General features: G+C 45.2%; 1 protein-coding gene and 1 pseudogene across 3 annotated transcripts; both read left to right on the top strand.

The window, feature by feature from the left end:
* Positions 1 to 13,157: 13,157 nt before the first annotated feature.
* On the top strand, positions 13,158 to 13,336 carry LOC142586430 (U2 spliceosomal RNA; annotated as a pseudogene).
* Positions 13,337 to 14,987: 1,651 nt separating this feature from the next.
* Positions 14,988 to 70,654, top strand: LOC142584938 (uncharacterized). Of its 3 annotated transcripts, none has more exons than XR_012828982.1 (5): positions 14,988 to 15,146; positions 38,670 to 38,815; positions 52,201 to 52,307; positions 64,731 to 64,817; positions 69,838 to 70,654. XR_012828982.1 is itself a non-coding variant. In XM_075695300.1 (5 exons), the coding sequence occupies exons 1-5, from the start codon at positions 15,066 to 15,068 to the stop codon at positions 65,927 to 65,929; spliced, it is 504 nt and encodes a 167-aa protein (XP_075551415.1). In that variant the 5' UTR covers positions 14,988 to 15,065; the 3' UTR covers positions 65,930 to 66,026. The 3 variants fall into 3 exon arrangements, 1 of the variants encoding a protein (XP_075551415.1); XM_075695300.1 differs by lacking the exon at positions 69,838 to 70,654 and adding an exon at positions 65,847 to 66,026; XR_012828983.1 differs by lacking the exon at positions 38,670 to 38,815 and having other exon boundaries at positions 14,996 to 15,146.
* The last annotated feature ends 1,435 nt before the right edge of the window (positions 70,655 to 72,089 follow it).

Genomic DNA, 72,089 nt, shown 5'->3' with positions numbered 1-72,089 from the left:
TACCCCATTTTTTCGTATTACCCCGAGTCTCCTCTACAAGTGACGAAAAATATTCTTTTTTCCTCCTCCTCATGAGAGACACAGACAGGTTGCGGTAGCGTTTAAACTGGCTTAGGTAATAGTCGTTCGTTCTTAGTTGCTTCCATTTATGGTACCATTTGTCCTTTTCCTTCAGTATGTTTAAGATCTCAGTTGTCATCCAAGGACATGTTGGCTGGCTGTATTTCTTAGTGGCCACTGTAGAGCTCCGGGTTATAGCGGTTTTCAGAAGAGCTAGGAATTGTGCGTATTCAACATTAACATCCTTGTCATAGGCAGGAGTGCAAGTGGTTTGCTTAAGCATTTTGCGTAGTAAAACGTATTTGATTTTATTACGCATTTTGCTGGGTGATGTCTGTTTTTGCTTACGTAGCACTGTTTCGAATAAGACAAAATCGACATGTGGTCAGCAGTCATACCAGCACAAGTACCAGCTTACAAACCTGTGTCATTGTTGCATAGGGCATGATCTATTAAAGTGCATGAGGTACTCGTTATATGGGTTGGTTCTGAGATAAGATTATGCAATGCGAATGATTTGAGGAGAAGAGTACAGTTATTCTGTGTGCCAGATGATAGATCAATATTAACATCTCCCACAATGATTACATTGCATTTCCCACCAAATATTTTTGCAAGGATAGTTTCAAATTTTTCAAGAAGGACCACTATTGATGAGTTAGGTTGCCGGTATAATACCCCAACTATAAGTCCACTAGAAAGCTTTATAAAAAGTGTTTCAATACAGCTATCACAAAGAGATGCCATGGTCAACACTTGGTAGACAAGGTTATCTTTCTCAAAGAGTACAAACTCGCCTCCTCTCGTATGTGATTCACGAGGTTGAGACAAGAATTTATAACCCGGAAGACAGACTGATTAATCATCTATGAGCCATGTTTCACTCAATGCAATGACACCAGAAGAGGATTCGTACCTTGACAAATGCGCAACCAAATCATTTAGGTTTTTCGAGCACTGCGTACGTTGTAATGAAAAACTCAGAATACCTTTTTATCGCGCATCAATTCTTCAACTTCAGAAAATGAAAAAGCCATGGTGAAGGACAAGCTAATTCCACATCACAAAAAAAAACACGGGAAAAGCAGACTCACACAACAATCAGATCATACTGCAAAAAAAAATCATGCGCGATAAAAAAAGAGAGACAGAGAGGCGTGCGATTAGTCAAAATCACCTAGGCGGAACAAGGTCTGTTTACACGGATCTATCAGGTCATGTTTTGCCCTAAATTTCCATTAACAAGGCTGGCATGATGAAAGCGGTGACACCAAAATCACTGTTGCCGGCTCAGGAGCCACGGCTTTATCTTCTATGTCAGTCGGGACAGGTAACATGACGTCCGGCTTCGCAGTAAAAAGGCCTTGTGTTACCTCGGTGGTGCCGGATCAGCTGCTCCAGTAGCGACTTGATTGTTCTACATCGCATCCCATAGCGCGCGCAGCAGTTTTCCTCTGGCTCCAAAGTAGACAGGCCACGCGTCACACGTACTCCTCAGGAGCACGCAGCTTTCAATGAGCATTGTCTCGAATACGCCGTGCCGATGCTGCAGCCAGGCCACAAAACAGGCTCGTGCAGCCGAGCGCGAACACCAACTGCGTACCGAGGGTCCGGCATCCTACCAGAGCGTCGGGATTATCCTAGTGATACACACCAGGGCCGTACGTTCTAGATTCGCTGCTTAACCATGTGTACGGAGTGCTTGGGCGGGGACTGTTTTTTTTTACTTCTTCATTATTCCGCAGATTGGAAGTTTCACCATCGGCTTTGCCACTGTCAAGAGTGGGAATTCCGGCATGTCACGCGGTGGGAATTCCTACCGCAGATTTTGCTGCTACAACTTAGCTTCTCAGTAGCCGGCGTAAGGCTGTATGCTTGTGACGTTTGCCAGTGCATCCTTCCAGTGCCGAGTCAGTAGCCTTAGATGCACTTTCACTGGCTGATGTTGCACATAACCTGCAGAGATAGCAGAAGCACGCGCGTGCCTCTGCAATGGTGCCCCATGTAGAGGCACATCATGGTATTGCTAGGCAAATTCTTCGTACGCGCGCCTGAGCGTTTTCAAGTGTGCAGACGGCAGGTGTACTAATCCGAAATAGCACAGGCGCACTGTAGTGGAGGTATCCAAGAAAAAGTGTCTGGTAGAGTTGCTGAAGAAGATGAGTTGGATGACCGCCATGATTTTCCAGACATATGGCTAATGGCTTGAGCGAAGCTGTACAGATTTTTTAATAATGCAGAAATCTGCATAGATCAAGGCTAATCACGGTCGATGGTGGCCCTAGAAACTTGAAGTTAGTTACCGAAAGTATAACCTTCCCATCAATCATAACGGAGTGGCAGGCCATTGACTTCCGTGTAAATTCCACGGCTATACTTTTTGTAGGTGAGAGCTGTATTCCACGACTATTTAGATATATCGACGTTATCGACACCGTATGCTGTAGCTTCGCTTGTACTTGCAAGCGTGTTAAGCTCGTAGTCCATATGCAGATGTCACCTGCGCAAGAAGAGACCGAGAGTGTGCCTACGGGTTCTTTGATGAGTACAAGTAGAACAACATTAAATAAGGTTGGGCTCAGTACACCTCCTTTAGGCACCCCAAGATAGACGGGATGGTACCTTGTATCACCGTCTAGAATTTTCATAAATGTCCTTTTCTCTTGGAGATAGCTGGCTACCCTCTGATACGAACAGCCACCAATGTCATATTCTTCAAGGGCTTTTAGCATTGCATAATGTAGGACGCTGTCAAATGCATTCTTGATATCAAAAAGGACAGCAGCCGTCAATCTACAGCGACGCTTCTGATGTTCAGCAGCCATTAAAAGCTAAATAACGCTGTCAATTGACGACCTACCCTTTCGGAAACCTTGGTAGGTTGAATTAGTTCTTGCTCATGGCATCTCCCGGAGCTCTCTAGTGCGCGTATTTAGCTTCGTATGTCTGCGTTTAGAGTACGAGATAGTATTTAACGTGTTATAATTTCATTTAGTACCTGTCTTATACCGGTGAATTAGCGTTTGCCCATATATATCAGGCATAGAAAGTAAATTAAGCTTTTTAAAAGTGAGTGCATATGGGTGTCGTGCGGTACATCCAGAATACTACGGACGGCTTTTTTTATGTATTCTATACAGTGTGGTGATATCAAAAGAGTCCTTTTACCCCAGAGAAGATAGCAATAGTTAATTTCACTGATAAGTAAGGACTTGTATAGCAGAAGCTTGTTGCTTTAAGGGCGCGAAAAATCTTGTACAAAATTCCACTCACGCGGGATATTTTAGCAGCAACTAAATCCACTCGGGTGTTCCACGACATATGTTGCTCGAATGCAAGCACAGTATGGACAATTGGCATAATCGAATTATTGAGTTGCAACGTTAAGTCTGGAACGCGGACATCGTGATTTTTCGGTTTCAACAGAACAGCTCTCTTTTTTTTAGTATTTATAGCAGCGGTAGACCACGAGGACAATTCTATTAGCGCCTGATTTGCGATACCAATAGACTCAGTAGAACTCGGTGCAGTGAGAAGAATAGTTGTGTTGTCAGTGTGCATGATAACGTTTACATTTGTATCAATAATAACTAAGTCATCAATATAAACCCCAAAAATACAGAGGCTCGAAAATATTTCCTTGTGGCAATCCTACGGCAATTGGATTTGAATTTGAGATGTGTCTGTTTATGTGCACTCGTTACGTACGGTGTAGATATGGTTGTAGTAGTTCAAGAAAGACGGCGCGAAAACCACAATGGTCTACTTTGTTCAGTAGTGTAGCATCGTTGATACAGTCAAACGCCTTTGAATAAACAACAAAGATATCCAGAGTACGTAATTTCTGTTCGAACCACTGCAAATAAATATATTTTTAAGTAAGTGACGCAGTTTCTGTTGTCTGTCCTTTCACAAAGCCATAATGCATGCTAGTCATCAGCTTGTACTTCATAAGAAGCGATGTCATGCGGCATACAGTAGCTTTTCTATATTCTGGAAAAAAAAAATGGGCAACGTATCTTGGTCCGTCATTTGCTAACTCGTTTTTATAGCTGCCACTGTGCAAAACTATTAGCCTTGCAAAGTGTAGGCACTTCAGAAACATGCCACTGGAGAATATTAAGTTAAAAATGTGTGCTAATGCAGGTAGAATCAAGTCAATGAGATGCGTAATTGGCATGATCTCAAATATGTTGATAAAACAATATCTGCGGTTCTTGATAGACCTAAAAGTAGTGAATACCTCACTTTTCCGCGGTCGGCGCTAAAACGCAGATGGATTAGCCCTGCCGCCAGGATATTTCAAAGAATTAGGATAATAATTATTGTTTACTAAGTTTGTGAAATCGTGAATAAAATAACTTCAAGTGCTCCATCAGATAGAACTTTATCACCTGATGTAATTTTTCTTCTAGCCGCGTTGCCATCTCCTCGCCCGAGAAAACCGTTATTGCGCTTGCAAACAAAAACATCGGATTTCTTTATTGTGTCGTTATCGCTTCCCCAGCTGTTCTGTTCGTTCGTCTGCTCCTTGCGCTTTCTACACACGTACACGCGTTCCCTAATGCACTGCACCATAACTTTTTCTTTTGTATCGACCAGTGTTCGAGTAACGCATCAAAAAGGTAGCAGGCGACCCTAATCTTTGACTTAGGTGTCTCTTAGTGGCACTCGCACCTCGGCGTTGTTCTTTAGGTTAAGCGAGCGAACATCCTTCCACTGGCAAGATACGCGGGTGAGGAGCAAGGGAGGGCGAAGGGGAAGCGCAGCACGCACCGCCTGGTGACACGCAGGGACTTCTATAGGAGAAGCCGTGGCAGCAGTGTCATTGGCGACAACACCCAAGGGAGCGTCAACCAAGCCTTATGCCCCAACCACTGGCACGCGCTGAAAGCTTCGGCGCGCGCTGGCAAGCGAACGCGTCGCTTCGCTTCGGCTGGAGGGAAAGGGCGCGCAACCACTGGAGACAAGCTCCGACGCGCGCCGAAGCTCGCTCCTCGGCTGCGGCGCACTGTTGCTGGACTATTCCGTCTTCATCCGTCAAAGTGCGGCCTAAATCATCCTGCTGTAAACTAAGCTTGAAACAATAAGTTAGTGATCCGTATGTGCTTTTAGATGTAAAAAACACGTTTGAATAATGAATATACACCTGCCGCAACAGTTTGTTTTTGTTTTTGAAGTAACAATAGTGTACAAAATATCGACATCAGCGCTCGCGCGTCGTCTGTCTGCGAGATCGCTTTGCAAACACCTGCACGACGATGCCATATATCAAAAACTGTTGTACCATTTCATTTTTTGGTAGCTTATTGCACAGCCAACTATGTAAGAATTAGGCGTGCAATGTATAACTGAAAAAAATATGTGTTGGAAATATTGCCACGTAGTAGTGACGGTAAATAAATAGTGCCGGCTCAATCGCAACGATAGCGGCGAGCAATGTCGGCAATCGTAGAAAATCTCATCTGCGGGTCAAGCGCGTCGGTTTGCATACGTTAGTCGTCGAAAGTTACAGCCTTATCGCTGGTGCCCGCGCGCCTTCCAGAAACTACAACACAATTCGTGTCTCGTATGCAATCAGATTAGCAAGGTTCGTCGACAACAGATAGAACCATCGATAACATTCGCGAAACTTCCGATACGTTCAGGCGCATCCTGCACCGAGCGATAACGTTTTAACGTTTTTTAGCCGGTGAAATACGGTAACCGGATACAGATAAAGCATCCGTGTCAATATTATGCTTGTTGGTGCATGAGATAAACGTGAAAAAGTGGGTTCTGAGAAAATCAGCAAAACAGAATTGAAACACCTGTAGCACTCACAAAAAAAAAACTAGAATAGCTAAAATGTGTGTAATTCATATCTTGTCTCCCCCCAATTCTTGATTCTGTTAAATCTAGCCCATGGAGCACCTCTATTATTCTAGGTTCTTTTGATGCGTCAACACCGCATCTGGAGGCCTTCACATTGAGTGTATTGCTACAAAACATTTTCACAGTGTAAGGGCCGTGTTCTATTGTAACTGGTTTCCACATATCAAGTTTGCCTTTCTTTACATTAATGAAATGACATACCGTCAGATAATACAAGCTTGAGAATTAGAGGGTTTTAATAGGAGTCTTTCGTTGCCCTTTGCCAAGTCGTACTATTGAAGCACTTATTCGAATGTATGGGAGCAGCTCATTTGCATAGTATAAGAAATATATAAACAGCTCATTTTCACAATTTATACACTTCGTCACCACAAAAAGAAAAATTGCAGTTTATTGTTTTCAGCCTGCTATGATGTCTTGACTGAGAAAGATATATTCAATTTGTTCTGCGAGGCATCCAATAATTGCTGTGGCATATTTTATTGCACAACACTGCATACAGTAGCCAGCCATTATTAAAACTCAGAAGAAATTAATAGCATAATGCATATGATCAGGCACATAGCATATTATTGCACTTTCCTAATTCATGCCAGAAAGACGACCACAGGCGTCCTTCTCCAACAAGGTCAGCATCCATCGTGCCTCCTTACCATCGGGCTTCACACCCTCAGCACGCTCAACCTCAGCTTTGTGGTGTTTAAAACAACCTCAAGTGCGTCTTACGGTTCCAGGGATAAGAAAGAAGACTGTCCTGCCTACCTTGGCCTTGAAGCAAGCAGCTCTGGATTGTTTGCACACTTTCTACTTTGATCGAGTCCACATATATACGGATGGTTCTTCCACTCAGACCAGCTCCACCAGCGCAGTGGTTATACCATCCCGCTCACTAAGCATCCAATACAAGATTTCTCGCTTGACAACATCGACCGGTTCGGAGCTTGTTGCCCTCCGAGGTGCCGTTGATTATATTAATAACCAACCGGCTAATCGGTGGGCAATATTCTGCGATTCAAAGGTGGCCTTACAATGTCTTCTGTCATCTCTTCGTCGCGGGTCATGTGAACAACTCGTGTCGGAGATACGAGAAATGCACCATCACATGATCATGAAAGGACATGACGTCGTGTTTCAGTGGCTGCCTGGTCATTGCGGTATCTCCGGCAACGACCTCGCTGAGGAAGCTGCTAGGAAAGCCCACGAAGGAGCAACCCTTGTTTCTATACCTTTATCGCGAACCGACGCAGCCCAACACTTAGGCAAGCTAGCGCACTCATTTGACATTGGAAAAGTGGCACACACCTGAATTCACTCAACATCGATTGCATTCCCTCGATCCCTCTACGCAACTGCGGCTGTTACCAGGTCTTCTGCAAAATGAGGAAATAGTGCTGTGCCGCTTACGTTTGGGCGTCGCATTCACCAGTGCATATGCATTTTTGATTGGAATGGCTGATAGCGCCGAGTGCAATGCCTGCGGTGTCGAGGAAACCATATAACACCTAATGTGCTACTGCCCATCTTTTGAAGATGAAAGGCAAGACCTCTGCAGAGCTCTCAATCAGCTAGATGAAAAGCCGTTCACCTTGAACGGCTTCGCAGCTAGAAAAGGCCACAAAAGCGCTGCTGCGATATTTGAAAGATACCGGATTGAGTCAGCGTCTGTGATCCGGACTGAGTGACCGACTGATATCCCCAGTGGACTTTCTCTTCTTTTAATCTTTCTGTCCCCCTTTTTGAGGGGGACAGAAAGAATATTTGAGAAGGCTCAACTGTGGTTGCCAGAATGGCAAAAGGGGTGCTTGAAGATAGACATAAATTTATTCTGGATGCGGAGCTCAGAATTAGATTTGCTCATTGCACCCCCCTCCTACAGAGGCATACTCTAGTAGTTGGAGGCACACGGCAGAATTTCAGAAACACAACAGGTGAGTGGAAATCATGCAATATACGGCATGCAATTCCAAGAGCGTGAAGGACATCTTGTGTAATTATCTATGTGAAGAGAAGCTTAGCATTTTGTCGAAGTACACACCAAGATCTTTCATTTCATCGACCCTAAGGAGTGGAGCATCACTTAGGGTGTATCAAAATTTCACATGGTGCGTTTTGTGCATATAACTTAATGCCATAGTGCTGGAAGCATTTAAGAGTACTTATTGTCTCTGGACCAGTTTGAGAGTGAAAAGATGTCTTTTTGGAAGTCGATGCAGTGGTGAACACTGTTGACAGTCTGAGATAGTTTTAAGTTGTCGGCACACAAAGTCATGCTGTTCATTTATTAAGATGCTCTTAGCACTAACAGAAAGCGAGGAATCCCATATCAATTCAAACACCTGACGAACTGAAGAGGACAGATATAGGTCGGCAGTTAGTAACTGCACATCCAGCACCTGATTTGTGCATGGGCAATGCTCATGCTACCTTCCGAGTGCTAGAAGAGGTACTAGACTTTAGGGAACTATTGAAAATGCTTGTGAGAGCGAGGAACAAGTATGCTTCCATACGTCTTAACCCTTTCAGACACCACTTTATCCCGTTGATTGAAAAGTTGCTTTCACCACATCTCTTGCATACTCAGAATCGTAGAAAGTGTACAGCTGCAGCAAATATTAAGAATTTTCAATTGTTTAGCGAGTTTTGTCAAGTTTACAAAATTTCGACTCCATGCGAAAGCTCACTACAGGAACACAAAATATGAGAACATGTACTATTTCGTGTTTTGAAAAGCTTGAAAGCACTTATCCAGCCACTTGACAATTATGCCTGGTGCCGGACATTGTAAAAAACAATGAAAGAAGTGAACCTGCTACATACAACGTACTGACACAGAGTAACAACACCCAGCCGTCTACCTTCCCACTCATTTTGTTAAAACATTCTGCACGTTATTCAAAATTGCAGCACAGTTCCAATAATAAGTGTTTCAAGATGTATGAAACACTTTTTAAATACCATTACTTTCATCAGTGCTTTTGCTATTGATCCACGCTCCTGCTGTGCCCAATCGTGTAGATAGCGTCTCAAAGGGTTAAGCTCTGTGGAGGAAATACCATCAACACCACAAGAAAGGGAAAGTTTAAGGCAAAGTTTAAGGCACTTCATATACTTGGAAACGAGGTTTTCATTGACTGTTAGCATAAACTGTGCCAGACTGAGAAGGAAGGTTACTTGAAGCATATTTCATACTATATAGCAAACAGAAATGTTCTGCAAAGGCATCAGCAGTGTTCGAGACAACACCACTATTTTCTTGAAGAAGACGTACATCTTTGGCACTCTTTTTAGAAGGGAGAGCCCACAAAGCTCCAGAAATATCTTGAATTATGTGTCACGCTGGCTTCAACACAATCAACGTGGTCAAAGTGATGATTCTAATAATAATAATAATAATAATAATGATAATAATAATAATAATAATAATAATAATAATAACAATAATAATCTTAGTGGTAACTTGGCACACTAGACTAAAAAGAAGGCTGATGCCTGTATGTTAGAGCATCTGATAACCAGCCATCTAGAGCACGAATTGGCAGGATGCAGAAGACACTTCCTTCCCCTTCACGTGCACACACACTTGCTCAATAACACAGCACGGCACACATTCAACAGGTGCACAACACACAGGAGTGCTAATTCAGTCTGGTTCCAAGGAAGGAGAATCCAAATCGCCAGGGGGGTGGAGAGAAAGCTTTGCATGCGAGATACAATCATGGAGTTGTGGTGTCGGGCCATAGAGGCGTGATGAGGGCTCAGGCTGTGCTGACCACTTGTTCAGACGAACTGAAGAAAGATTAGTGCTGTCCAGAGAGTCGTCAAACACCCTGCAGTATAGATTAGTGCAATGTTGCGTTGGTATTGCAGGGTGTGCTACTTGAGGGGTTTGAGGCAATTCTCGAAGGCTGGCATGAGCTTGTGACAACCGAAAAGATGAGAGTAAAGGGTGCGTATTGTCCGGCGCTGAACAAGCTTAAGTTTGTTAGCATCGCGAGTTTGGTACGGGAACTATACTGATGAGCAGTACTCAAGTCGTGACAGAATGATAGAAGTGTAGAGTGCTCGGAAAACCTTAGGTCATCAGGGAAGGGAGACACGGGACACAAACCTAAGAAAGGGCTGGTGCTTACATACAGTGCTGGTGACATATGCGGAAAAGTTGAGAGAACAGCTAAATGCTACACCCAGAATGGGAAGGGCCCGAACAGTCTTTATAGAAGTGCCTCCAAGGAAGAAGGTTGGACGTGCAGCAGTTTCGTTGTGGCTGATACGCATGGCAGCACTTTTCACGGTGCTACTACAAAGTTTGATCCCAGTAGTTCACCTTTACGGAATGTATTTATTGTAAGCACATATGCTGTGCATCGGCATATTGTTGTTGTGGAAGCGTTAACTTGTTAATCAAACACATTCTGCGCAGATGCATTAGTAACTTGGTTTTGAGTAGATCTTTGTCCTGACTACAATTTATAGTATCGCAGCAAGAAACATTTTAGTAGAAGCTGAAGGGATTCCAGCAGTTTAAGCATACTGACTGCACAAAACACTGATGACACCTTTTCACCTTCCCCACAATGCACTCACACCATCTACACTTTCTATAAGCAAAAAGTGAGATAAAAAATCAATTACAGTTTCATTGACTCGGTACTTGCTGCTTCTGAAGCGGGCATCGAAGCAATCGTGGTATACGCTGCTACACGCATAGGTCTTGCATGATGCAGGTCCTGCTATGCACTGCACACAGGGCACACGTTGCAAACAGATAATTTCTTTTTGCAGTGCTCAACTATAACGACACACTGACTCAAACATGACTGCGTTGTCACGTATGCTTCAGTGCGTCAGTGTTCTTTATTGCTACACGAGCGATTTATGCCCAACTAGCCCAAAAGACGGACGCACTTGAAAGAAGTGAGTGAATGAGTACAGTGAACTTGTACTGAACTGGATTCACATGCCGAATAGAAGAGCGCAGTGTCAGCTGAAACAGGCGGCACGGCTGATTATGTAAGTACTTCCAATAGTTCGGCTACTAGTGTATTTCGCTTTCAGAAGTTATCTTTACCACTGGAAACAGCGCAGAGCTTGGCCGTGACACTTGAGTCAACCGACACCACACGAAACACGCCGCGGTTGACCAACCCAACTTCCACACGGTTCATTCACCACATCACACATCACACGAAGTCAGGAGTGCCATATTTTAAATCACTGCAGCACCAAACGGACCTGAAAATTCACTTCCTTCGACAGAGTTTCTTAGCTGGCCTCGTTCACTCGCCAGTTACGAACTCGATGGACCCGCTAGGCCTACGCGTAACGTAAACAACATCGGCGATAGGCGAGTGCTGATTATCCAGACTTCGGAACTCGTAAACATGTTTCCATTCGTTTTGGGCACAACAAAATACACACACAACAAGCACAGACGTTGCGGTAATCGTGATTCGGTTGGCTGTTTTAGCAGATGATCGCACTGAGCCCGGCGGAACCCAGTGGGCAGGTTGGATTAGTCGGCGTCGTTCGAAGTCGCTTCGGATCCACGTCGCACTGTCACAACCCGCGGTCGTCAGTCGGTCGGTCGTGTTGTTGTCGGCCTACTATTACAACACTGTCTTTCAGGAACACTGTCGCGCGCGTCGTGCGTCCAAAAAACTCGGACGATCGTTGGTGCCGGAGCGTCCGCTTGGGCGGCCATTACAGGCATAGCAGCCGGAGGCTGCGCAGCCTTCGATTGGTTGACGCGTGCGACTCGTCGCAGCCTCTCATTGGTGCACGCCGGCGCAGCTTCGCCGCGCGTCGGCAAACTTCTAGCATCGGCAGTAGACATAATCGCTGCGCGACGTTCCGCTTCGCCGCGTTTCCGACCGACGCTTTGACACATTTGACCCTTCGGCGCGCGCCGAAGCTTTCCGGCACGTGCCAGTGGTTGGGGCATTACTCGTAGCCGCTCGCGTCGATCCACGTCGCGCACGCGTCTACTGCGGACTGGCCTGAGCAGCTGAAGCCGCGGACGAGCGTAGCCCTCCGCACCTGATGGCACCCTGCCCCTCTCCCCGGTAGCGAAGGTGAGATAGCCCACGCGCTGCGGATGCCTAGGCCGCTGATTTAGCGCATGCGCTGGGCCTGTCCTTTCGGCTCCTCTTCCGCTTTCCGCCCCATGGTTCCGCTGCACCTTCTTCCGACGCTATCGCCTTTCTTTCATCTTACGGTGCGCTCCGCTTTCGCTTTCGTTCTTCGTTCGGATAGGCCGACGCCGTTGGACAGCGCCGACGCTCGCCACAGGAACGGGCGCCTTAGAGCTGGGCTCTAAAGGTGATTCGTTGTCCATTGCGTAGGGATGTCTTTCGGATATGTGGTCACATTGACAGCTAAACAGCGACACGCAAGTGCTCAACGGCGTCCACCTTCGATCCACGTAGCGCAGCCTAGCAAAGAGTCGAAATTGTGAATCTCTCCGCAATTCGTTTTCTCACGAGCGATGTACTCACAAAAATTACCTGCGTGTACCAGATGATTAAGACGACCACGTAGATAGCTAATCAGAAGGCTGAGTACGTGATTGTGAACGCGCAAAGCCTATAATTCTGTCTTCTTGTGGCCATGGTGATGGACCAGACAGTACCAGAAGGGTTAGTAACAAAGCTAACTCTCTATTGGGTGAACTCGTTTTCAGAAAAAAATTCGGTGCCAATATACTCTGTGAAAGCCGATGACCAGCGAAGCGGTGCATGTGGGCCCCTTAACGGCGAACTGTCCACCGCCGTGCGTCAAACGCCGTATGGCGTTCCTCCACGATGTTGGAACGACACGGCACGACACAATTTGTAAACGAATCCCGCCACGTGGAACAGACACTCACCTTATGGCACTCCGAGGCACACAGTGCTTTACTGCAGCCAATGCGATCGTGCGTTGGTCGACGTCCCACAGTGCAGTAATTGTTGTGAGGTCACTCGAAAACCACAAGTGGTCACACACAACACACGCAACATAAGATTGATTTCCTACAAACTCCCTCTGAAACCTGGCAATTGCTCCTGTGACAGGTGCGAAGTTTGTGGGATCGGGGCCGCATGGACGGTACGCATTCCTTTCCGCCTCGCGCTCCTCGCGGGTAGCACAATTACAAGACCACCACCACGGGAGAGCGGAAGGAAAGGAAAGAAGTTACTCAAGTGCTTAAATACCGACAGAGAGAGGGCAGTGCAAACGTAGGCATGGTCGACAGGGTCAACGTGTAGTGCCTGTTCTTATCATCTTAATATCTGATAGGGGTTGTATTTGTACAGAAGATAATAAAGGTATTTTTGCAAGTTGGCGGAGTACTTAAAACCAGCTTCACCTCCACCGCGGCTCGGCCTGGTATTGCACAATCTTCAGGATCAGCCCACTTAGGGGGAGAAATTCTGGACATACACGGCGCGATAGACGCAAGCAATTTTTTTCAGTATCTAGCCGTATACAGCTTTGCTGTACAAGAAAAAACATGCAAGCCACACAGAAGAATACGGGAACATTGATTGTCCGTGGAATCTGATGCCGCAGGTTAAGTCTAGCTACTACTAATATATATATATATATATATATATATATATATATATATATATATATATATATATATATATATATATATATATATATATATATATATATATATATATATATATATGTGAATGCCAAACAGACAGTTTGGTGAATACACATAAAAAACACATACTAAAAATAAAGTCGCTCCGTTAGCTAGCGCGGACGGCATCGTTTAAGGCAAATTACGTGGAGTTCTGGCCGTAAGCAGGGCTATGAAAGGGTAACACTGTCGGCTGTGATTTAATACTGTAGTGCGGCAAACGTTGCAGTATCTTGTGCGGCTCGAAATTACACTGCAGGTGTTTTGGAATGAGACCAAAGAAATTGCCGGTTGGTTATATCCGAGTAACACCGGCGTCCACCTATTTGATAGCAAGCTCGTGTGATATAGTCACACGCACGCTCTGCTCGTCGTCTCGCTTGCCTGACGTGAATATAAAAATGATTTCACGAATTTCACCTGTTCAAGTGTATTGCTGTGCGAGTCGCGGAACACGTGACTGCCGTTTACTGCGCTGCAAATGTGACCTTCGGTGCTCGCGCAATGCCTATGAAGCTTCTAGAGAAGTATGCGGCGAGAAGGAGAGGCGCCCGTAGAGAGGGTAGCGAAGGCAAGGGAGAAACCGTTCACTTGCCTTCGAATCCGAAAGGGTGTAGGGGACAATGATGATTTTGTTTATCTCCGCTATGTCATCTCAAGGCACCTCTAACAGTACAGCGTGCCTCATTTTATTTTCACATTAGGTAAAACATTAAACTGGGTTAGTTTCAGCAGAGCACGACCTCTTCTCGCACTTGAGGCTGGTGCTTGCTGTTGGCTTTTCAACTGGAGCAGAAGCATTTGCTTCATGGAAGAGAGAGGGTCAGAGGAAACGTCACGTGGATCAGTAAAGATTTCGATACTGAGAAAACATTGGCTGATAAGCCGTGACAAGAGAAAAGTGGGGTCAAGCCGTATCGTTTACTAGTGCGAACTAGTGCTCTTAGGCATACTTCCTGCAGAATAAGTTTCACTTGGTGTAGTGTGCGCAGCATACAATGATTTCTTTGAGACGTGTCTGGCGGCGTGGGTTTTACGTTGGGCGCTTATAATATTAGTTTACATTTGGCGAGGCATTTTCTGACTTAACCATGGTGAACTTTGTCCCATGCTTTACATTTTTAGCAGTAGATAAATATAACATCTTTCCTTGCTAATTCCAAATGTGCTTGGGCTAGAACCAATTCGTACAGCACGCGCGTCAGCATACATCCTTCATCCTGGGTCTTCGGGTCATCGGCTTCAGAGCCCTTGACGCACGCGATGCGAAATTGTCATTCGGGGAACACATCATTCATTTGTGGTATGCAAATGCTGTCGAGCTTCACATGCTACTCGGCATGTGTCGTCATAAAAATTATTTTAGAGGCACATGTTCATGATCTCAGACAGATAAATGAAACAAGTGACAATTAAAAGTGTTTGAGAGTTTAAATAGCGTTCGGAAATTGGAAGTAGTTGGTACGGATTTGAGGCGGTGTCAGGCAGACACAACAAGATGCGTTTCCTTACGCTTACAGTACTCTGTTTAGGACTTATCGTCCGAGGTGATGCTTTGTCAAGAGGGACATATCTCAGGGTAAGCCATACTTTTACATAGCTTTGCGCCGTAAAACTAAGCAACTTCAACGATAATTTAGTAGGCATTGTTAAGAATGAAATGAACCTATTACAATGCGAAGCGTGAAAACGGTATAGACGATACATGGCACGGTCAGAGGGACCCAGCGGGCAACGTCTTGTATCGTCTTTCTCGTTTTCATATTGAGCTGATCCGAAAGTATGTCACTGAGTCGCAATATCATATTATTTTTTAACATTAAAAAAAGAATGCCTTGCGTCTGCTCCAAGTTCACATGGGAGATTTTTGATGATGATTTACTCTTTTTGTGTTGTTATCAGTTTCTAGACTAGCAGCAAAACATGGGCGGCCCCGCGCTGTTCAGAGGTGACGTGCCTATTCTTCGATGCAGTTTCCCGATTTTTCATTCGTTTAATTCTCGACGTCATCACATAAACAGAACCAGTTATGTACTACATTATTATTGCAAATACCGCTGGCGTAGAATAATTGACGCGGTCGCTAGGGGGGGGGGGGGGGGGGGGGTCCACACATATAAATTTGTACGCACTATAAGGAATGACTTTGGTAAAATAAGGACGTGCATACCTTCTAGATAGGCATGCTGATACATTTTTCGTCGGTCTGAAAGGGCATTCTCTTCGCGGGCACGCAAAGTGGAAGCGCGAACTGGAGTTTCATTTGATCATCAGCACATAGGCTTTACAGTGTATCTCTTAATACGACGATAAGCGGTGGAAAATGTTGTCTGCTAGTTCTTTTGTTTTTCTGAGAAAGCTTTATCACTCGCAAAGCCACAATCTCAACATCTTCGCAGAATGGGGAGATTGTCAGAGGATAACACGCTGGAAAATCTTCAAAAGGTGATAATTAATATTAAAATAAAGATTGTTGTACCCTCGCGTTCAGTCCGTATAGAAGCATAGCCTGAAACGCCTGAAAAACTTCTCATATTTCCAAGCAAAACCAATATTTGCAGAGATTTATTATATTGAAGAAAATGGGGGTCACTTTATCCTAACGTATGCCGAGAGTGTGAAGTGTGTACACTTAGTGTATCTATGAACACATTTACCGGTTGCTTACCTGCTCGCAAATTTTATGCGATATGCAAGGCCTCTAATCACTTTCACTCGGTTTCCTCAATTAACAAAGAGAGCCATGGTATTTATAGTTCGCTGAAATCGTAAGCACGTTGAGTGTGACGAGTCACAAGTGTTCAATCTGTGAACCTTGATTACAGCCTTTGTAGACCGTTACATATTCAAGCATTATAAAGTGTCATACTCGCGCCATTCGCAATGTTTCCCAGACTGCAAAATCAGGTGCACAGTATGCTAGCTTCATATTTGAGAAACATTGCACATAAGATTTCCTTTTGTTCACCTGGTCTCTGCCATGGCATAACTACTACAGCCAGTGAAGTCAAGTATAGCGAATGTAAGGCGCAGTGTGCATAAAGTATCTGTGAAACTCATTGCGTTTTCATCAAATACATCCTTTGTAAAAAAAAAGGTATTCAAGTGGTAGAAAGCTTCTTATGGCCGCTATGAGGTGTACTTCTAAATGAGCTTAAATAGCTGTATGGTACACTTAATTTTATATTCAGTTATAAAGTGCGCGATTGTAGTTACAATATTTGACAAAATGTTAACGGTACTGGCTAAGTTAAAAGCACTGCAAGTAATTGCTGAACCCTTGCCTTTCTATATTTTCGCGCGAGATATCAGGTTTGCATGGTGAACACAGTCACCTCAACGAGGCAGCTTCTTTACGTTTGTTGACTGCGGGCGCCTTGCAGTGGGCGATGTTTAGAAACAGTTAAAACTAGGTCTGGTATGTGGGTCGTTCTAAAAACAATTCGCATCCAAGAGCTCTCGAGCATTAGGAGTGTTTTCTAAGAGCGACGCAGAATTTAGCCCGTTGCCGTGGCCTAACTACAAACATCAGTATCGTAAAATTCAGCGAACACGAATGTAACGTTATGGAATATCTCTGCGCAATATTAACTGAATGTTGATCGACTAAAGCATTTGCAAAAGTTTTGTATTCAAGCTCTAGAAAGTTACATAAGGCCGCTATCAGTAATGCTTAGCAGTGACTTGACGTAAGTGTGGGGCTATAACAGGCTTACATTCATCGTATGGAAAAGTGGGTGATGGTAAGTCCAGTGAGCAACAAAACTATGACGTTTGTGCTTTTATTATATGTGCGGCACATATTTAGTAAACTACCGTCTTTTGTCCCAATTTGCGTGCTTCATACGACGGTCGTAGTTGGCTTCAACGGCGTCCTCAGTCAACTCAAGGCACCTTGTTTATATTAGGAGAAAATAAATATCATGTTCTGGGGTATTGTCATGGAGAAATTCAAAGGGCTGCGACAAATAAAGGCGTTTGCAGTACATACGTATGAAAGTGATACAGATATTTATGATTTTAATTGTGAATGGAAATGCACCTGTCATGAAATGTATTAGAACTGGCAAGCGTAGGTGAAGACAGGGAGGTGGACACTTTGAGGAATGTTCTGCAGAAACAAAAATGTGTGTTAAATGTTACCTCCGTTGGAAATATTTCCCAAGAAATGCTTGGAAGTTTTATATCTGTTCAAAGCTTCAGACAGAGCAATGTCACTGTAAAAGGAAAGCTTCGCTCTAAACTGGGCTGCTATTCGGCAATGCCACACAAGTATTCTATCGTATTTTTGTGCGATTGGAGTTCTTTGAGAACTTCGAGCACCATCCGGGTCTACCTACCTTCCTTTCCGACTGTCTGTCCGATTGTGTAATGATTTGCGTACCAAACCGGGTCATCGGGTAGACCATGGCTTAATGCGTAATGCAACCGGCTGTTGTGGTGAAATGAGAGGGTTTGAAACCAACCGTCTGAACAACTTCGGTCACTTGGTATGAGCCACTGGATATGTGCCGCTCTTCAATGACAAAAAGTATCATTTAACATTTCTTCGGTGCTGGGCGGTATATAGCCCCCGTCTTATATATTCAGACAAGCGCCACGTGTTGACTTGTTCAGCGTATCGATATGCAAGTGCGAGAGAGGAGCCAGGCTGCATACGAACTTTACGTATGACTTGTTTCGGTGGTGTCAATACGGCGTGTCGTTACATTGTATCATTGGTAATCGCATAAACGGCGATATTGATCATGAAGTAGGCTCTGTCGGAATTTTTTTTTAAGTCCACAACATTTTGCTGTTTGCCGAGCGTGACTGTTCACATCTGGGGTTATCCTCTATGTGAAGTTATCTGTCGGAAGGTTCTGAATTTCCGAAGCGTTCGGTTGCTCTCCCAAGGACCCTCGAAAACTCGTTTTGGCTTTGTACATGAGTACACATTTCCGCTTATACAGAGGGAGTGCTCCTACGGCAAAGTGCAGCTATTTAAATCTCGAAAAAAACTGTGTTTTGTGGTTTCTGTCAACTTTCGTGTTCATCTCCGCCGAGTAAACTGCTTGCGTAGGGAGAAAATAAAATAACTAGCGCTAGTCGAAATCCTTCGCTCCGTAAAGCCATTTTAGTGAACAGAATACTTGCGTCAACTTCTCTTGCTTCTCCAAGCCTCTTACCCCCCCGCGCCTCGCCCCCCCCCCCCCCCGAAATAATTACTGCCAAAATTTGTTTACTGTAAAGGAACTTCTTACCTCTGTGCCGCGCCCACCACGTATTTAGATGGAACTGGTTCTGCTACAGAATCCGCTGTTATGGACGTTTGAGTTTCTATCGAAGCTACGTGGCAGCGTAAGGGCCGTTTTTTTTTAATGAACGCTGCTAGACTGCGTAGGCAGTGGCGCCATCTAGGGCCAGTGGGCAAGCTGGCTTGGGCGAGCGCTCTGTGTTGTGTGCCAGGTACAGAATTGGCAGGAGCTTCTAGTGGTTCTTTTCACGCTTGCACAGCCTGTTTATCTCTAACGTGGCCTCTCTATGTAGTAGACAGCTTTGTGAGATGTCCTGAAGAGATTTAGGTTAGCGCGACCGGAGTTTATGCTGGCGTGGAGGCAGACAGAGCGCCCAGTGCGACTTGTGCGCGCCTATTTCAACCTACAATAAACCTCGGAGAATTTGTTACGCGAATGAAGGGTTAAAACTGTAGACTATTTACAAAATGCAATTACAAGAGATAATGCAGCGCTGGCCCGTTCAGCACACAGCTCGAAAGCCAGAGAGCTTTCTTTCTCCCCTTTTCTAGACTGATAGCGCCCACGCGCCACGTCGAACAATCAAATACCGCACGCGTGTAGCATAATCCCCCGGCGGCAAAAGCGACGTGCCGGAGCGTCTAAATGTTATTACTGGGAAGGTGATACTACTTCAGTCGTGCAATGTGCACGATATCACTGGACTGGGAAGCTGATGGGGCGTCCTGGGCGATCTCGTAGGTGACGGGAGTCACGGCACGAAGCACTCGGTATGCGCCTGTGTAACGAGACAGCAGTTTTTCTGGCAGGCCAACCTGACGCGACGGAGACCATATAAGCACCAAAAAACCAGGCGGAAAGGGCCCGTTTTGGTGTCGCTGGTCGTACAAACGCCTTTGACACTCTGGGGATTTCAGAAGGCGGTCACGGGCAATTTCCCTTGAGCGGGAAGAGTGGGGGATGGTGTCAAGTGCATATTCTCTGGTCAGTGCCGCGTAAACAATGAGGGTTGTGTCGAGGGGCAGTGCTAGTTCTCGGACGAACAGAAGGAAAAATGGGGAATAACCGGCTGTGTCGTGGCGCGAGGAATTATAGGCGAATGTGACAAACGGTACAGCGAAGTCCCAGTCAGTGTGGGCTGAAAAAACATACTTCGCTAGCATGTCTGTGAGAGTGCGATTTACACGCTCCGTGAGGCCATTTGTTTGCGGAGGGTACGACGTCGATAGCTTGTGCCTTGTGGCACAAGAGTGCAGGATGTCCGCGATAACGTTTGATAGGAATGTCCGGCCACGGTCTGTGAGAAGTCGCGGAGCTCCATAAAATCACATCGCGTAGAAGAAAATTAGCGACATCTGTGGCGCATCTTGTAGGAAGTGCTCGGGTGATGGCGTAGCGCGTGGCGTAATCCGTGGCCACAGCGATTCACCTGTTCCCAGAGGTAGAAAGAGGAAAAGGCCAAGTAACTCCAAATCAACCCGAAATAATGGTTCTGCGGGAAGGTAGAGTTGTTTAAGGTAACCATCAGGGAGCGTCTATGGTGTCTTGTGTCACTGGCATTTCTCACACTCAGCTACGTATCTTCGAACGGAGTGAGCAAGCCCTGGCCAAAAGAAGCGTCGGCAGATCCGGTCGTAAGTACGTGACACACCCAGGTGACCTTTAGTGGGGAGGTCGTGAAGTTCGTAGAGAACAGCCGAACGAAGGTTTTTAGGGATCACATGGAGTAATGCAGGGCCGTCGGGGTGAATGGTGTGGCGGTGGAGTATACGCCATCTTGAAGTGTGAATAAGCGAAGGGACCTGTCGGCAAGTGATGATTCCAGGCGGTCAGTGATGATACGCAAGGACGGCTCCCGGCGCTGCTCGTCGGCGGCATGCAGCAGTGGAAAAAGAGAGAACACAGGCGTCGGTGTCAGTACCAGGCGTAGAGTTCGCGTCTTCGACTGGGTAGTGAGAGAGGCAGCCTTCGTCCTGGTGTTGGTGTCCCGATTTGTTAGTCACTATGCACGGTATTCTTGTAGTGTGAGGGCCGAACGACCAAGCCGGTCAGTAGGACCCTTGTGCGACGAAAGCCAACATAGCGCATGATGGTCTGTGATTACTGAGAAGGGCAATTGCCATATAAATATGGGTTGAACTTTGAAACAGCCCAGACGAGAGCAAGACATTCGCGCTCGGCAGTCGAATAGTTGCGCTCTGCAGTTGTCAGGAGCAGGCAAGCATACGCTGTAACGCGGTCATGTCCATGTTGGCGTTGCAATAAAACGACGCCGATCTCATAACCACTGGCATCGGTTCAGGCCTCTGTAGGTGCGGACAGGTCAAAGTGGGCAAAGACTGGTGGATTAGTGAGAATCGTTATAAGGCGTGAAAATGCGGCAGCCTGAGGGGAACCCCCCTATAAGGCACGTCTTTCTTCATAAGTTCAGTAAGTCGCCGAGCCATTGCCGCGAAATCTTTCACGAACTGGCGCAAATAACAACAGAGCCACACAAAACTCCGGACGTCTTTGACAGACTGAGGTACAGGGAAAGCCGCTACTCCTCGAACCCTCTCCGGGTCGGGTTGTACTCCGGAAACAGCTACGAGATGGCCTAGCACTCTAATCTGTCGGCGCGCGAAGTGGTCCTTCGGTGAGTTTAATTGGAGCTCAGCCTTGCGGAAGACGTCAAGAATAGCTGCGACGTGCTCAAGGTGCGTCTCAAATGTAGGAGAGAACACCAGGATGTCGTAGAGGTAAGAAAGGCAAGTTGAACATTTCAAACCTTGAAGCAGAGAGTCGATCATCCGTTGGAACGTGGCGGGGGCATTGCATAAATCGAACGGCAGAACCTTTAATTGATAGAGGTCATCGGGAGTGACGAAAGCGGTCTTTTATTGGTCTTGCTAATCGATCAAAATCTGCCAATAACCAGATCGAAGGACGACGGACGAAATGTATTTGGCACCATGAAGAGAATCAAGAGCGTCCTCGATTCGTCGTAAAACGTAAGCGTCCTCTTTGATAATTCGATTTAGGTGGCGGTAATCAACACAGAAACGCCGCGTGCCATCTTTCATTTTGACGAGCACGACCGGCGACGCCCAAGAACTTGCGAGGGCTCAACGTTGCCTCTGGCGGGCATCTTGTTTAATTCCTGCTGAATAACTTGCCGCTCTGCTTGGACACGCGATACGGTCGGCGCTGGATGGTAACAGCATCACCAGTGTTTATCCGATTCTAAACAAGTGACGTCTGACCAAGTGGTCGATTGTCAGTGTCAAATATGTCGCGCTAGGAAAGCAAAAGGCGATATAGGGTGGCTGCTTGGTCAGGTGCGAGTTCCGGAGCGACCATGGGACGTAATGGGCCGTCGAGGTTCAGGGCATCCTGCGGGTAATCAAGAGGATCTGAGGACGTGTCGGCTGCAAAAGCAGTGATGTGGTCGGCTGTCACTGACCGGACCGTGGACACCGCTATGCCTTCAGGTAACACTTGCTTCGTCAAGCCAAAATTGATAACGGGGAGATGCATCCCATTAGCTGCAAGGGTTACGACAGAGTGTGGCACAGAGATGTCATGCGCCCGGAGAACATACCGAATAGGTGCGACGACATAGTCGCGATGAGGCACGGTTGCCATTGTTGCCAATTCGGCGAAGGTTAGGGCTTTTGGAGGTGAGCGAACAAACGCTGTAGTGTAGAGGGTGTTCAGTTGTTCGGGCGAACGTCTGAAACAAGAGGAAGCTCGAGGCACAGCGTACCGGTGGCACAGTCGATGAGGGCATAATGCGTCGTCACAAAGTCGAACCCGACCATTAGGTCATGAGGGCAACTGGTCAAAATGGTGAACAGGACTGGAACTTGGTGGCCAGAAATTTCTATGCGAGCAGTGCACATACCGCTGACGGCAACAGTGGCGCGACCTGCGACGCGTACGGCTTGAGTGATGGCACGCGTAAAAACTTTTTTGAGGCGACGACATAGGTTAGCGCGTATCATGGACACTTGGGCTCCCATATCAATTATTGCCGTCAACGGAACACCATCTACGTTTACTTCAATTAGGTTCGTGTTGGTGAGGAGGGTCAACGGAAGAATTGGACAGGACGAACGTGAGGCAGCACTACCTCCAAGAGCTGAATGGCCCAGTTTTTTGTCCAGGAGGGTCCATCATTGGTAGGCAACGAATAGCGGCGTGGATGGGGCGACGGAGACTGACGGTGCTGAGGTGACGGCGAGCGAGCAGGACGACTGACATAGATGGATATGTCAGAGGTAGGAAGCGTGCGACGAGGCGAGTAAAGGCGCGGGTCGGCATATGGGCGAGAACGGGGAAAAGGAGCTAGAATAAGGCGACGGCCAAAAGGCGCGGCAGTGGCGAGCGAAGTGGCCAGTGCGCAGGCAACGGAAGCAAATAGGCTTGTAGTCGAGAGTTATCCACTCGGTAGGGTTACTGCATCTGGGAGGGGAATACAGATCGCTGTGAGGTCGAGCTCTCGGCACTGTACGGGCGTCAGGTCGGGAGACGGAGCAGGCCGCAAAACCTAGGTTTGCACATTCTTGCCGCAAAACTGCCTGAATGACAGAGATCGCTTAGGCTGGTTAGTCAATGGTGTGATCAAGGGAGCGTTGATTGAACAGCGCAGGACTTGTGGCCTCGAGCTCGTGGCGAACAATACGTGTGACGTGCTTATATACAGGTGTTGAAGCCAAAAATTGACGCAAGATGACGACGAAGCCATGTAAGGAAGCCAGGAGAACTGTGGAATGACGCGGCGGCTTTTCGCGGGCTCAAAACGGCGGCATTCCTTGACAGTGACGTCGATGGTGGACACATTGTTGACGACCAATAAGTTGAACACGTCGTCCGCGATGCCTTTGAGTACGTGGCCAACGTTATGAACCTCGGCCATTTTCTCGTCAACTTTCCAGCAACGAGCGAGCACGTCGTGTATGTACGAGACATTCGATTCAGTAGAAGACTGAACTCGGGTAGCAAGCTCTTTTCTAGCAGACAGCTGCCGACCGGTTGAATTTTCAAAGATGTCGCTGAGCTTCTCCTTGAAAGCATCCCAGAGAGATCTCGTCCTCGTGGGTCCGGAACCAGGCACGTGTAGTTCCGCCCAAGTAGAATAGCACATTCGCTAGCATAATGTTAAAGTCGCAGCGGTTCTTCTGGCTAACACGCTCATACAGGCAGAGCCAGTCTTTGACGTCGACATTATCTTGGCCGGAGAATGTGCCAGGATCACGGAGATTGGTAACCGTAACGGACGTTGTTGTCGGGGTCGCAGGAGTAGAAGTAGACAAGGTTTCGTAACCGGGATCCATGACGGCGCCGTAACCGCGAGCTCCGTGGCGAGGACGGGGAACGGCACACTCCACCAAAATGTTACGCAAACGAAGGATTAAAACTGGAGACTATTTACAAAATATATTTACAAGGGATAGTGCAGCGCTTGCCAGTTCGGCCGACAGCTGGAGAGCCAGAGAGCGCTCTTTCTCCTCTTTTCTCGAGGGATGGCGCCCACGCGCCTTGTTCGAACAATGAAATACCACACGTGTATAGCCATATTTTAAGCATTTCATAAAATGCGAATTTAATTCAGTATTTCCACGGTAATTCTAAGCTTTCGTATAGCAGCAATTATTAGTTTTAAAAGATTAGACGATCCTAACAGCGTCGATGCTACACTGCTGCGAAATAATTAGTGATGTTTACTTTGGCAGGAATTGTTATCTGTCACAAAAAATGTTATCTGTAGATATACCATGGCGACAACCGCGTCTGTCGGAGGAGGTTTCCTCCTAGAAACAATACAGTTTTGGTTTGTAATAACAGCATGCGGTATTGTGTGGATTAACCTTTACGAGTCGTCAAAGGACCAGCTATGGCGTGTGCGAGCATCCGAAGCAGTGGTAGATGCTGGATTATAGATCTCTTAGTGGTTGATTGCGCGAGGTACAAACATGTGGCAATGCTATGCGAGGTCGTATGACTGCTGTTGCGAATGAGTCTGTGTTTTTCTTTTTCTACGTAAAAGGAGGGTGAAGCACGGTTTATTTTGTCTTGTTCGTACCGGGGGCTACGACACACTCGCTTCCTTAAGAAAATTATGCCCTCAATAATAGCCATTCACTACTTTTATCTGGTCGCCATTAGATATTACTACATTAGAGGGTCAAAAGACAATGCCGAAGAAGGAAACATTTATGTATTATGCTGGTTTACGGACCGGTGAGATCGCTGTGAACCGAAACGCCATCGGCATCGTAGAGAAGGCCAACGCAGGCAGAGCATAGTGATTTCAGGTCTGCTAGACATGACATACGCTAGAACGATGCCGGTGCCTGATGCATATGTTTTATAACGCTTGGCGGTTAGATGTTTCGGAGTTGCATTAGGTTGGACGTACTCGAGCACTCTTACGCTTTCGTTCTCTAGCCAATCGATCAGATATGAGCATATTGTTTTTTTTTTAATTTGACCTTGGCAATTCAGAGACACCACTTCTCTTTGTCAAATCAAGACCTATACAAATTATGCTTGTCGCGTGTTTGCACAGTCAAGGGAAAATTCGGTATGTCGTAGATGCTGCTGCGCCGAAAGGCTACACATTCGTTTTTCGAAAACCTCTTACGAATTGACAACCTGGAAATTTCACGGAGAACGAGCTAAAACATCTCCGAAATCGTTCCGCAGCACCGAACCGCGAGATATTTGGGCAGCGCTGCGCCGGCTTGTGCAAGTCACAGAGGGCGAGAGGCTGGGGACCCGCCCCTTTCTCCTCTCCCGATGAAAAAGTTATACCTTTGTTCCAAATGTTTGTGCCTTACCAATAACGTCGTTATCAGAATTCACTTTAGGGGGCTCGATAGGCGTTCTATCCCGTCAAGAACAAGAAGCAAGGTAAATGTACCTGTTAGCGAACGTTCCTTAGAGGTTCATGCGTTCATCTGTATCACGAAGGCACACTTCTGGGGAAACATAAAGTAAAGTGACGACAAATCTATTAAAAAAAGGAAGTGATGTAAGTTTTGTTTTCAAGACGCGAAATTAATTTGGGGACCGGCCAGGCGTCAGTATTTTCATGTCTCGTCACTTGACTCTAAGGGCATTTCGAGTTATTAGCCCGCAAAGTAATGCAGCGGAACGCCAGACGTACAGCGGTCACAATCGCCCCCATGCACAAGAGATCCTTTATCTGAGGACCGAAGAAAGTTTTGGGTGTTGAGTGTTCGTTGCAATGCCGGACGCAAAGCCCGTCGAGGAAACACAGGAGCAGCTATTTGATGTCTAAAAGTTATTTTAAAGGATTAAATCAAAAGTCTATAGCAGTCTTCATTAATTCATTTTGTAGCCGCCGACGTCTAGATGTACTTCAGTAAGCCCTGCTAACGTTACTGTTAATCTTGGCTACCGGACACCTTCACAAGAACAACTGAAGACGTTTATTAGACATTACCTCCCATTTTTGTGGTAACGGTTAAAGTTATACAAGGTGCGTCCACAGTTACAATTTATTTTAAGTGAGCCAGGAACGTGAGAAAAAAAATGATTATATTCTCCTATAGAGTGATGCACAGGTAGCTTACCAGACGTAAACCATGAAGATACTGTAGCGCAGCCTTATTGGTCGACTTGCGCATTTTACTTAGACCAATAAATTGGACTCCGCCTGTCCCCATCGTTCTTTAAATAAAGAAAGATCGGCATTGTATACAGATGCCATGCCAATGCGCCCCCATTGTATGAAACAAGGATGTCACTTCTGCATGAAACACACCGTTGTTGACAAAACGTTGCTCTGCTGGGTATCCTGCAAACTGAAATAGTTTACAGCAGGAAAACATTTGCTCAATGACGCTGAGGTTCAGGCCGAAATGACGTCCTTGTTTCAGTTACAGGCGACAGATTAGCATGACACCAGTATTCGAAACAAAATGAGTTCTTAATAAATAAAGGACGGTTCACATCAGAAAGAACACTAGGCACACCACTCTATCCGCCAATATAAATTTCTTTAGGTCTATGCGTTCTTTAGAATTAAACTGTATGTTATTGGGGGTGCCCCTTGTAAAGTATGACACTGTGCTTGGATAGCATCACGCATAAATAATGGACAGTCCTTCCTTGTACCACGCATTAATGCTTTCATGTTACCCGAACTGAAAGATAAATTAGAATATTCTGTTATTTCTCTACGCAAACTGTACGAATGAGCTCTTCATACAGTGCAGTGCGCAAAGCATGATTGCAGGCTAAAATGCAGCAGAACATCTACTTCGCAGCATGTGGCTTGGTCAAACGTTATAACCTAACAAATTGCAAGAGATGCAGAAAGTGTAATTAACAAGAGTGACAAATAGCTGCAGAGGTGGTCCTGAATAGATTTTGAAAATAATTGCTGCCGCAGCCAGGGCAGACCAGCCTTCGTAGGAGATCACTGGCTACCCACAAAAGCTTCCTCTTGCAGGTCACGTATGACGGTTCTTTTAGACACAGGCAAGTAAAATGTGCGCAGAAGTGCAATCAAAAAAGAGAGGAAATGAGAATGTAGAAGTTAAAACTTCAATTAGCAATATTTGCTAAGTAAGACGTTTGAGTAAAAATAAAATTAAATTTAACTATTCCATTCCATTATGGTACTGGGCTGTGAAGGTATGTAGGTAATGAGGCTTAAAATTAGTAAGTTTTCTTGCATATAGCTAATAAAATGCAGAGCAGAGAAAAACAAAAGTGCCTTCAAATTATTATGTGGCATTTTGTGGCTAAAAAGTCATTTATCAACTTGTCGAATAAGTATTTGTCAACCTCTCTGAAAAATATACTTAGTTTAAAGCAGTTATTCAAGCTGCAGCTAACTGATGTGCTATCTTCATTAAAAGTGAAGTCTCGCTTTATATATTTAAGCTAAAAGCAAGTTTGACATTTGTTAGTGTCTTTCTGTCACATTCTTTTCATACTTAAACATGACATGGTACACGGTAAGCATGTAGCATACAAAGAAGTAGTGTTAAAGTTTAACGAAGCATTGCTTATGGAGCTTGGTCAATCACTTTTGTTGACATATTTTCAGCTTACCTAAATTGGCTTAGGGCAATACCTTAGAACAGTATTGCATCATCTTCGATGATACACCACAGAAGATTGAAAGTGTCTCATGACACCGTCAAACGTGGATGTTCCCCCTGTCTTGAACGTATTAACATGCTGTTTGCGCCACACAGTGCAAAATGATTTGTAGGAGTTTTAAACTTATCAACGCATCTATAGCCTCAGGTAACTCTATCTATCACTATAGATAGGGCTACCTAGCTTACCTAGGGGTATCTAACTTGACTATCCCCCCGTTGAGAAGCCACTACACACGAAACACTGTATATTGTATTCAAGTAATGGACAATGCTGAATAACTCCACTCTGAAAAAGTCTAGTGTAGCAGCGTAATCAGAGGCCCAAGGCAAATAAGTGTAAAAATTCTTATAACACCTGTAAAAGACATTACTGAAACAGATGACAAAATATAATACAGGTAAAATTAAAGTTATGACAAAATTTTGCAAAGCATCCCTGCATACTGCTGGAACCCGCAGCATCATGTCTGTTCTACACGCACATGCTACACCATACAATCTCTCTCAGACGCATGTGCCTCCACGCATCATTGTGAAATCGCCTAACAATAAGGTTCAAAAACAGTCCGCACAGGCTACCTCGAGTGATTTATTCGGTAGGCGCCAGCCAAGTGCCGATGGTAGTAGGGACAAATTGAAAATTTCTTTTTGTATGGAGGCAACGGCTCATGTATTATCAACCAAGCTGAGATGAGACCCCTCGCTGATGCTTTACAGTAAATTACAATAAAGAAACTAAACCACAAAAAAAATTTATTAAAGTACAGAACTCATTGCATACGGGCTAGAATACATTTGTGTATCAGGCTAACAAGGAGTAACCTACACTATATACAGCAACTTGTTTCTCCTGTATGGATTACTGATGAATCATGACTCAATGCAGTTCACTTGTGAGTTTTTACAAAACATTGACTACCTGCTGTTAATAAGTTTTGTAAGGCTTAGGGAAACTAAGTAGTGTACATGTGCTCTTTACTTTGTTTACAGCTGCTGAGAAACTGGGAATACTAGAAGCTTATTAGGGATCAGTGCAAAAAAAAATTAGCTCTTGTACCGCGATGTGATTCGTAGTCTCAACTAATATACGAAACACTGTAAGGACCAGAGAGGGAAGGCTAATACATTGACTTCCACTGATCCTAATGACGAGGTCCCGTCATCCAGCTAGCACCAAGAAACAAGAGATGTCAACCGCCTACGCAGCGGAAAGCACAAAATAAGAGAGCATGAATTCAGTTGAACGATAGATGTGCAAATGCAGATTAAGTGATCCACACTCATTCTATAAGCAAAATCAGCAGTGGTGACTGCACTCCCTGATAAAACCCCTACTACGCTTCAAGTATTGCAGCTTATATGGAACAAAGCACCTGCGTAATTTTTACATCAGCAGCCGATTGCATTTGAAATTGTATGAAACACTAAGCTTTGCAAGATGATTAGCAAGACAAGAAAATGGTGAAAGCAGGAGCCAACGTTTCGACAAGTGGACTCCGCCTGTCCAATCAAAACAGATAATAGAGGACTGCTGTGCACACCGTCGGCACGCTGCCTGAAACACAGGTGTTGACACGTGATTGACACACGGCCGTGTCTTTGGCCTCGTGCACAGCACTCCTTTATTCTCAATTAGATGCCCTCCCCGCTAACCAACCTTCACTCGTTTTCACACCCACCCACCTTACACCCTCTCGTCTTTAGAAGAACCCCACCTATATATACTGTGGCGAGGAAAGCACATGTCGCCTCGAAGAAGACAAGTCCACTTGTCCAAAAGTTGGCTCCGGCTTTCACCTTGTTCTCGTTTTGCTCATCCTCTGAAATTTCCATATCCCGGCTTCCCCATGTTTTCGCTAAGCACTGCAGTAATACATTTCTCTTTCAATGAAGCGAGAACGCTACAAGCTGTATATCGACATACACATGCGCGCGCAAACACGCAAACCTGCAGCCTGTGCAAGAACAAAAGGACACAAAATAGGGCGAGGTAAGGTTTGTTCATGCTTAAGGCTAGCGCGTCCTCTAGCAATGTACACTGTTTGGTTGTTTCGTGCTTCGTTAACCAGAAAGATTATAACCAAGCATAACCCTGGCATAAAAAATATGCTGGCCCTAGGCACTGCGGAAAACGGTGCAAGGAGAAGCTTTCTGTAATGTTTACGTTGATGAACGATAAATAGCGGTCATGTTGAGAGCGAATCTTGAGTTTCTTCAGTGTTTAGTTAAATATTTACTGCAATAGGAGAGTGGTGAGTTGATGTTAAACGCTACCTCGCGTGCACCACACCAGTTTGCGTAGTGCAGAGAGCACACAGGGAGGCGTGTTTGCTCGAGGCGTTGATATGCGCCATTATTCATAAACTCCGAGAGGGTTAAGCATTATCATTATATCAGATGGCGCATTGCATCATGGCAGGAGTAAATCATGGCAGAGTAAATTTTTTTAAGGTTAACACTTATATTATGTGGGCACGGCAGCACCGCAACCGCCATGCCGTCTAATCAGCGATTTTTGTTCCTCGAGCAGGTACTGCTGCTTTGCTCATCGATTCAAGCGCAAGCCCCGGACATGTGCATCGTCGGATCGGCTGCTGACGCGGCCGGTATCAGCGTTGGAACGTTGGACAGCCTCAAACCCGGATGCCATGGAACGACGACTACTGTCTGGGACAAGCCTATAAAGCTGTCACCTTTGGGAGTCGGCTTCAGTGGGCACGGCAGCACCGCAACCGCCATGCCGTCTAATCAGCGATTTTTGTTCCTCGAGCAGGTACTGCTGCTTTGCGCATCGATTCAAGCACAAGCCCCGGACATGTGCATCGTCGGATCGGCTGCTGACGCGGCCGGTATCAGCGTTGGAACGTTGGACAGCCTCAAAGCCGGATGCCATGGAATGACGACTACTGTCTGGGACAAGCCTATAAACCTGTCACCTTTGGGAGTCGGCTTCAGTGGGCACGGCAGCACCGCAACCGCCATGCCGTCTAATCAGCGATTTTTGTTCCTCGAGCAGGTCAGTTACTATATCAAATTTGGTTACAGAAACGACAACCGTTTTGTTGTAGTGCTGCCGTGCCCGAGTGTGCTTTTTTCCGAATTTGCATCTATGTGCCTCTTGTTGTCGGGTGATGTAGAGCTAAATCCAGGGCCTGACACTAAGGTTTTGTTGAAGGAGCTTTGCGATGGGCAAAGAGCAATTCAAAAGGATCTAGATAGCCTCGGAAAGCGGCTCGAGTGTGTAGAAAAGAGCATTCAAATTGTTAGGGATCAAGCAAATAGCATCGTTAAGTTAACAAAACCTGTTAAAGAACTAAACGAGACCGTCGTGAAGCAACAGGAGAGGTTGATAAATTTAGACGACAGAAGCCGGCGAAACAACCTCGTGGTCTTTGAAATCAAAGAAAGCGAAAAAGAATCCGCTGATGACCTTAACACAAAAGTTCTAAGGGAAGTTTTTGAAGAAAAACTTGGTGTGACGTTGCACACGGTAGAAAGAATTCACAGAATTGGCAAGAACAATAGTAAGCACCCTCGACCAGTGATCTTGAGACTTTATGACTGCAAGAGAAAAATGAAAACTGTACCAAAACTGCAAGAAACTTAAAGGAAGCGGCATTTCGATTGGCGATGACTTTTCCAAGGAAACATTGGCGAAACGCAAGCTGCTCTGGAATTCGGCAACACAGGAACGTGATGATGGCGAACGCGTCCACCTTAATTATGACAAGTTAACAATAAACAGCGACGTGTTTGCTTGGGATTACTCTAAGAACCGCCGAGTACGAATACGCCGAAATAACCCTCCACCGGCCGAAGGCTCGGAATGAAGCCATGTGAGCCTAAAGTATTCTGATTTTCGATTAATTAACTTCAATGCTAGGAGCCTTACGAATAAAATTACTGATCTAGAATACTTACTGGCTAGCTACGATCCACATATTGTCACTATTAGTGAAACATGGCTTCGTTCCGAAATAAAAGATGATGAAATTATACCACCCGGCTACAAATTATTTCGCAATGATCGAGAATCGCGAGGAGGAGGTGTAGCCATCATAGTGAAAGAAAATATTCAGTGCCTACAGATGCAAGGCATTCCGAATCACGAGAGTGTTTGGTGTCAAATAAGCTTCGAAAATTCGTCATTCATTATTGGAGCGTTGTACAGGCCACCAAGCGCGCACGTATCATATTTAGAAGATTTACAACGCCACTTGGAGGGACTTAAACCCTCGAAATGTAAGCTGATTCTCGCGGGTGATTTTAACCTCGAGGGTATTGACTGGAACAATTTGACAATTGATGCAAAAGAGCGGGCTTCTTGCGAAGTTCTTCTTGCTATCGCCTTCAATCATGATTTGACGCAGGTTGTTCGTGAAAACACACGTATAGCAGGATCAGCACAGTCTACGCTTGACTTTGTTTTCCTTGATGCATGTTTGGATAATTACAAAGTACAAATTCAAAGTGGACTATCTGATCACAAACTTATTTCTGTTGAACTTAAAACCGATCTTACTTCTGCCCGACTTAAAGAAAAGACCACATTTGTTCGCCAGTATGACAGAGCCAATGACACGAGCATTATCGACTACTTATCATTTACGTTGGACAGTTTCAGAGCGGAAAGTGACGTCAATGACTTGTGGCTGCGGTTTAAAGATATTGTCTCGTATTGTATCTCAACGTTTGTACCGTTGCGAAAACAAAGACAAAAGAAACAAAATCCATGGGTAGCCAGAGAAATAATTCATTTAAACAGACAGATCGCCCGCCAAAGACTGAAGAGAAAAAGGAAACAAGAAAACATAGCTCTGTTATCACGGCAATTACGAACTAAGCTTTACATAGCCAAAGAAAAGTATTACACCGAAACCTTGTCCAACTTTATGGTCCCCTCGCTACGCCGGTTTTGGCGTCACTTATCACAGCCCGAAAATAACCCACATAGCATTATCATGAACGGTTCGGTTCTGCACGATCACGGAACGATAGCGTCACATTACAACACGCTTTTTCAGTCTGTTTTTTCCCCGCGGTCTGGTGGTGATGCGTCGCAATATCAGATGCCTGATCATCGTTCTTCGGAAATGCCGGACGTAAACGTAACGTACGAAGGCGTCGTTTCCCTCCTGCTAAACATTAACATAAAAAAAAATCTAATGGTCCCGACGATATACCAAATGTTTTTTTTACGTAGATAGCGGAATGGATTGGACACTATCTTACGATCATTTTTAAAGCGTCACCTGAACAAAAACGCGTCCCAAATGACTGGTTAATGGCCAAGGTTGTCCCAGTTTTCAAATCAGGAGACCGGCAAAAAATTGAAAATTACCGCCCCATTTCCTTATGTTGTGTATGCTGTAAACTTCTCGAGCATGTAATATCAAAATCAATATACATCTACCTGGAGGACAAACTTCTATATTCCAATCAGCATGGTTTTAGGCGAAATCTTTCGACAGTGACGCAACTGGTTGAAACAATTGATGATTTTGCGAGCGCTTTGGATAACAAGGAGCAAATTGACTGTATTTGTCTTGACATGTCCAAAGCCTTCGACAGAGTCCCTCATTCAGAGCTCATTGATAAGTTGGTTCATCTTGGCATAAACTACAATGTAACACAATGGATTCGTGCATACCTCATAGGCAGAACTCAGTACGTAGAAATTAATGGCTCCAAATCAGAATTATTAGACGTCACATCGGGTGTTCCACAAGGGTCTTTGTTGGGTCCAGTCTTATTTCTTGCTTATGTTAACGATATTGCGCAATGTATTAACAAAGACATAAGGGTGCGACTCTGTGCGACTCTTCGCAGATGATTCCTTACTGTATAAACAGATAAACAACCAGGATGATTCGCAAATTCTTAACGAAGCTCTGCAGGTGGTTGAACAGTGGTGTGAAATTTCAAAAATGAAAATTAACAGAAATAAAACTGTTGTATTTCGTGTCACAAACAAGACAAAACATATTGTTGACTTTAACTACACCCTGGGTTCATTTACACTTGCCGCAGTTGATAGCCTTAAATATTTAGGCGTAACTATTTCCAAGAATCTGAGTTGGAAGGAGCACGTTAAAAACATTTGTGCGACAGCAGAAATGAAACTCTGGTTTTTGCGTAGGAAGCTCAAGCTTGCTTCGAAAGACTGTAAGTTAACTGCCTACCTGTATCTGGTAAGACCCACACTGGTATACGCCAGTATCGTTTGGGACCCTTATGAAACAGTATTGATAACCATGATTGAAAGAGTCCAACGAAGAGCTGCTCGATTAATTCTGTCTCGTTACTCGCAAACTGATTCTGTTACACAAATGCTGCAATTACTTAACTTACCCTCCCTAGCCGAACGACGCCATGTAGCCAGACTTAAGTTTCTTTTTTTGCTTTGCAAAGGGCATTTCAACATAAATACTACTCCCTATTTAGCACCAAAACAAGGCAGAACCTCAAGAGGTACACATGAACATAATTTCCAGATATCTCAACTGCGCATTAATGCATACGCCAATTCTTTCTTCCCCAGAACAATGAATGAATGGAATAGACTACCAAAAGCCATTATTCAATGCGATACCATAACACAATTTGAAAACAATCTGAGGCAAATCATGTCCTAAACAAAATCATGTACATTATGTTAGATTAACACAGATTGTGTTTATTGTCCCTGCATATTGCTTTTGTATTTGTGCTGTTACTAGTTTCCTGGTTCTTTTTATGAATGTATGCTCAAAAAGAGTGTTTTATGTATAACTTGCGTGCATTGTGTATAATGTACGTTATGTTTTTCATTTTCTGTGCTGTACCCCACCCCTGTAACGGCCTCCGGGCCAACAGTATGACTAAATAAAAAGAAATATTCATTTCGGTGTTAAATTATGGGGCTGTATGTGCGAAAACAACAATCGCATTATGAGGCACGTCGTAGAGGCGGATTCCAGATTTATTGTGACACCCTAGTCTTTCTTAACTTGCACCTAAATCAGCTTGCACTGGCGTTTTTGTATTTCGCTCCCGTCGAAATGCAGCTGCCATGGTCGGGTAAAACTCGTGGCCACGAGCAATGTGTTAGCAGCAGGGCTACCGCAGCGTGTTGATTTGACGTGCGACGTGTTCATTTGACTTGCGCGGTGTGTCGCCTAAAAGCTACGATACTTTAATGTGGGTATGCGTCTGCCTGCTCTACGTCAATGTTCGGCGCGACAAATTCGCATGGTGCTTATTTTCCAGAAATAGCACAAACGTACAGTACCGCAGCTTCAGTTAGCCCGCAACCGCTGTGGTGTGTACAGTATTAACATTTCCCTGCCTTCTCAAGTCATCTTTTCCTCGCCCCCCACCCCCTTTGTACTGGAACTGTGAGCGAAGAGTGGCAATGGTGTGATTCACTCGTTTCGTGACGGCGTCAGTTCTGCCCTATTTCATGCCGCCTCTTTCTACATCCTGTTCCATTGTATCTAGCTTCGGCCTGAACTTGCACGTTAGCAGAAAGGTAAGCGCTGCAGTTTCTGCAGTGCTTTTGCAAAGATGATAGATAAATAAAGCTGGGAAGAACCTAGCTGACATAGCGACACCAAGTAAGCTGCACTGGACATTGGGCACATTTGACAGGTTGCAAAGGTTCAAACGAGGTTCTCGCGTCGCCATTCCTCTCTGCTGCGCAGCTGCCATGTAAATGCATGCTCTAAATCAGCCCCCAACGCGGCATGCAAGACAGCAACAGCAAATGTAGCAGTGGAAAAGTCGAACGCAAAGACAAAGAAAGCTTCGCCTTAAAAATAATGAAGACGAAAACCAGCATGACAGGAGTGATCTGTTATCAATAATTATCGCGGTTAATACCTTTGTGGACGAGAAACGAAATGTAATGTACTTTATTTACCAAAAACGGTGTTATTCCGACGTGGAACGTACAAAAACGCATTGTGAACAACGAAGCCGGCGAACGTAGTTACCGCCATTGTGGTAGTAAACCGTCGGCGAAAACATACAATACAGCTGATATCACGAAGCACTGATGCAAAAGCACGTGGAACAAAGCATCAGGACAGTTATGTCACGCCGGATAATGCCAAAGAAACGTACAAAACAGCTGAGAACAGCACTCAACTAGCATAAAATGATCATCCGAACCCACGAACGATTCCCCGACCGACCCATGCCTGCGGCGATATTTTTCAAATTTCCTGCATCCCAGTGTCCCCAGCACGCAACGAGATGCCTGCCAAATTGAGAACTTGGTTACTTGACTACTGCCGAAGTGATCGCAGAGCAGTGGCTAGCACTGTGACCGTAGTTAGCTGCTGCAGCGCAAGCATGGAAACATGGTTGTGAGACTTCGTGTGTGCGTCCTTGGTTGAAGATGACATTGTTGAAGTTCCGTTGTGAAATTTGTTCATCATTGAAGAGAGCACGTTGTGTCTTATGAAGTCATTTTGACCGTGGCGTAATTTTGTTCGTTAATGCCAACGGTCACCGTACTTTTAAACGCCGTTTGGCATTTTATGCACTTGTAGAAAAAAACGTCGAAAAAGTTCTTCAGGTAAACGTTCTGAATTTTGTTGCGGCTCAGTGTGGCGTACAGTCCAGAAATCCTCCAGTCACAAGGATGAGTACATCGGGGAACAGAAACGAAATAAAAGCGGTTTATTTTGCATTCACTCAGGCTCCAGATATGGAAGTACACTCCATGTAGGACCATTTTCAATCACTGAGCTCACTACGTGTCTGAGTGCACGTCAGAACACACCAGGACACACTCACTGCAGCAAAGCCGTCCGTTCTTAAAGCACTTCATTTCCCTAGCTGATTTGACTAGAGAATCTGATGACTGTGCATCGACCCATCACAATTGTCGAATCATTAGCAAAATCCCGCCCTTGAAGGCGCGCCGTTACGCCATACTCCACCTCCAATATTGAGGGATCGCCCCTGAGTGCCAGGCAAGTGCGTACAGTTTGGAAACGTCAAGTCAACGCAGCACGCATGGAAGTAGTCGACGCTGGCCCCTCCGTCGAGGTGGTTGCTTATAAAAAAGCTGCCTCGTGGGAAGCATCCACGGAATTCCCATTTCTCATTTAAGACGTGACAGACTCCATCGCCGAGAGATTCGTCCTGAGGGGGATCAGCTGTAAGGTTGCCGGAAGCGTCGGTGTACAGTCGCCACCTCCGCAATTGTTCAAGAAGTGTTGGCGGATGACAGATTGCAGCTTGAGGTCCCAGCATTCGCTTCTCTGCTGCCTTTTCCCTGGGAACACAAAAGGACACACACGACCACATGGCACCGGAATGCGCCGTGATCGCACCGCACGCCATCAGGTCTAGTGGGCAAATCAATGCACCTGCCCTGTATATTAAAAGCACAAAATTAGCCATCAAATCACTAAACCTTTGCCGAAACCCACAATTATGAGATTAGAACAGGATTCACAACCTACTCGCAAGCTCTGACACGAAAGAGTCATTCCAAGCGACAATGCACCTCATGGCGCGCAAACGCCCGAAATCCGTTTAAATCCACCAGGCTTCGTTTGACCCAATAAATTGGACCCAAAATATTGTGCTGCCAAAGCGAGCCTTCATGTTCCTTTGAGTTCCACAAAACTAGATTCTCTTGCTGCAAGAGAGAAAAGCTAGAATACAGGAACAAGCTATAAATAATTGGTGAGTGAGATATCATACATAGCACAAATGCCATGAACAGTCGGTTCTTCCTCTATCTTCCTTCTTATTGCTCGTAACAGTGCAAAGGAGAGCCTCATTGACTTCCCAGATGTGCTACCACAGTCGCTGTAGCTTTGCGGACAAGTCTCATTTGTAATACGTGGAACTCAGGCACGAACCATTCTTATGCGTTGCACATACAGAACACGCGCTAAAGAACAACAAAACTCCTGCGTGCATACCGCACTCAAAACATGCAGAAAATGTCCACTTTTTTCTAAGTCTTCCACGTAAGCTCAAAAAGACTCTCAAATGCTGCCGAATTCCAAATACTCGTAGAAAACATGCACCAAGGCTCTGTGTTCTTGTATCCGCGTAAGACACGCTTTAAAGGCACGGTGCAAACACTTTCAAAATAAAAACGTGCGACTCGCCGCTCGAAGCACTTTGCATGTATTAGCGGGCATGTTTCGTTTTAGGAAAAACACTTTTATGTTGCACGTATGGAGCAACAGAAAACTGTGTTGGAGTTTTTCATGTTGCTCTACAATTTTCTCATTGACCATTTTCATCCAGCTGTCATTTATGAGAAGCTGAATAAGTATTAAGGACTGATTATGTGAGTAGGCGGAATGCAAAAATAATCTGACTCTCTGCAAGCGACGGCAAACAATGTTACCTTAATTCCGTCCAGCTGCGTGGCTTCTGCAAATTTTTAACATTTGCCTAAAGTTACCTGGGATACCGTGTATATCGCCTGAATTTAGGTTATCAGCAGAATAATTTAATATTGTATAATTTTATTATTATTATTCAAACATGAGAAAACTAGGCTTTGTGGTGAAGGCACTTGTGTTAAACAACTTATAGAAATTTCAGGAAAGTAAATTTGCTAAAAGAAGCAGGGTTGAAACAATATCAGCAGTGCAGCCAGACAATTACCGTAATGTTGAATAGGATGCTCTTTGATACATGTGTTCATGACTGTACGCTAACATATTGCTCCCACGTGCGGTGAACAAGTATGATACACACACGAGTGTTTACTTGGCCCCTTTGCAGTACTATAAGGACAACAAATACAGCTGGAGGCACAAAACCACGACTATTCCCAGTAATGACGGGCGATGTTTACGCTATCAAAAAGTGGGCGATAACCATAACAACAGATTTACACTGGAGGAGAGGACCCAAAATAACGGCGATGGGTGAGTATCGAATAAAGGGAAAATCAGACATCCACCCGTTCGTAGCAATTGCTACAAAGGAAATCCATACGGGTTCCTCGAAAGAAAAGCCTCATAGTGGAAGAAAAATTCGTCCCGGACCAGGACGAATTTTTGATTTTCCCTTTATTCCCTTTATTCATTACTTCTCTCCACCTTGCGGGTTTCCGCAGAACTACTACGTCAACCTTTCGGACTATTCTAACGAAAGAACTACCTATGATTGCGATACTCCCCTAAATGAAATTTTAGGGGACGCGTTTTCATTTCGCAATATACTGAGTCACAGAATTTGAGAGACATATATGTACGTACAGTTACACACAACTATGTTTCCGGTGACGGCGCTTAGCGTATGCTTCAGCGGCGCGCGCATCTAGATTCTGACGTCGGCGTCGCTGAGCCTCTGATCGGGCAGTTCGTTTAGCAGCTGCGGCAGACGAACGTCTTCAGCCCGTTGCGTCACTCACGGTTTAAACTGGCTGCCAAAACTGGCTGACCTATGAACTGGTTGACACTATGTTCTATCATGACCATATTATAAAGAAAGAAATTGAACAAGAGTGTAGCCGTCCATAGAGCCCAGCGGCTCAGTCGACTGTAGCGCACCAAGCCGCCGGCATTAGTATATCTGAACCACACTTCCGATTTTGGTTTTCGGCCCGCGTTGTTGGCCCGCCGGCTGTGGTGATCGGCGCAGCATTTTTTTTCGCTTCAACTGCTCAACCACGCGCTGTCTGTGCGGAATCGTTTTAGTATTTAGTAGAAATGAGCGCGAACGATCTTCACAATCTTCCATCGTATATGCATGTGTCACGCGCAATTTCATAAAGTAGACGCATGACGCCTTATGAAATGAAGAAATATTTAATTTGCCCTATATAAATGTTGGTTCCGGATCTCTGGTGCGTTCATCCAATGTTGTGGCACCAGGTAAGCAGCAGTAGTTCCCGTACGAAGATCCACCGGATTGCGTCAGCTGAAAAAAAGTTAATTACTAGCATTTGTCATAGTGGGATTGACACCTCACAGGAACACTGCGTGTAGAGGCGAAACGTGTGAAAGTTGGGAATGGGCGACACTACAAACAAGAGTAATTCGCTTTTACATGCAGCGTAGAAAATACCTGACTCTTCCCAAACAATAGCATACATAAAATATGACATAATCATCCTCTTTGCAAGCATTCCCCCATTGGCGGCCATTATTTCTTGCACTTTAAGATGACAAATACACGGTCGACTGCCGCGTTTTCTAAACTATCTGGCCTCAACGGAAGCAATGGTACGCTACGTAGACAAAGGTGGCCACAACATAGGCTCTCAACCAGACCACGTTATACGCTCCCAGAATTCCTTCTACTATCACTCAAGAGAATTGCGTGGGTGGAAAGACTCTTTTCAGTCGTTCAGAAGACAGAATGTTTTAGGTAATGTTCCTGGTGTTTGAGCTCCTTGGCGTTATTCTTTGCGAGTTCTGCCAGCGCGAGCAATACACTCCCTTGTTGTAAGTCTTGGCAATAAATCGTCACGTTTTCGACAAGCGTGAGTACCGAAAGAAGGTATATGTTGTTGCGGGGCCATAAAAAGCGTCACGAACTTGTTCCACCAATATTCAGTACATGTCAAAGTAACTCTCACCACAGCCGAGCTGCTTTCCGCTAACTGCGTCACAACGTCAGGAGCGGCGAGTGTGCCCAACAGGTATCCCAAAGAGCAACGAAATTAATTGCAATAATTTTCGGGGTCACAGAAAGCAGCGCGAACCTGTCTCAGTAAGATTCTGTACACGCGAAACTAACTAAATTTGAGCGCATCTCTGTACGCCTTTTCATTTCGTGATGTATTGGCTGGCGCGGACAGCTGTCACGTCCGGCACATTGCAAACGGAGCGAAGTGATCAGCGACTAATCGGGAATCGTGAGAGGTAGTAAATGGGTGACGCGTAGACGCGGTTCACAGCAGCCGTGGACACAGACATCCGATCATGCAGTGCTTTATTTCCATATGTGTACGGTTCTTCGTTTCAGGGTTTTATATATTTATTTTGTTAAACTGGGGGGAAAAATTGGGTGCTATTTTTCAAGCTGATAATCGGGGAGAAATCAGTTCTTTTTGTGAAACCATTCCGAAATACGGGTCTTTTGGTTTAAATCTACGGATGTACTAAAGTGATACACTAAGGTTCATTTTATCAGAAGGTCTCACGGGCTTCTTAAATCTGACGCTTTCAAATTGGTGTTTGTTTCAAGCTGGTAATCAAGGGGGGACAGCAGGGTTTTCTTGCAAATGCTCTTGGGAATTTCGCGTTTGTTTGGAAATGAATCAGTAATGATAACAGTAAAGAGCATTCACAACTTCGGAGACATGAAACATTTTACCCAGGAAAAGCTGGCCATCGATTTCTAACATAACCCTGTTTACATACATTATCAGATGCATGCGCAATGTGTCGGCCTCCGTTCGAGACCTGTTTGGTCGTTCAACGTATCTCAGCAGGGAGAAAGTTCTCGCGACATCATAGCTTTCATTAGCTAGGCACGACAATGTCACTACAGCATTTGCCAGCCTCAGGTAGCGAGCGGTATAGTCATGCCAATACTTAATCAGAGCAACAGCTGTGCTTGTGGGGCTTGTTTCTAGCAAGTATTGGGTGAACTCGTCATGAAGTGAATCTACATAGTCGGTTACGGACATGCACAGAGGTCGGTAGCCATGAAATGACTGTCCCAGTAGACGCATCCTAAAGGCATCTATACCGGCTCCCAATTTCCGCCGACTTAGCTTTCTTTCATTTTTTTAGACGTTCCGGTTGAACAGTGCAGTGCCATTTTGTGGCGAGTTTCATGCAGAACCCTTCCCAACGTGCTTTGACGTTTGACGCAGCTTTACGTTAACCAGGGGTGCGATCGGAGATCGTTGTTCGGCGCGTTCGTTCGGTTACCGGCGCGCGCGATTGCCTTACTCCGCGCCGACGTCGCCAGCCGCGGAGCCCGGCCACGTTTTTGGTGACGTCAAAATGACGACATGCTCCTGTCAATCATCCTCCCACCGAGCATTTCGTCTGCTAGGCACCGAACCCGGCGGGATTTGGGAAGATTGGAGCGATCATCACTCGTTACGAGATCCGCTTGGCATTGCGCGTCTGGTGGATTGGATTAGATCGAAAGGGTGGCTTCGGTAGCTGATTAGCACTTCGGATCCAAGCCATAGCTTAATTCGAGAAAAAAGGCGCATGCGTTGGGAACTTCGGTGTTTGCGCTGGCGTTGCTCGAGGAGAAAGGAGAGCGGGTGGCATTGCGAACAGCGTTTGAAGAAATGGCAGAAAGCGAATTCCGACGTCGCTTTCGTTTCTCGAAACAAATAGTGTGTTCGTTATACAGCGAAGTCGACCCCGTCATCGGTGCCAACGAGCCACTGGAATGTTTTTGCTGCCTCAAGGAAAGTGCGCCACTGCTCCCGTCGTTTCTTTTTTCTTTCTTTGTTCTCGCTGTCCGCGACACCACCTAGGGACGACGCAGAGAAAATAACGGTTATAAATTGTAGTATTCACTTACTACTATTTCAAAGCATGTTTAAGCTTGAGAAGAGAAAAATATTTTTTTAGATAAAGATTTAATTCATTGGAAGACGAGAAACATTTCATTTTGTAGTATACTGTCTGCAGGCAGACGGCAAACGAGGGAAGTAAACTTCCCTGGAGTTCATCGCTTGCCGATTGGCTGCTCTTTCCACCCCGTTCTCAGAAATTTCGGAAATTTTGCATACTGCCACTCTGTGTCGTTGCAGCAAGCGAACAGAACGTGTATCGAACAAAGATCTCCGATCGCGCCCCAGATGATCAAAGTTGGGCATCAGAAGTTTTCCGCTTTCAAGCGTTTTGTCGGCGTCTAAAAGGGCGCCGAGTGCGTCATTCTTCAGGATTGCGTTCACATAAACAACTTCTTTTTCAGTAAATATCACTCGAATAGCTGCCACATTGCTGCTATCACGCGAGCTTTCAGTAAGTTCCGTTAAGGAGCTCCAGATTTCTTTGCCAACCTCAAGCGCTTTGTAGAAGCTTTGCCATCTCTTCGGGACAACACAGGGTGGCTTCTTAACATGAGGTCCAAAGAGGCAATTAGAAGCACAAATTTCGGTGTGCTTTTGGTAGAGCTTGTTAGCGTGCTTAAATAACGCTCCAAACTTGATCATTACGGATCGAACTGTTGACATGCGTGGTAAGGAAATGGCATGGTCAACACTCACAAGAATCAGTCATGCTAAATTTTTCACATGCAATATTTGGATCCCTTCAGCTTGAGAAATTTTTCATGCCATTTTTCACAGTTTCTCCACTGAGTCTGTGGCTACAGCTACAACGTCTTTCCACTTCTTGCCTACAGTCAGGAGGGCCTTGCTGACTACGCTGGCCACCGTGAAGCTGATTGAAGCATTTACTCTGTCTGCGTCAACCGAAGCAACCCGCTTCTCCACGGTTTTAGTTTTTTGGCTATGGTACCACAGAAGAATGTTGATGGTAGGCATTTCTGTGATGTCTGGGGATTCGTCGACGATAAAACTCACTTTCACATGTTGTATCATGGCGAATTTTCAGAATGCCCTTGTCAAAAGTCTTTGTCCTGTTGACATGGTCTTCGCGGCCTTGGGGTATTTGCGTACGAAGTCCCGGAGAGGTCCGTCCGCCTGGTGCGTGCTTATTACAATGTACGCTAGAGCACAAACGAAGTCATGGATTACGCAGTCCACTTCGGTTTCTTTCGCACCTTGCCTACACAACATATCAAAAAGTGTCTCCCGAGATGTTCTTGCCTTCTCAACTTCCCGGGTCGGCATCTTATGAGTTATGACGAGATGACGCCAGATTCTCGTGAAGTCGGTCGCAGTGCTTCTTCGCTGGATCGGTAATAATCTCGGTGTTGGAATACTTGCACACTAACTCGCGGCTGCTTTCACTGGCTTTCGTTGCGATCTGGAGATCTTCATGCTAATTACACAGTGCCTTTCGTTTTCTTCCCATCTCCATGCTGAATTTTTCTGAGCCGCGCGCCTTATGTTGGTGACGGTGGCTTTGTGCTCACAAGTTGCACGTGGTAATGGGAAGTGACGATGGGGATCATGCGTCTCATTAGAGTTCGCACTCTAAACCAATTAGATGCATGATTTACTTCATCGCCAGTCTCTCCATGATGCTGATGAGCTCTTTGTTAGAAGTCCTTCAAAATTTTCGAGATAAACTGTAGAAAAACCTAAGATACCAACCTCTTATCGCCTGCTGGTCACATTCTCTCGTTTGTCTCTCTCTCCCGCCACACTAAAACGTGACCTTTTTTGAAATAATTCGAATCGGAACAATGCCACCGTTCTCGGGGTCTTTCTAGTCTTGTCAAAAGAGAATTTTGAGTGCAGTGGCTTTTCTTCCTTCTTTTGTGGGCAGTAGAAAGTGCATATCACAAACTCCGTCAAGTGCGGGGAATGCAGAATGCAACATGGCTCTCATCAAGGCCGACCGACGAGCGCGTCTAACTCAACGTGACGAAGGCTCGCAGAAGGAAAGTGACAATAGCCGTTGGGGTCCTCAATGGTAAAAAAAATGTGCAGAAAATATCTTGGTCGCTCAATCCCTCCCCCACTGATTCATCAACCGGGACGGACGGGTGGAAAAAACTTTAATGAGAAAAGGACCTGCGAGGTTGCCGGCCTGGGATCAGGCCACCCGGGCATTATGTGAGGTGAAGCATAGCCTTTCCACCGCTGCCCCAGCTTGCTGGGTAGACCATAGTTGGTCGGGTAGTTCCGAGCTAGCCAGAGCGCTTAGCCATCGCTCCTCGAGAAGGTCTGGTTCCATGTTGTCCTCTACATATATTGATCTGATCTTTGTGCATTTCGATAAAATGTGTACCATGTCCGCGTATTCATGCTTGCAGAGTTTGCAGATTGCGTCTGGGTATTGTGTCTAATTTACTCTGTTTAAATGTACTGAGTTCGGAACGTTCTGGTTTGCAAACTTCTCCAATCTGTTTCTTGAGACCTGTCGAGTTGTTTGTGGGGTTGCGGGTATGCTTCACTTTGTTTCGTATAGTGTGTCAGTATGTGGTGCTACATGACCAGTCTGTCCCTGTCGGCTTTTATCGCTACTTCATCGTCGTCGCCTCCTCCGTGTTCTCCATCGCCTCCGCCGCAGTCCTTCCCCCTTCCCCGGGTGTTGCGGAGTGCTGGGCCGCCACTGTCCGAGCCGCGGGGGGTTAGTTCTCGCGCGGCTCGGTGGGCCTTCTCGTTGAGGTTGGGAGGGGCATTCGTGGTTACTTCGGCCATATGTGCCGGTGCGTTTGAGGTATTTGGGTATGACTTTGCCTTTCTTGAACTCTTCTACTCGGCAGTCCAGGATTCTGCCCGCCTCGGTGGAGACCCACCCTTTGTGAAGTTCCTAATAGCCGTCTTGGAGTAACTAATTATTGTTCTGTTTTGCTGCTGACCGTTGATTACAGCCAATGCGATTCCCGTTTCTTCCGCTGCCTCCGATGATCTGGTCCTTACGGAACATGCAGTCACGGTCTTTCCTTTCGTGCATACGACCGCCATTGCGAAGAGGGAGTTACCATTGTCAGCGCCGACAGCACCATTGTCGTCCCGGTATCGGGGGAACCGGGCGGCGTCTACGAAGAGCACCCTCTCCCGCGCGCCGTGGTTTTTGATAATCGTTTTCGTGCGGCAAATTCTCTCGATGTTGTGCACGGGGTCCATGCTTCTCAGGCTATTTTCCGCGTTTATTGCGGCTCGGAAGTGTGGGTGAATCTGCGTCTTGGCGCCGTTCAATCCGTGGTGGTGAATGGCGATCTTTTCCATGATTTCTATACCCGCCTTCGTTCCGGAGAGTCTTTAGAGTTGCACTATCCTCTGTGCTTCCGCGATTTCCTCCAGCGTGTTATGTGCCCCGAGTTGTAGTAATTTCTCGTTTCTTGTATACTCGGGGAGCCCCAGTGCCGTTCTGTATGCTTTTCTAATGCGCGCATCGATTTTGTCTTTCTCAGCCTTGTTCCAGTGGACTAATGCCGCCACGTACGCCACTTGGCTGATCGCGAAAGCCTGATCGAGCCGTGCGACATTTCTTTCTTTAATGCCCCTCCTGGCGTTGGAGACTCTCTGTATTAGCCGAACGAACGCCGTGACTTTCTGTTCCAGGCGCATTATAGTTGCCGCGTTTGTTCCCCTGGCTTCGATCCAGAGACCCAGGACTCTAATCTTTTGGACCATGGGTATCTCCGTGTCTTTTCTCGTGGTTAATCTGATTCCCCTTTTGTGTAGTTCGGCTACGTCTCTGGACGGTTTACCTTACCCTCCTGGAGCAGTATAGCAGCAGTTCCGATTTCTCCGGCGAGCATTCTAGTCCGGTGCCCTCCAGATGATTTTTGGTTGCATCCACTGACCCTTGAATTCTGTTCTCCATATCACCCTCTCTTACGTCCTTCGTGGTCCAAATCGTAATGTCGTCTGCATAAATGGTGTGATTAATGCCTTCTATTCGTTCCAGTTTTTCCGATTGTCCGATCATGAAGAGGTTGAAGAACATCAGTGACATGAAGGACTTTTGTGGTGTGCCAGCGCTGCCCATGTCCACCTGGATGCTCTACTCCTCGTCCAGTCTGATTCTAGCTGTTAATCCCGTAAGAAATTTCGGATATAACTATACGTAGGTTCGCCCAGGCCGAGTTGCGCGATTCTGTCGAGGATGGCCGCGTGCTTGACCCTGTCGAGGGCATTCTTTAGATCAAGTTCAAGTATTGCCCTCAAGCCTCACCCCGTGGTGCCTATGACTTGCTCCTTGAGTCGTATCATGGCGTCTTGGGTAGAGAGCCCTTTTCTGAAGCCGATCCTGTTGCTGTGGTCCAGGTCATTTGAGTCCAGGTATCCGTTAACTCTACTCAGGCAAGCGTGCTCCATCACTTTACCAATGCAGGAAGTGAGAGAGATCGGCCGCATGCTCTTTATTTCTAAGGATTTACCCGGCTTGGGGATGAGGATCACGTCGGACCTCTTCCATTTGTCGGCTATCCCGCCCCTCCACCAGCACTAGTAGATGTAGTCTGTCAAGCGGCTCATGGCGTAGTCGTCTAGGTTCCGGAGCATCTTGTTCACTTTGTCGGGCCCCGGGTGGAGTGCACCTATGCTCAGAGCAATGCCGCCCGACATGTGAGTAGGCATTACCCGTTAGCGAGCGTCTGCGCTCAGACAATCTAATATTCAGGCAACGACCTGTTTGGCCGATAGAGGCTCCAATCCACTCCAATCTATAAAAACACCACAATACTTTCCGCGCATAGAAATCAGGCCACGAGGGAGATTATTGAGGCCCACTTTATCAGGAAAGAAGGTCGCGTTGTGTAAGCATGCCATTGTTAAAGTTGTATAACAGTGAAATCAAATTTTTAAGCCGCCTCATAGTGTAGCACTAGATTACAGGGTTCTGCGTTTTTTTGCCTGCGCACTGATAATGACGCCATCAATGGGAGAGCACGTGGCTGTGGGTTTAGCACATAAGTTTGTGTATGAATTCGAATAAATTTAGTTGTCAGTTCAGCGCTGTCCTGTGTGTTCCTGACTTCTGTATTCGTCATATTGCGCCGCCACTTCAAGATGTTCAACCAGTACCAACTCGCCCTCATGTCGATCCTTCTACAAGCTCTTTTTATTTTAAGGCTTAATGTCCTACATACAACAAAAAATTTAAAAAGGAACAATCGATGAATCCCCATATTTAGAGTTTCTGAACCATTATTGTGAATTTTGTTTTTGTACGCCTGCGTTGTTTGTTCTTTCCCTACTTTTCTTCCAACACTATTCCAATCGCCTTTTACTAATTTCTATTGAGAACCTGTTTACTTTCCCCCTGCTTTCGCTGAACTCAAGTGCTTCAAGGATACCAGTAATTCCTAAATCAACCACTGGGCAGATATCTTCACATTGTAATGAAACATTCTGAATCATTTCTCTTCCTTTACTGCAGCAAGCACACGCTTCTTCCTTCTTATATCTCGCTTTAGAAGTGCGTGTTCTAAGGTATCCCGATCTCGCTTCGCTGAGTAATGAGCTTCCAATTAAGTCATAAATTGCTTCTTTGCTGATTTCGTTATTTTCTCCTATGCAGTTACTGATAGCAGGATTTTTTTTCATTGCCGCCACCCATCTGATTGTCTTAGCCTCCATGCTATTCCTGTAGAAATACCTGAACACGCTCCCAGTCCATTTACTTTCTTCTATATTCGTCAGTCGTTCTCCGTATTTAATTTTACTGTGACCTTCCTTCACTTCAAAACTTGTCCAGCCCATATCATCCTGCACAGCTTCATTTGTAATCTTCCCTTGAGCCCCCAATGCGAGACGTCCCAATCACCTTTGGTTGCCATCGAGCCCGTATTTTACCCCTGATTTTAAGCAAACAACCGCATTTTCAAATGTAAGTCCTGGAACCATTACACCTTTCTACATGCCTCGGAGCACATCGTACTTATTGTATCCGCGTAGCGATCTTTGTTTCATTATGGCCTTGTTTCCCTTTCCCTTTACTGTTTTTGTTTTTTCTTGTGTTTCCATATAGCCTTTGTTTATCTATATACCAAGACATCTATATTTTTTTTTTACGCCAGGTATTTCCTGACCCTGGGATTGCAACTGTCTGGTCGCTGTTTTCATTGAATACCTTAGCACCAGATTTTTAGCGCTAAATTACAGACCTAAATTCTCGTCTTCCTCTCAACAGATATTAGCCAGACGTTGCATGTCACTTTGCTTGTTATCTAGAAACATATAATAATATTTGGGGTTTTACGTGCCAAAATCACATTCTGATTATGAGGTACGCCGTAGTGGAGGACTCCGGAAATTTTGACCACCTGGGGTTCTTTAACGTGCACCTAAATCTAAGCACACGGGTGTTTTCGCATTTCGCCCCCATCGAAATGCGGCCGCCGTGGCCGGGATTCGATCCCGCGACCTCGTGCTCAGCAGCCCAACACCATAGCCACTGAGCAACTACGGCGGGTGTTATCTAGGAACACAAATTCGCATAACACGAACCTCGAAGGTGCTGCTTTACTACTGTAGCCACCTCTTTGTATGATAGATTAAACCCGATATTGCTCCCTGCTAGCGCCTTTTTCATCCTCACTATGTACATCCTAACGAGCAGTAGGCATAAAGCACTCTAAAAAAAGTTTACGCCATTTGGGGCTTATGTCCCCAAACAATAATCGTCATCTGGCTTGCTAGCGTTCCCTCTCTTGAAACCTCGGCGCTCGCTCCTTTCATGTCGAGAATGCTACGTCAAGCTAATAAACCGCAAGCCTTTCGCGACTAGGAAGTACCGGGCTCACAGCGTTAATCAAGGGAAATGTGGGCAAGACAGATGAAGATTATTGTTTGCGGACAAAATATAACCCAAGCGGTGAAAACGCTTTTTAGAGTGCACCCCTGCCTCAGTCCCTTCTTGATATCAACTTTCTTCTCGCACCTCATACCTTCCTATTCAACGCAAACAGTATTTTCTAGGTAAAGTTCTCTCAGAAGCTGTATACAGTCGTGACCCAAGCCTTCCCCTTTCCGAATATCCCACAATACGTTGCGGCCCACGTTGTCACAGGCTCACGTAAAGTCTAAACAGGCAACACATAAGGGCCTCCTTTCTACGCTTGATATTTCAATAAACTGAGTAAGAATAAATAAGTTATCATTTGAACGCCTACCTATTCTGAACCCATTCTGAATTTATCCCAAAATGCCATTTATTCTCTGCCTATGCTTGCAGCTTTAATTACCTGCATTGCTAGCCTGTATATTACCGATGTAATGGTCAACAGCCTATGGGAGTGAATTCTATCATTCTCTCCTTTACCTTTATGAATTAAATTCATTCTACTATGTCGCCAACTGTGTAGTAGTCGTCTATACTTTAGGCTTTTTTTTTCTACTGCTTTCAACAGTTTCCTTACTTTTTCACCTTAGTTCGTTAATCAGCCTAACGGGTACCTCGTCTAGCGCTGTGGCTGTGAGCTTTGTAATTTTGTCTTCGACTTTCTTCCAGCTGATATTTGTCAGCACCAGCTCCTTTGCCATCTGGCTCTCTTTCATTCCCCTTTTTTCATCGACCGCAATCTCGTCATTGTCTTCGAAAGATTACGCTTTTTCTTTCTGATGTAATTTAATGCTGCGTCCCCTTTCAGTTTGTTTATATCTTCGTCTATGATATAATGTTGTTTTGTTCTAGACTTCCAGATATTATAGGTGCACCCTTCTTTTTCTTGTGTATTTCTGAGAAGCAACGCCCACTTTCACCTTCTACCTTTGCTTACACGAGTATTTAAACCATAGACTTTTTCTCCCGGTATATTTCGCATTTACTGGCTACATATTCCTACGACGACTGTGCTTTTTTTGCCTGCCTGTGCTGCGAGATGCTTTCTACCATTCGGCGCTCGCTTCTCCTATCTCTCTGCTTCACCATATTTTCGGTTTCTTGTTCCCTTTCCAATGAGCAGGTTGCTTCTCTTTCCGTAATTCTGTCGTCATTACACTTAGAACCTCACTATATTCCTACTCTTTGCTTGGCCCTTTGCCATGTTCTTCCTCGACTCTTGTGACTGTATTTGTTATTTGTTTAGTATTGAAATTTGCACTGGCCATTTTGCGCTCCTTGCTCTCTTTCCCAACTGCATATCCCATTTTCAAAAGGATGCGTTTATCGTCTCTCCCTATGCTGCTATACCCCTCCTCGCCAACGAACATTGCACTCAACTTATCACGAATTGCTTGTGTCATCAGACAGTAATAAATGGTCAATTGCCGGCTTCCCACTTCCGACGTATATCCTTTATGTGTGAATTCATGCCACCTAATAGAATAATTTCGGCATCATTCCATAAACCTTTAATACCACCTCTTGGCATTACACTAACTCTCGATTCTTCTCTGTGCAATTGTTTCCGGTCCACAAATACGTTACACCAAGTCAAGTTTTCTTTCCACTCATTGCACCTCATAACAACAAACATGCTATTGAAATTTGGAACTTACTCTTTTCCATTTTGCTCGTTGATGGATGAGCATTCCGACTCCCCCTCAATTGAGTTCTGTTGCACCCTCTTCAAACATTATTTATAACTACTGGCAGCTCTCCCGAGTTTCTAAGGTGGGTTTCTGAAACCGTATTGCCCTTATTTGTTCTGGCTGAATAAACGTACCCTCACCAACTGACAAATTTCAAAACACAGATTTACGTTTCGGCGCCCGATACGGGTGCCTTGTTCACAATGAACGAATGCATGGTGGTTTTTATTATATACGCGTCGGAAGACGTAATGCGCTTGCGTACAACTCAGGGAGGGGTCCCCGTGTCTGGTTTATTATGTTAGTAGTAGATTGTATGCAGAATGATTCAAGGAGCGAAAGGGATGATAATTTTTATTCTCTTTCGATGATAGAAGCCGAATGCTACTTAATACTGTGTCCAGTCTTTTCGTGATGCTCTGCCAGGGCGGTGGAGACCGTGTGCCCTTTGGCTACATCATTCCGATGCTGCTGTAGAATTCTTTTAAAGTTCCCCGTCTCGCCTACCTAGCACGCATGGCAATTCTGGGAAGGAATTTTGTAGAGAACGCCCGGAAGTTTTTTTCTTTTTGAATTCTAATTGAACTTTGAATTTTGATACCTTGCTTAAAAATTGGCCACTGTAATACTGAAGTTAAGTTCTTCGGTTTTGCTTGCCAACCCACAATTTAATTATGAGGCACACAGCAGTGAGGCACCATGGAATAATTTTGACTACCTGGGGTTCTTGAACGCGCAGCCATCGCATAGGACGCGGGCGTTTTTGCATGTAGCTCCCATGGAACTGCGGCCGCTATGGCCGGGATTGGATCCCGCCCTCTCGGGCTTAGAGCACAAAGACATAGCCACTACGCTACTACGGTTGTTATTACCTAAATATTCATAGAGATAGTTAGAGAACGCAAGCTTACGTGAACCACTCATTCACAGCTGCAAATTGCGTAGCACTATACTTCATACACCTCACAATTATTAAAGATATATTCTTCACTCGATAATATCACCTTCCAAATTTTTGCATAATTGTATATGGACGTTGAGAACTTTCTGTTTTACAATTTGTTTCGGGCTCTAGTGCATGCGATCACAGTGCCCGGCTTGATGTCTGCCCATTTAGTTTCGCAATAATCATTTCGGATTCAAAAGAAATCATTTACATCTAAATATACAGAAAATTATGTTACCAGAAAGATCAAGCAGCAGCTGAGCTGCAATATCCGATTTTTATTATTTCTAAGTATATAAATATTATCTCTCTTTTATTTATAGCTCGGTCCGCAGGATCGAACCAACATTTAAAGTTAAAAATTGGACTGTCACATTTTCTTCTCGACATGGAACCTCGCCTGCTTCGATGACATTTACAGATTCCAGAGGTAAAGTTGATCTCACATTCCGGCGATTCATTTTACTAGCATATTTAATTATACTATATCACACGTTTAGCAATGACCAAGTAACCTGCTCTCACAGTAAATTAGTATTATCAGCTGCTTCTTACATGTTTATCTCAGTAGTGAAGTAAAAAGGCAGAATAATTGTGCTCTCGAGAGCACGATTTTCTTGACCGACTCCGCAGCACGTTTCTCCACATCGTAGTTGCGTTTTATTTTCGATACACAATCCGAAATATTGCTTTTTTGCCTAATAACTGATCCTCTACGGCGCATGGTACTGTCTCAGGGAAAAACAATGGCGACACTGCCTGAGTGAGTTCCTGTTTCAGAATAATTTTTCTTATAGCGATATGAGCTTACATTGACGAAGGCAAAGAAGCTTCGCATCAGGATACTTCTGACGTTCATTCTGGGGATGTGCACTTGGAAAAAATTCTGGGGATCTTTGGCAGCACCGTGTTGGGTGGTGTTCTCCATCAGGCAAACACTAGCAATACTGCGCGATCAGATACGGTTAAAAAGATGCTGGACCTAGTTCGTCCTACCTGCTGTCACAATTGGCGACTACCGGGTTGGTGTCGGCAATGCGCTTTCCCACGACTACTAATTTCCTACCAATAGTTGTAGCCCTCCAGGCATTGTTGGGTCATCGAGGCCAGCGAGGCCATCGTGGACGCCTGCCCTTTCCTCAGGAATTTGGAGCACATCGAATGAAACGTGGAAAAAAAAACCTTATGCTATTTGTCTGAACCTGCCTTCACTGTAGCTGAATTGCCTGAGTTTTTGCATTTGGACCCGCAAGTCTTGTTCCTTGGCGTCGAGTCATTTTCCCACCAACACGGGGCAACTTGACTTACTTGAATACGCGGCATTATCGTGTTTTTATTACCTCCCGCGATTATTGAGATCAGGCTAGCAGTGTTTATGGTAATTCATTTATTTCTATGGTTAGGACATACTGAAAATTTTAAGGGGGAGAGCTGAGCCATGTTTCGCTCTTGGTCGACAGCCACATCAAGGCCAAACCGAATCGCTGCACAAGCGTCTTTTATCACTAGACATCTGACCCTGTCGTGCCACTGCACGCCACCACCCTCCTGGTGCGCCCGTATCCTAATGTGAGCATTGAAGTACGCTGCGTTTTCCCCTTTTTGTGCCATTTGTAAAGTTCGGTGAATACAAGAAACTTAAAACACGCAATGACGCTTGCAATTATGCAAATAGCTAGTATAGCGACTGAGTGTCGAGTTATTCCCCTAATCTATTGTGCCGTGAATAACTGCAGAGTTATATCAGCAGAGCGCATTTCATAGTCTGGTAGGTGGTTTTCGTCGCCATAAAAACATAAATAGCCACATTTGCCTACAACATGCATTTCGGCAGGTGGGCGTCCGCTTGTTGGACAATTATTTAGCGTGGTACGCAGTCCTACTAACTGAGACACTCCGATAGCCTTGGTAGTGTACAAGGTGATAGTTTGCATGCATTTTTCTTGCAGCCTGAGCTTTGTGAACTGACAGGATATTAAACGTGCTAGATGAAAGTGGTCTGGATGAACAACAAGCTGGAGACCCATCTTGCTCGAGCTTTGGCGGACGCTGCTGCTTCGATGGCCTGATGCACTAGCCATCGCAACGCTTCACCACACCTTTGTCAAGTAGTTTGAGGCGTTTAATCACTATAGAAAAACAGGCAAGCTTGATTGTGCTGCGTCTGTTTAATATGAGACGAATGTATTTCAAATAACCTGAAGGCAGAATCGGATAGCGCGACAATTGAGAGGTAGTGTTTCCCGACGTTATATTTAGCTTAGTGGGAGCCGCGCTGTCAGCCGACGAGCTCAGGAAAGAACCTGCTAATGACGCTGCAGCGGTGGCTGGTAGAAGACAGAAGGTAGCAACGCTGAAATGGATGGCAAAGTTTCTGTTGATGCAAACGATTCCTTTAGATAATGATCCTGAGCAGAACATTGCTGCCCAATCTGAGGAGCAAGTGCTTTACCACGCTGAGGCATTTGAGCATTCGTCCCATGGGTGCGGTCGATGTAACTGCGTCGCGAAATGTGGGTTAGCACACAGTATCGGAACTGCTGAACATATACGAAGTTTTTATCAAATATGCCTCGATCAAAACGAGCTAGACAGGGGAAGACGGATCCGGAAACCTTGGTCGTATTAGTGCAATTGAATTTTCTGCCCGGCGATCATAGCCGTCCTAAACCATCACCATTGCTCCAGTCCTCTAGTTATTATCTAGGGGTTATTGTTCGGCCATGTTTGTGAGTGGTGTACACAAAACACATAATTATTGTGTAGACCATGCGCATTTATGCTGCGCAGGCGAGCGTTAGGCATCAATTGATGTTGTCTATTCTCTGACTCTGACCATATTTCTTTACCAGCCATTTCCTTCTTTTCCCGCAAACTTAGTGACAGCAAAACTTGTTTCGACATGAAAGCTCCTCTTTGCAGCCTAGATAAGTATTTCGCGTCAAGCTATTCGGCCTGTGTCCCCTTTCTTGCCCTTCTTCTGGAACAGTATCTTCTTTTCTTTTGCCGCAAACATAGTGACAACAAAACATTGTTCTACTAGAAAGCTCTTTTTCTGAGGCGTAGACAGCAATTAGACGTCCAGGATTGTATCTCTCTCGGGTAGTTTTCTTTCTTTTGGAATAGTTTCTGTCTTTCTTCCCGCAAGCTTAGAGACAGCAAAACATTTTTCTACCAGAAACCCCTTATTGCGGCGTAGACGTATGTTCTGCGTAAGTTATTTTGTCTCTGTCCTGTAGCTGGCCTTTTTTTTTCTTCAACCAGCCTCTGTTTTGTTTTTCGGCATATATAGTCACAGCAAGACTTCTTTAGCAGTAGAAAGTTCTTGTTCGCAACGTTGACGAGTGTTCCGCGTCAGAGCACTTTGGCTCTGTCCTGCCGTTGGCATTTCTTTTCGACTAATGTCTGTCTCTCTTTTCCGGAAACACAGTGACAGCAATATTTCATTTTTCTGCAACGTTCTTTTTTGCGTAGTAAAGAAGTGTTCAGCGTCTAGTGATTTTCTGCTTGTCCTCTCCTTGGCCTATTTTGGCCGTAAACAGAACTTATTAAAGCGAAGCTTTATTTGCCTCTTCCTGTTGCTGCTGCTGTTGCTGCTGTCTGGCACACCGAGTCGGGGAGTGGTTCAGAACGCTTGTGTACATGAAAGGAGCGAGACAGAAAGGAAACACGATGCAAGGAACTCGTTTGGAACTTGGCACTGTGTCCAATGTGCACAATGTCCTCTGGAGCTCCTTGCGCGTCGCCATATTCGCCTCTTGACAGCTGCAATTATCCGCGACACCCACAATTGCTGCGCTTATTTTTGTACGAATACCTAAGCTAAGAGGAAAGCTTGGTAAAATGGTAGAAAGCAAGGGTGACAGGATGCAGAGAACGGGCACAATCGACGCAGTGGCGAAACGAGCAACAGCCGTCAGACTTTTGGCTTGCAGTCACAATAGAAGGGGGCGCATTGCGACTAGGTGACGCGAGAGGATAAGGAAACTACTACTATAGACATGGCAGCGCTTGCAGTCAAACAGGATGAATCTAAGTAGCGGTACGGTAGTGTAGGTTTCTACTATTTGTGAAAAATAAAAATCATGCAAGTTTATCAAGCGGACAACTTACGCAGGGCGTGCAGAAGCAGTGCCGCATCAAAGCGCACCGTCGGGTCTAGGCGAGACTACAGAACTCGTCACACGTCAAATAAACACTGTGCCCACAGCGGAAGCTTTGTGGCTATCACATTGCTCTAGTTCATTAATACAATCCTCGACGAGCGGCATTGATCGAGACCCGTTTCTCTAAAATCAGGTGCGATACACGCATCTTATTGGCTTGGAAAGTTTTGGACCGGTGGAGCCGCCGCGTTCAGCCGTACCTGAGTTTCATCTGTCCAGCCTCGACGTAAGCGCGCATCCTTTCCCCCGCCGATTTCTACACCTACTCTGCTCAGACGGAGACCGACAGCGCGCGTTCCTTAGACACCATGGACACGAACACTTCGTCCAGTCAGCACCAGAAGGACACCAACTGGTTTCTTCTGGCTCGCAATAAGAAACGCATAACTCAAGCTACGGCGAATCTGTCACTTGCCCCGGCCCCCCAAGTACCCCGCAACGCGAACACGTGGCTCCCGCCACTTTTGTATTGAGGACTACAAGATTGCATTCCGCCCGAGATATGGGCTGAATCTCGGTGCGTGACCTCAACCTGCTATTCCCGGAACCATCGGCATAGCAGCGGGGCTGCATAGTGCCGTTCTCAATGAACTCATTATTTGCATCTGCACTGAACAAAATATTTCGGTACTCAGCACACCGGTCGAGAACATCATCGCATGGCTTCAAAGAGTTCAATATATCCGCATGGCCTGATCTTTACTCAACATGCTGTCCAAGCGTAAGTAACTGCCCCAGACAACACTTATAAGGGTGTAGTCTCACGCATTGAATCAGAGAGCACTACTACAACGCTGCTGGAAAACATCCGTTGCACAGAAGCTGATGCCTTACTCGCTCGCATGATGGAACCTACGAATACGGCCCTGATCGCATTTTCCGGAGCCCAGCTACTTTGATACATTCGCATGTATGGAGTACAATTACATTGCCACGTCTACCGACTGCACCAACAGGTTCGCAGCGTTTGCTTGCCGATGGGCCATCGGGCATATGCCTGTCGCACGCCCGACAAACTCCATTGCGCGGCATGTGGCATCTCCAATGCACCGAAGCAACATGAGTGCACACCTAAATTTTAACGGCGCTTATCCCACCACTAACCTTTGCTGTCCAGCGCGTCAACTACCACAACACAAGTCGCACGTGCTCTGTGAACACAACAAAAGCAAGGAACAGTGTATGCTACCCGGATCAGTGCAGGGCCACCCCAGAGACCACAATACAGCAGAGAGTTCACAAAAATCTGATAGCAAAAGACACCAGGGACATAAGCGGATAACTCCTAGACTAGAGGGCGCAGGTGCACTTGCGGCTCACCCGGGAATCGCCGCCAGACTGGTTGCTATAATGCAGGTGGAAATGAAAAAAAAATGAAGGCGTTCATAATCACTGAAGCCGTAGCTCCGCTTTAAGGGTGAATACTACAGGCTCTGCAACCTTCTGTTCGGCTGATAGTGGCCGATAATAAACAATATATAGTTGCTGCACTCGGTCAACTTCAAATCTCTCCGACATTGTTCGAACGCTCCCACTTCCCTCCACATGAAGCACAAAGATCACTTCCTTACCTTCGCCCGTGCCGATTACCGCCCATGACCGAAAACCCGCCCCGCATGCTTCCAAAGGCTCACATCCCGACACCTCAGAAACCACGAGATTACACGCTCAATCCCCAACTCCTAAGCGTGTGAGAATAGAATTGCAGGGCATAGCGCCGAAAGCGCTGATCGCTTAAGGAATTCATTGCCAGACAGTCCCGTCTACTTAATGTAATATTGTTGCAGGACGTGCATTGCACTCCTGCACTCCCGGCTGCAACACATACAGAGACACAATAAACAGCGACACACCACACCTCACAGCTACATTAGTGTCCAAATATATGACCGTTATCGAACACACCATCCAAACCTCACCCATGCCTACGTTCTTGTCGAATTGGTCCCGTGATCTCGCTCCCATAGAAGCATGCTTGTGCTTAATGTCTACATCGCACCTAATGCCAGGAAGAATGAGTTCGGACATCTTTTTGCACGTCTATGCAAAGAAGCTAAAGAGATGGTCATTCTAAGCGAATTCAAACTCTCGCTCCCGGCCTGGGTTTACCTGACGGAAGCCCCCAAATGCCACCGGCTTGATCAGATTTTTGCGCTCCATCGTATGACTCTGCTGACGGGACCAGATCAACCAACACGAGGAGGCAATACCGCAAGCTATTGCCTCATCGTTCTGACCTCACGATGGTCAGAGAGGTAGGTCGACACTCTTGGAGCTATCTCGTGGAGAACCTGGACAACGACAATTGCATTCTTGCTACTAAATTACAGGTACATCTAGCACGCACTCCTGAACGTACTATTAAGACAACAATCTGATATGTATTTAGGCGCAATCGGTTCACTCTAGGTCTTCAGGACACCCCTCTCTTCAAGAGTACATGAAAAAACTTCAAAATGATCTAGAAAATGCAACTCAACACATTACTGCGACGACAGTGACGCCCCATGTAGATCGCCATTTCCTCCACCTCTGGGAGGCCTTCAGAGGCCTGGTCCGGCGATACCGGCGGCATAAACATCATCGTAAACTTCGTTTCCGTGTCGCCCGCCTAGCTACGGAGGCTGCTGCCGATGCAAACACCCTCACTACGAACAATTGACATAGCCTTTGCGATTGCCTCAATGGCACGCAAAGTAAACCGCGGACCTGTCGCTACTACAAGCGTTATTTAACGCTACGCAGAGCAAAATACACACTCCCAACGCAGTCCGTATAGTCTTCCACAAATCAGGGCTCGACTACACTACTCTACTTCACACCCGGCACTAGCGCTACATTGCTACAGGTACACGACCACCCACAGAGACTACTCACACGTTGACGCCATCCTCCTAGTATACGCCGATATTACAGAATTCGAGGTTAGGGCGGCCTTGCAGGGTATTAGTATTAGACGCAACATCGCACCCAGCGTGGATGGGATTAAATACACACTGCTATGCAACCTAGATGATCAGGGTATACTGCACTTAATTGAATTAATTCTACAATGACCACTGGAGGAACGACAAGTTTCAAAAGGATGCTTGCACATTCTGCGCAAGCTAACGCATCTAGCTAACGCAGCTAACGCATCTGCGCAAGCTAACGCCTGCGTTCTAACTTCGCCTTTATATTGGAAAAAAAATGAATGTACAAAAATGGAGTAAATACGAAGGGAGAAGCACTGGCGGTAGCGAGTTTCCGACCCTACGACCACAAGATCAGAACCGACTGTCTTACCCACTGGGCTAAACTAGCGCCTCCTAAGTAGGCTTGTGCGCTCTGTTTATGACATCATGCCACTTGTACCGACATTGCCATCGCCAAGACCAGCATGACGAAAGCGCTGACGATAACAACACCGCGGCTTACTCGAGAGCGTCCCCATTAAATTGTATGGCAGTCGGGCAAGGTAGCATGTCACGGATCGAAGTAGACCGGCCTTGTGCTACTTAGGAGGTGCCGGCCAAGGGCCTCAACGCGCTCGCTTGCCGGCGAAGTACAACTTCAGGGACCGCTGAGCGGCGCTCAGCGCGACAAGAAAGCTTTCGCATTCGGAACTCATAAGGGCTTTGCTGTTCTGTGATTAAAAAAAATATTGCTTTGTTTAACACACTTCAACAAGCACCTAAACATTGTAAAAAAGCAGCGCCATGTTCCAGTTTACTATTTTTTGCGTGCTCTGCTAGAGGACAGAGGCTCGAGCCCAATATCGGGCAAGTAATGCAGTATTTTAGGTGTAGGTATTGAGCGAGGCAGGCGAGGTACACAGCGGTAATGGCCAGAGAAATGCACGAGGGATGTCAAAGAAGCAATCCTTTTTAAAAGAACTCAGAATTATAAGAAGCTCGTAAACTAAAGATGAAGACGATAGTTAACCTTTGGCCAACGCCTTCGCGCAAAAGGAGAAGAAAACCGTTACCCGAAGCATGCGCAATCTGCACTTTTAGGCAGCAGTTACTTTTTCAGAGACAGCCGTGCTCCTGCATAGAACTTTCCTGGGTCTCCTTCACTAAGAGTGAAAGATAGAGTTCGTGTTACGGGGGTATGAGCAGACACAGGTACAATGCCCACGGAAAAGCTCGTTTGCGTATCACGCTGGCTGCAAACACGCAGCGTTCGGTCTTTTGAAACGTGATATATAGCTTCTTTGTCCGAGTTCAAACAGGGCCAGCTCCTTTTTTACCGCGTGATACGAGTCTTTGTCACTGAGGCGAGCCAAATAGTCCTGCAAAGGGAGGGAGGGTACTCAATGTGCAGTCCGTAAGGGAGGCACTGATTGCTGCAACCGAAAGCAGTCGTCGGTTATGTTTTACAGCCAAGCGGTTCGCGTGACTACAAACGCTCAAAAAGTTTACCATGCCTGTTTTTAAAGTTCAACAGAAAAGCTAGATCACTCAACACGTTTATACAGGGAGTTTCAGCTAATTTTTGCCAGAGTTTAAGAATATGGCGATGTGCCCTAGGACGACGCGACCAAATGCATGTTGCTCACTTCTGTATGTAGTTTGTCGCAGTTCTTTTGTATTTCGCTTAATTAGATAATTATTCAAGGTTAATTAACCAACTTCTGAAGCAACGGAGCTAGGAAAAAATATCCAATTAGAAAGTTGCAGAGCGGTTTACAAAACGTCCGAATTAACGTTTTCTGTCTTTCTATCTTTTAAGCGTTAGTGTTTCTCAGCTTACTGCGCATGCCTGGAAAATAAAAAAGAACAGCACGTGACAAGAACGCTTGCGCGTGTTGATTGAACTGCTCCCAAGCATCCCGCGCACAAACGAACACAGAATTTAGCCAGGTGTGCAGCCGCTCCGTCTGCTTATCACTATCATGAATATCCGCGAGGGAAACACATCGCTAGCGTAAATCGCACAGCCAACGCCTTCGTCACGGCGCTGTCAGTGTTTCAGTGGCAGCACGCCCTGATAGATGCTATGATCCTTCGTACGCAGACAGTTTGGGAATGCTTCTATCACGGCGCGCACGCGGGCGTGTGACCTGGTACTTTTATTTTTGTATTTTGCGGGCATCCGCAGAAGGTTGAAAAACACTAAAACTTCATAGATAGAAAGTTAGAAATTGTCAAATCGGACGCTTTGCAATGCATTCTACAACTTTATTTGGACTTTTTTGCCTAACTTTGTTGCTTCAGAAGTTGGTTAATTATCCTGGACTAATTATCTCATTAAGCAAAATAAGAAAAAATCGTGACACACTACATAAAAAGTGAGCAACATGCATTCGGTCGCGTTATCGTAGAGTGCATCGGCATGTTTTTTAAGTCTGGCTAAAGTTAGCTGAAACACACTGTCTATTAGAAAAATTAAATTATGGGGTTTTACGTGCCAGAACCGAGTGTATATTGAAGTAATAAGTAAAGTAAAGAACTTCATGAATGATACGAAGAGAGATTTTAACTAGCCGGGGTTGGTTACAGGCTGCATAAGCGTTGGTAAGCCGTGACTTTGGGCCTTCTTAGAGACGTTGTAGGAAATATCTCGAAAGCTGTACTTTGTAGTTCGCGCAACACCACCAGAAATAAGGACAAAGAGAAAACGTGTAACCGACTTGCACGGAATCGCCAGTATATATATATATATATATATATATATATATATATATATATATATATATATATATATATAATGGAAGAGAATACAGATATATATATAAATGATCAGTGAATGTAGATATGCTGTTCTATGAAAACCGCCGTGACGAGTCACCGCATGCCTCGGGCATTTTTGCTTTGACTCCTTAGTTTTAATGAGAACATAGAAGCAAGCGACGATAGTGTACTATCTCAGTTTTCAATTTTGATGCAGTTTACCATGTTTCCGAACTGTCCCAGGAAGACGAAATAAGAGAGCAATTTGGTACTGAACGAAAATGGGTGCCATGGAATTTTTGCACATGTACCGAAACCGAAATGTTTGGAGTAATGACGCGGTTTGAATATGTTCGCTTAATAATCTTTTCTTTTTTTGAGAAACCTAAAATGTGGGACACGTTCACTTCAAATTGGGGCATGTTAGTGTAATGCGTGGCGAGAGCTTACCATTCCAATCCTAATTATGCACATTTTAAATATTTGCTTGACCCTCATCTTTCCAGCTATTTGTACGCGTCATCGAGGGTCGTAGCAGTTCTCCCTGTATATTTAGTAAATAAAAGACGCGCCATGCAAATTTTTGGTGACATAGGTGATATCATATGCATGATATGAACTTACTTTACATACATATTATTACTACTGCAATTCATTCCAGTGTGCAAATTAGGTTGTTTGCGGACGACTGTGTGCTTTTTAGAGAAATCACTTCAATAAATGATGAAAATGATTTAAATACTTCTATTGCTGGCATTATTGATTTATGCAAAATATGGGGAATGCGCTTCACGCTGAAAAGACGGTCTTTTTTCGGTTCACTCCTCAGAAAACTCCACTAAATTTTAGTTACAGGTTAGGTTCGTTGTCTTTGCAGGAAGAAAAAAATATATGTGTTTGGGTGCCACAATTACTAAAAATTTATCATAGATATTACACATCGATAATATCTGTTCGCCGCCCTTGCGTAAATTATATTTTCTGTGGCATAAAGTTAAGAATTCCTCACCTAACATAGAACTGCTTGCTTATTATTCATTATATAGACCGAAACTCGAATATGCATGTGGTGTTTGGGACCCGTTTACTAAACAAAATATTAAATTTCTCGAAATGGTACAGAAGAAAGCTGTGCGACTCATATATTCGAAGTTATCTCGTTATGACTCCACCTCACAAATAATGCGTGGTAATGGCATCGAAATCCTTAAGCAGCGAACGGAAAACTTAAGAATTCAATTTCTTTCCATGCTTCTTAATGTATATTTATCAATTATTCCTGCATCCTGTCTGTCTAGTTCAACGTCTAGGCTTACTCGACACCATCATCAGAATTCAGTAACACCTTATTTTGCACGAACGGATGTATTCAAGTATTCTTTTTCCCCGAACTATAACAGAGTGCAATAACTAGTTGTTGCCTGTTTCAATTGATTGATGCATTTAAATACTGTTGTGTCTTACCACCCTGCTTGGACCTGAACTAGGTCTGCAATATTGGATAATAATAATAATAATAATAATAATAATAATAATAATAATAATAATAATAATAATAATAATAATAATAATAATAATAATAATAATAATAATAATAATAATATGTAAGCAAACCTGCTAAAAAGAGGACATTTAGCATTCTTCACAAGGTATTGAGTGGATTTTACAATCAGCTTTGACTTTAGCTAAGTTCCGTAGCAAAAACACAAATGTGGCTGAGATGCATCTTGCCAAAAGTGGTAGGACCGCCATGGAAAGTCAGTACGTGAAGTGAAATGCGTTTTGATTAAATCACGCGTTTGCTTAAATTACCTGAGGAAGTGTATGAAAGCCGTAATTAAGTATGTTTCCTAGTTTTCCGAGAGACCTATACCCTTAAGGGAAGTCTATGTTTCCAGAAAAGAAAGCGCATGTTATATTTTTTGCCTACACAAAATTATGAACGTATGCTATAATTAGAGCTCTTTTTAACAAATTACAGAATTAAGAGCTTCGGGAAGTTATGAGCGCGCAATGATCAATGAAGGACTACTGTGTCAAATCTCTATATGCGACGTTAAGTGTGTGAATCACGCACCGGCTATCAAAAAAATTATTTAACAAGTGCACAAAAACAATAAATGGTAATTTTAAACTGTTTCCCATCTTCCCGACACATCCCTTCGTCGCACCAATCTTACATTTGATAGAAATGGCTAGCATTGTCAGTATAATGCATGAAAAATTGTAACGTTTCAAAGTTAATTGAGATCATCGTAAAGATGTACTCAACCCAGGTTTTTTACGTATCGTATACAATTTCAAAGGAGGAAGCGGTATGTGAACTACTTCAAAAGTGCTTCATTTAATTACTAGCAACTGTATTTGTTAATACAATTACTTAAAAGAAAGAGCTTTGTCAAAAAATGGTTTGTGAATATGCAATGTGGCTCTTGTATGCTGTTTCTAGTTAGGCTAACACTACAAAACGTTTTGCGATGAGCGTTTAATTCCACGTTTTGGACACTAGCAAACTGACCAGTGAGGTTCAGGCGTGGTCCATGGTTTACAGTGAGCTGCAGTTCGCATAAGTTAGCATCAGCCAGATTTGAGGCATTCCTTGGAGAAGTTAATGATAACCTTAGCTTGATGGAGTCGTAAAACCTGAGCAGCGATGTGTGCGTGAACTCTTTCGAAGGTATCCTGTTGTGCAATTTCCTAATATTATTAAACATAGTCTGCTCTTTTTAGACATATATTTCGGTGAAGGAGAAGTTCATAAATTCCACCTTAGCCACAAAAGCAGCAGGAAAACAAATAGGCATAACTTCGCGAGCAGTATGCTCATGAAGTCGAAACTCTGCAGTTTTATTATGGCAATGAGTAGAAACTATATTTTTGATCATGCTATCGTTCTAAATTGAAATTGTTTGCGCAGCTACATGTAATGGGAGCGAAATGAACTGTGTATAATTGGAAGGTAATCAATGTATTTTTCATCGAAGAAGATATAAAATGCTATGCATTTTGACTATGGTAGAATATTTTTTACAGATTCCTCGAGCACTACATACGTGTTTGTACACTTGAATCCTGAAGAGAAATGCTATGTGATAAAGTACTCGAGACAAAGTGGAGGAAGTAAGTTGTCCAATATTACGGTTTATTGAAGCCGGTAATTCTGCAACAGAAATTCCTAACAGTCTAGGCACGGAAACACTAAATAAGCTTGACGCATGACTGAGGCTCTCGGAAGAGTGACAATTATGCTTAGACAAAAGCAAAGAAAACTCGTCAATGCAGAGCTAGATAAAGCAGTTTATAATAGACGAACACGCCGAAACACTTGTTTATTATCCAACAGAGGCAACAATATGCAGTCCCGAATTGCTCATTTTTTGCAGTTGATACGCGACTCAGTGTTCTTCGCTATGCGATGTTCTTCCTGCTATAAGATAAAATACGAAAATCTGTACAACAGAAACAAGCATATATGCCTGAGACATAATTGGTGGATATTCATTGTGAATCATATTCGTTTTCCGAAAGAAGCGTTCTGTAAAATATGAGTGCCAAGGTTTACGTCTACAGAGTAGCTGCTTATTACGAAATTTTTTCAAGTCAGCTAATTGATTACAGCAAGCCGAAATACCTGCTCAGATTGTCACAATTCATCAGATCAAACACAGCTAGGGCGATGAAAATCTTTCTTCTTTGAATTTCCTATGAAAGGTCGGGGACGTGCTTGCATTATTGTGCTGTGTGCTCAAAGGTAACTTGCGATAAGACGGGTCAGTTCGTTGATTGGTTGATGTTATTGGTGTTATGCCCGGCGGCCATTCAGAGCGGGGAATGCCACCCCGGCGACAAGCAGTTGTCACGGTTCAGGCTACATTTCTTCCCACCTGTCAGCACCCCAAATGGGCCTGTCCACGCCAGAGTGGAGGTCCATGCAAGGCTACGCTTCTTCACACCTGTCAGCCGCACAAATCGGCACGACAACGCCTGAATCGGAATCAGTGGGCGTTCCCCCTCTGTACTTGTTTGCGTCAGTGGAGGTGCCTGTGCTTCCGACCAAGCTCCCTTCGGAGGAAAAGGGCAACCGACCTGCTGACGCCTTCAGTGGCCCTACGCACTCAGTCACCCGACCCTATCGTTTCCCTGACGCAGGAGTGGAAACCATGAACAATGATGACGCAGGCGTAAAAAGAGGATCCAGACGGCAGAGGAGAGGACGCTCGGAAACAGTGTGACACTCGGACATGCTAAGACGCTACCATAGTATGCTCCGATAGTTGGAGCCGTCTTCTAAATCCCAACCATGTACTTTTTTTAATATATTCCTTTTTCTTCATACTGTTATACGTCGCGCGGAACATTTTCTCCCTGCGCCTGGCACGGCGCCATCCATAGAAACTTAGAAACGACTTCACAACAGTGTGTACAGTCTGTTTCACACTTAGGGAGACGATGAAATCGGTGAACTACCACTGATAGTAGCACTCTTCCCGACAATGCGGCCAGTGCGCTCCGCCGTAGCAGATCACGACTCCTCCCCTCGGTGGAGCGTCTGAACCTACGCGAGCTGCTGCCACCGCCCGACTCTAGCGCTCGCCGCATAGCCGATGCAAGGCATTCCGAGTTTTCCCCTAAGGGTGAAACAGACTGTACCTCTTAACCTAACTAAGGAAAAGTGTTAGATATGTAGGCTAATTTCAATTGTACGGTTTTATTTCAGATTTTTAAAATAAGTTCTGAGTTTTTACGTGCAGAATCATATTGTTTCAACAGCACGGAAGCAGAGGAAGGACGGAGGGACATACCAAGACAAGTTGCTTTTACTGAAATTTGTTTTCGAAGAACACGAAATATTTACACAATGATAAAAGGAAAAAAAATCAGAAATGATTATCAACGCTGTTAAAGACATGATGACATAATTTGTTAATGTTCATCTCCCATAGCCCATCCAAAGTGGGAAACTGCTTTTCTGGACAGGGAAACTGAAGGTTCGCTTAAGCAATGACCTTTTGCGATGGCGACAGCTTCAATGATAAGGCTTGTTTTATCATTTGAATTCTTGGCGACAACAGTGGTTGTTTCAAGTTCCAGAGTACAACACTCCCTTTAATAACTGGCAAGAAAACCGGCGTTCGCCTTCTGCGCATTCAAATTGCGTTCCATCGCATGTCTGCTTTCTCTGTCCGTCCTTCAGCTGCATCAGCGATCTTGAGTTAACACGCATCAATAACGAGCCGGTTTGCACACTATGCCAACCAAGATCTGATTGTGAGACATGTAGTAGTAATATTGGCGACCTATATCTCTGCATGGTACACGGGCATTCCTGCATTTTGTCCCCATCGATATCTATAGCGGCTCCACAGCCACCGTAGTCCTCCATAAAGCAAGCAACAAAATCCCAAGAAAGAAAGGCGTCAGGCAGGGAGATACGATATCTTCAATGCTATTCACAGCGTGTTTACAGGAGGTATTCAGAGACCTGGATTGGGAAGAATTGGGGATAAAAGTTAATGGAGAATACCTTAGTAACTTGCGATTCGCTGATGATATTGCCTTGCTTAGTAACTCTGGGGACCAATTGCAATGCATGCTCACTGACCTGGAGAGGCAAAGCAGAAGAGTGGGTCTAAAAATTAATCTGCAGAAAACTAAAGTAATGCTTAACAATCTCGGGAGAGAACAGCAATTTACAATAGGCAGCGAGGCACTGGAAGTCGTAAGGGAATACATCTACTTAGGGCAGGTAGTGACGGCGGATCCGGATCATGAGACGGAAATAATCAGAAGAATAAGAATGGGCTGGGGTGCGTTTGGCAGGCATTCCCAAATCATGAACAGCAGGTTGCCATTATCCCTCAAGAGAAAAGTATATAATATGTGTATCTTACCAGTACTAACCTACGGCGCAGAAACCTGGAGGCTTACGAAAAGGGTTCTACTCAAATTGAGGACGACACAACGAGCTATGGAAAGAAGGATGATAGGTGTAACGTTAAGGGATAAGAAAAGAGCAGATTGGGTGAGGGAACAAACGCGAGTTAATGACATCTTAGTTGAAATCAAGAAAAAGAAATGGGCATGGGCAGGACATGTAATGAGGAGGGAAGATAACCGATGGTCATTAAGGGTTACGGACTGGATCCCAAGGGTAGGGAAGCGTAGCAGGGGGCGGCAGAAAGTTAGGTGGGCGGATGAGATTAAGAAGTTATCAGGGACGGCATGGCCACAATTAGTACATGACCGGGGTTGTTGGAGAAGCATGGGAGAGGCCTTTGCCCTGCAGTGGGCGCAACCAGGCTGATGATGATGATGATGATGATATGTGGCCACCGAGGGGGCATTCGATTCCCTGACCTCGTTCTCAGCAGTGCAACGCCACGGCAATGCCTCCACGCCTGTGGAGACCAACTGCAGGTCAGTCGGACCTATCTCGGCGCTTTACGGCCGATTTTCCAGCTTCAGAACGCGGCGGGCTGCTAACCCTAACTTCAAGTAAGGGAGCAGCACCGGCGCCAGCGGGCGGGTACGCACTCGATCATGGCGGCCTTAAAAACTCCGGCTGTGACATCGAACCCGCGACTTACTACAACGTCGCGACTTGAAGAAGAGATGGATTTCACTGCATCTCAGGTGGGTGATGCAACACCGCACCACGACTGCAATAAGGTAGCTACGATCAACAAAAACATGAAAACCGCTACCGTGGTCGACGAAACGAAAGCAGAAGCCGGATGGGAGCGCGTTCTTTCCCTGAAGTAATAGAAAAATGTCGCTCAGGAACGACACTCCGCGCAAGGAAGCGCACTGCCATCAGGTTCGATTACCAACTCGTCCAAACCCATGGCGCAACGCGGGCGCCTACGATTCAAGTGAGTTCCCCCACTACGGAAGAGTGGCCTGAAGGTGGTCATCAGACCACACCAAGAGCTACTACTCAAGAATGTTACCAGTCAGGCCCGGGCGAGAGCCGTCATGGAGGCCTGCCAGGACAGAACCAACGACAACAATTTTATTCTAAGATTCAAGTCAGGTTCCAACATTGCAATTATATCCCCCCCGAATCGGGATATGGCGTAGCGTCGACACGTGCACTGTTTGCACTGCACTTGCGTATAATTACACCAGCTTACACGTCATGTAGCAGCTGCATAGGTAGAGGTACAAAGTATACGTAGAAGTTTCGAGGAAGGAAAGGAAGATTATGGCGATCTATAGAAAGATGCTAGAAAAAAAAGCATTTATAGCATACATGATTTAATTGAGCAGGCAAGGTGAGTGTTCCTTTCCGCCCTGTATCAAAGGGGATGCCAATATATCATCACCATGATTATTAGCATCGCATCGTGCCACAGCTCACGCTATGTAATATTCTCACCGCGTAGCGTCTATAAACACAATTGGCATTGCAGTTCCATTGCATTCTACCAGATACCCCGACATGTAGCAGTTGCATGTTGCATGTAGCTGGACATGGTTAACTCAAGCAGGCTAGGTGGCCATTTGTCAGAGCTCTGCTTCAAAGGCGATGCAAATAAATCATCACCACACTACATCTTAGGATACTTATCGACGTTAATGCGATCCACTACCTCCCCAACACCAAAACGCGTCATGTATATGCCCTGTACTTCAGCTGGACCCTTCTCCCGCGCTTGCCGCCGGACACTGTGGGTTTTTTAGCGGGCCCACCACGAAGTCTGTCCGTGAAGCGTGTCTGAATAACTCCGACAAAATTGCCTGAGTATGAGCGAGCGTCTGTTGCGGCCAGAGCCAGATCTGTTTTTCATCATTGAACAGTGGCACATACGCAGTAGCACATAATCGGCGACCCAAGTTGGCGTAAAAGAGGTTAACTGAAGAGCGGCACCATAGCCAAGGTCACATACCCAGTAACCCCCGTTATCGTGAAAGAGGTTCATTGAAGAGTGATATGCTCGCTGTAGGAGCTAAAAACTAAGTGATTACTGTGCACGTCGATATGATGTTTTAAGTGCTATGTGGTTAAATATGTTCATGAAATCGAAGTGGTGTTTCTTCAAAGCGATGAGTAGCAAATACCCAGCAATTACTGAGGGCAACGTCAATCTTTGCGCTTAGAACAGAATTTCAATACACGTTCTGTATTTGTTTTTTCCAGGCGACAGTGAATGTGATCTGCATGTCTGGGGAGAACTACCTCGTCATGAAGGAAACGTCCCAAAATGTGAAGCAGCATTCAACGAGAGTTGCCCCTTAGGACCAAAATACAAAGATTTTTATTCGAACTGTAGATACGAGACTTAGTAAATTCTTAACAGTTAGGAGGCCCAGTGGCTGCTGCTGCAACAGCTTGTTTGCAAAGCGCATACTTGTCGCTGCAACGAGCAATATGCTGCTGAAAGGTGATCCTGCATACTGTCTTTTTACGTTACTGGACAACTTGAGAACAAGTCAACGCAGAGATACTTAATGGCGAATGTTTTTGAAGTTAGAAGACATTACTAATGCTTTCAGAGTGCCGCCTATGATGATGTTCTCATTATTATGTGTCTGAAATTGCGTAAGCGAACTCACTTCCCCACTGCGACACTTCGCTTGGCTTTCGTTGATGGTTCCTGCGCTGTTGCTGTCCTACAGTAATAAAATCATTTATAGTTACTGCCAAACCGTGATAGAAATCCTACGTAAGGAAAGAAGAAGCTGCCATGTCACTTATGGTTTACTTGAGGTCTGTAATATGCATAAGCCTGCAGCTTTGTGATAACGAACTGACTGAAAACACAGATGGCAGGCTGATGCACAGCCTGCTATTTCGGAATAAGGTAACCCTCAGCTAAGTCCTAGAACTAAGAGCGCCATTGTTGTTTACGTGCCTTTCTATGCTTGCGTTTCGCACATTCTGTAATGTGTGCAAATGTGCCTTTATGCGTGTTACACGTCTGAATGTTTAAAAATAAAACTCTGCAGTTCAAGAGAACCCAGTTGTGACCTTGTTTTGAATTAGGGGTGCCCTCGTTTCATAAGGATAGCTCATGCTGCAAAAACTTTGCGTTACACAAGACGAATATCACGCACACTTAGCAGATGTTCGACGCATTAGATCAATGCACTTAACAAACACTATATTAAGAACCTATTAAATGCCTAAATATGACGAATGCACTGTCGGGTGGCAATTACAGCAACGTGAGCGTACCATGCATAGCAAATTGAAATCTCCGGCTGCAATGTTTGCCTGATTGGTGATCTAGCCATTTAGCTACAGAGCAACAGTGGATTTTAGCAAGCTTTTGAGAAAGAAGTATGTAGGCTCCGCCTCAATATCAACTTGCATTACAGAGAAATTTACAAGGACAGCTGAAGCACTACTTTGAGCTCCCTGTGTTTCGGCATCGATTTTATTGCCGAAACATAGGTTTAGCACTGTCGAGCACTACATGCATGGTTGTATAATTTCTAACGTCGTAAATAACTGTTTTCAATACGCGCCGATCATGCAGAAAAGTTACAGTGGCGTCAGACGCGCCATCAATATTGTCCATCAATCCTGGCTTCTTACCGACAACAATTACAATATCCACGGTATGATTTTACCAAACCTGCAGTAAAATTACTTACAAAGAAGGGTATGGTTAAATATTATCTCTCCGTTAGCTTAAGGTGCAAATCTGGTCAAGCACTTCTGTGCGGCGACGCTGAGGGTTCCTGTTGCACTGCGGCTGTCACGCCGCAATCGCTTACATGCCGATTGTCTAAAAAAATGGTAGCAAAGCCGCCAACTAGTGCTCGCACCTTTCGGAGGCCTGCTGCGCCAAAACATGGGCCTCCTAAAGGTTTAAGCACTTGTTAACGGCGTTGCTGCTCTGGTACAGATGCAATACTTGCTTCTATTCAACCTTTATAGCCGATTCCGGACTGAAACTCGTTTTGTAGTATATCATATGTAGCATCTTAGAATCTACCGTGCATCCAGAGGCTAAACAAGGATAAACTGCACCGATATAGCGAGGCTGAAAATTGTGAGTACTTGGTTAGTGCGTCTTCTGATAAAAGCAAATAAGAATCCCGATTGTTGAGTCGGGTTCCACCTGCTTTTTTTAGTAAGTAATAGGTTTGACAAGTGTATCTGCGTCCGTTCACTGGCCCTTGTTCGTGCTCGCAGTACATTGTTCGATGTAGGGCCCTGGCTTGAAAACGCTGCAGACACCTGCCAACCATAGAAATTCTCCAAGCCAGGTGAAACTTCAAAAACGAATCGCAACAAATCGGACGAAGTTGACTTTGTTCAAACACGTTTCCAAAATTTGGTGAAGATTGCCTTTTTCTTTTAAACAAAGTCGCTTGCATTAGTGTAATTGTATGACTTGAAAACTAAATGAACCAGTTGTAAGTGAGCATAGCTATGCGCAG

The sequence above is a fragment of the Dermacentor variabilis genome, chromosome 6 (genome assembly GCF_050947875.1).
Source record: "Dermacentor variabilis isolate Ectoservices chromosome 6, ASM5094787v1, whole genome shotgun sequence".
Taxonomy (NCBI): domain Eukaryota; kingdom Metazoa; phylum Arthropoda; class Arachnida; order Ixodida; family Ixodidae; genus Dermacentor; species Dermacentor variabilis.
This window is presented reverse-complemented; position numbering and strand designations above follow the sequence as displayed.

What these genes read in the sequence shown, in the direction of transcription:
- LOC142584938 (XM_075695300.1), top strand. Translation starts at nt 15,066, where the DNA reads ATGCGTTTCCTTACGCTTACAGTACTCTGTTTAGGACTTATCGTCCGA. An exon ending in CAAGAGGGACATATCTCAGG is followed by an intron (nt 15,147 to 38,669) that starts GTAAGCCATACT and finishes GCCCCTTTGCAG; the next exon opens with TACTATAAGGACAACAAATA. An exon ending in CTCGAGACAAAGTGGAGGAA is followed by an intron (nt 64,818 to 65,846) that starts GTAAGTTGTCCA and finishes TCCCTGACGCAG; the next exon opens with GAGTGGAAACCATGAACAAT.